At 35.7% G+C, this 72,089-nt stretch overlaps 1 protein-coding gene across 4 annotated transcripts; it reads right to left on the bottom strand.

Annotated features, from left to right (window-relative positions):
* Positions 1–21,559: 21,559 nt before the first annotated feature.
* On the bottom strand, positions 21,560–48,049 carry VSTM2A (V-set and transmembrane domain containing 2A). Of its 4 annotated transcripts, none has more exons than XM_079302245.1 (5): positions 47,430–48,049; positions 44,953–45,119; positions 43,933–43,983; positions 40,246–40,582; positions 21,560–24,930 (listed from the first exon to the last, which is right to left on the bottom strand). In XM_079302245.1, the coding sequence occupies exons 1-5, from the start codon at positions 47,506–47,508 to the stop codon at positions 24,854–24,856; spliced, it is 711 nt and encodes a 236-aa protein (XP_079158371.1). In that variant the 5' UTR covers positions 47,509–48,049; the 3' UTR covers positions 21,560–24,853. The 4 variants fall into 4 exon arrangements, with proteins under 4 accessions (XP_079158371.1, XP_079158372.1, XP_079158370.1 ...); XM_079302246.1 differs by having other exon boundaries at positions 23,287–25,068; XM_079302244.1 differs by having other exon boundaries at positions 23,287–24,808.
* Positions 48,050–72,089: the final 24,040 nt, after the last annotated feature.

The following is a 72,089-nucleotide window of genomic DNA, read 5'->3' as shown; positions in this document are numbered from 1 at the left end:
AGCCCCTAAGCAATAGTACAGTAATAAAACTTATTTTCACCAAAACTTAAAAGAGCTTTAAAAGAGGCTTCAAACTGCTGCCTCTGAGAGTAAATTACCTCATAACTAAAGCTGTGCAACTACAGCAATTTTGGCTGTTTTCTTGGGGGAAAAGGTTAATCAGCCTCATAGCATTCTGCAGATCTATTCTTGTTTGAAGAACAGAAAAACATAAAATTCAGATGAGCTAAGAGCAGTCCTGAGAAACAGTTTTGTATTAAGGCAAAGGGTGAGTGAGAAAGGGAGATGGTGCAAGGTTTTTTCTGGATCTTGGTAAGAAAGATCTGACAGCAAATGGCTCAATGTAATAGCCTTTTAAATAAGATAGAGTAAAAAGAGGAATGCAGATAGCAACTAAATATTGTAACCCTTAAGAGGCTGGGACCCCTGCTTTCATGCAGCATTGGGTTGATCCTAAATATGTGTTTGCATTATACACTGTGCAGATCTTTTCTGTGGATGCAAATCCTGTTTTTTTCATTCAAACAGTTATTTAAATCACTATCTATTTGACATACAATGGTTTTCCAGTCTGAATCACTAAAGAGATACTTTGTTAAGATCTAGAAGCACCAGAAGGAAGCATATAGCTCAATACAAACTGGTAGAAATCGTTTTTCTGAAACACAGGTGTTCACGGCAAAAAGCTACAGTATACAGGAGAGAAGTGTTTTATAGATTATTGAAAATTTTATGCATGAGGGGAAAAGCAGTTTTGAATTCCCTGTGGCCTAATAACTAAGAGGTTGTGAAAGTAGGGTGTGATTTTACTTCTTGCAGAGATAGTGACAAAACTCCCATGATTTATATGTGAAGTAAAATTTTTATAGAAAAGGCTGGCTAGCACTTCCAAAACCCCATATTTCTTAAGCTTTAAGCCCTAATTTAATTCTGAAGCTTAAATGCTTCTAGAACTTCTCAATAAAATCTGCTGCAGAGAGATTCTTTTTAATGCCTGTTCTATTAGCAAATATGCAGATATGTCCTAGAAAGCAAGTGGACACAATTTCATACTGTGTTGGTGTTTTTCTAAAATATTTATTGTAAATGATGCAGAAAATTATTGATGACTTGTTCATAGCAGGTCATGAGACTGAAGCTCTCATGACCACAGCATATGCTGCTCATTGGGGAACTGGTTCCATTCCTTGGCACTGTAGTAGTTGTGATTGCTGATATAGACAGTATCCTACTTATCTTCTGATTTACTTTAAGTGAAGTTTACTTTGAATGATGACACTGAAAACAGATATGGAAAACCTTTTAAAAAAATCTTTTTCAGGATACTTGCTTAGACATGACAGTATATTTAAAGAAAAATTGCGTAATACTCCAAATCTTCATTTCTGAGCAAAAATCCTTTTTTTTTTTTTTAATTTTTTTTTTAATAACTTATTAGCTCCCCATCATTGCATTGCATTGCATTCTGTTTTGATCCACAACTTGTTCTGTTTTTGAAAAAACTGCTGTGAGGGTTGAGCTCCTTCTCAGTATCACTTGGTGTATATTGGCACTACAGGCTATACTTGTTTGTTGACTGATGGCTGGGAGCTCACTTTCATGATTTACATGTAGACTTATCTGTGTTGTTTCCTTCCTATACATTCAGAGATACATATTGTCATCTGCACACAAATCCCTCCTTGCTAATTGACATGATCAGGGTCTGCCAGCTACAGAGAAATGACAGGTTTTTCCTCTGCTGTGCAGTATATGAAGCTGATTTTTTTTGTAGGTGAAACGCAAGACATCACATCAACCCTTCACAACCCTTAAAGCTGAAGTTATTTTGCCATATATATGAATTATATAATGTATACCTTATATACACAATTATCTTGAAAACCTGAAAACTGGTTCAGGATTTTATCATATCATCAGATCATACATGTTCATTAGAACATGGAACCATTAGATGATTTTGGGACAATAATTGGGCAGTCAGAGTAGCTTAAAGAACATTTTAAATCTTTCTACTTTGTGTGTGTTGAACTCTCAAGACAAATGCAGTATATTAATTAAAATTTCGTTTGACATAGTACATGAAGCAGTTGTTACTTTTACAGTTTGAACATCAGCTTCTGGAATCACATAACTATTATAAATTTGTGGGCTCTTTCCACCTTTCATATATGTAATGACTATTGATTTTTATGGAATTTCTGAATGGGAAAATACACCATCATGAAGGGTCCTGAGACACTGCAGTTGCTTTATGATTGATCCCATATCTGTGCAGAAACTGTTCATTAATCTTCATCCAAGAGCTGATTCTGCTAAACATTACACAGCTTTTCCATTTGGTTAGTATTTGTGGTTCATATTCAGGTAGCTGTTACCACCAAATTATGTTGGTATTCTAAAAAAAAAAGTCTGAAAGAGCATTAATAAAAACCTGAAAAAGTTAATGTGTTTTAGTAAATATTTCCATCTCATAGCACAGTTGTTAATGGAACATCAACATGGAGTTTTCTCTCTAGAAAAACAGGCAAAATTGTTCACCACAAAATAAACTTTTCTTTCTGTTCTACAGAATTGAGTGGATAAGTTGAATACACTGATGACCACAAGGGAAATAGGGGACCTTAGAAGTAAATATTAATTCAACTACTTACCCATGCTGACGATGACCATGAATGTATTTAGTGGACTCTGGGTACGATGGTGCTTCCTGCACACCAAGTATATCCATTCAGATTGGGGGTGTCTTCTATAAAAGAGTAGAAATTCTTCCAAAAGAAGAGAATTACAAGAATAAGAATCAGAGTTTGGGGAACTTAACTCTTCTTGGGAGTTCATATTCCAATTCAAAGAGTTAATTTTTCTTCACAGTAAAAATGTAAAAGTATGCAAAAGAACCTCATATGAATAGATCATCAGAAGACTGCCAGAGCTTCTTGTCTCTGGAATTAAGAATGTTGTCACATTGAATGTGTCAGAGCTGTAATTCATAGTCAAATCATTTACAACAAAGAAAGAGGAAATGTTTTCTATGGATGCAACTGATTAGCAGAAGAGCAGTTTTACGCAAATATAAAAATTACATGCAAAGCTTTTAGAAAAAAAGTTATGAAAACACTTAGCGCTTCTGCGCCTAAACTTTTTCTTTGTTTGAAGTGTTTAAATGTCTTTAAATGCTTGAGATCATGAAGAACTTGAGGAAGGGAAAAAGCAATCTAATGAATTGTTCTGCAGCCTATGTTTTGCATAAAGCTGGTTATACATTTGATATTCACTGTGACTGTACTGGACATAAACACTACTCCTGAGTGATAGTGGTGTGACATATTGAGTACTGGCCTACTGCTCAATAGTGAGATAAATTGTTTTATATCTACTCATGTAATCTTTTTTTACTTTTTTTTTAAGGCTATATGCTCAGCCTTGAGGTTCCTATAACAAATATTCAAGAGTGACTACAATGGATTTGCATATGACGTCAACAAAAAATTCACCATACATCAGTTGACCAAGAATATTTCAATTTAATTTTCTGTCTTTCATATTTTTCATTGTTCTGCTACAATGAGAATAAATATATTAAAATTATAAAATAGTTCTGAATTTTTACAGATTGGATGAAAATTGATGTCTTTTTCCATCTGTAAATTTGGATAATTTCATACGCAAATTCCACGCCTATATCAAATAACCAAATTATCTCTTTCAAGGAATTTATCCTTTTTCACAATCTGCTATCAATAAGTGAAAATTTTTTACACAGACTCATGTGAGATAATTGCAACTAGATTGAATTTCCTTAGCTAAGTTTACTTCCAGGTTTCTGTGGTTGTAAGTCCAATGGCTTGGTTTCCTCTCACAAGCCCTCCTCCAAAATGGCACTGGCAGGTGCCACAGCTTATGGGAAGTATCTGTTTTTTGATGAATTATCTGGTCAAGCATTTCTGTGGAGGGTGATCACCATATCACAGTATAGAAATCAGTTGAATATTTTGCTTCCTCTGTTGCAATAGAATGCAAACTCTTTTAAGTTTAATGTATTTATGGATCCCAAATTCTTTATTACTAGTGAAAATAATAAATTTAGAGTTCATCTAACAGCTAAGAAAATCTCTTGCTTTTTCCATGTATGCTTCTGTTCAGGAAATACCACACTCACTTTTATAACCCATTGCATTCAATTTCCATAGAAATTACAAGGCAATAAAAGAAGAAGAAAAAGTGGTGATATCCTTCTACTATAGTATCTGCAGGCAGTTGCTTAAAAAAAAAAAATTATTCTATTTTACCTGTGGTTCCTGATGCTTCCTTTTTCATAAAGCAGCACAGAAGAAGTCACAGTTTCAGAAGAAAGGCCAAAAAATGTTGTGAAAATGCAGTGGACTTTTTTTCATAAGAGTCTGTTTGTTGAGTAAAACTCCTGGAATACTAGCACATTATTAAAAAGGCAGCAAGAGAAGCATAACAGCTAATTGTTGCAGTAGGACTTGTTGAAGTTCAAGAACACCAGAAAAAAAAAAGAATATTGTTCCTTCTGTGCTTGATTGTAATAGTTCAGATGTAGCAGCAATATACCAGTTCAATTAATCAAGTTAAAATATGTAAATCCAAGATAGTAAAAAACACTAAAATCTTGAGCACGATATAAATGGGAGATAAAAATCAGATATAGAAAGAAATTATTAGAGAATTTATATTATAGATCTTGTGTCAGAATATACAAGATATAGACTGTTCTATGATTTTGAATGAGTAGCCTAAGATGAAAAATATAACTTCATTAACATAGAAATTCAAATAGCTGTATTTGTACTATGACAAAAGAGATATTTATTTCATTGTTAAAAAAAATTATCTGGTAGGTTATGTGGAAAGTTGTAAATGCCTGCAACTCAGCAGACCTTGCCCATGGTAACTGCTTCATAATGCACAGTCATAGGTAGGCTCAAAAACTGGCTCATCAAATGCCAGTATATGCAGTCAATGTTATCAAAATCTGAGCAAAATTCAAACAATAAAATCAAATTAGAAGAGGCTTTGCTTACAATAATGTTGCCAACTGAGCATCTAGGTGTTGTAATCTTGCAAGTCCACAAAAAAGCAGAAATGATAGAAGCAAATCAGAGCTGGAAGTCAACCTGGGCCTTTCAGGGGGCAGTCTCACTGTAAACTCTAAATGATTAAGAAAGAATGAGACTTCAAGGTTGTAATTTGATACTGTTCAAATGGGTTCAGGGTTGTTCCTGCTTATAGCTGAGGACTAGGCTTGGAACTCACAGACCACAATATCAATTTAACAACTTGCTTTTGTGTAAATCACAGGAAAAAAATAACACAAGTAATATAACCATATTATAGAATAAGATGTAGGATATTTATAATTCCACCTATTGCTGTCACATATAGAAGCTAGAAATCAATTACAAGAAAAGCTCTTTTCTTTGCATGGGCACTGTTTAAGTCCCTTTAATTCAAATGTAGACTTGGAAGAGCAAATTTTGCATATTGGTGGAAGTTCTTTAAATGGAATTATATTTTTAATACAAAACTTCATAAACATCAGAAGAACCATACTGGTCTAAGAATGTTACCCAATGTGAAAGAGATTGCTCTTCTCATTAATTAATCCTGTTATTTAATGAATAGCACTGATGGTGGAGTTAGAGTGTTCATCCCAAAGAAATCATAACATGGAAACAGCAAGGGAATGATGATCCTTCTATTCTTCTCTCTTTCTTGTCAGTATACTGCCTATGAAAGGCTAATAAAATTTCACTACAGAATTTATCAGTATTATTCAGTACAGAATCACAAGTGTTGGGAGTATACATAAGACAGAAAAGAAAGATTTGAAGAGAACAGTGATTCTCCCCTAAATTCAAAGCTATTTCTCCTGAGTAGTCACCTGAATATGACATGACTTCTTAAAAATAATTATCTGCATATTTTTTCACCTGTTTCATTTTCTGTATGATGATATACAGTAGAAAAATGGAAAAAAAGTAGTGCTGGCTAATAAAATAAATATTCTACTAGTATTTTAAATGTTACTAGGATTTCTCATAGTCGGTAAAAGCCAGTAAATAATTAATTTACAGGGTAGAAAATAATGACACGCCTCTAATGTTTTTATTAAAGGGAATGTAAAAAACCTGGAAAATTTTGCTGACATACGCTTTCAGGAATTTATTTTATTTAACTTGGCAGATGGAAGAAAATTTTTAAGTCTGTTGAGCCAAATGACCTATATGCCTACTTCATGCTCCTCTCTTACCAGCCTCTCTGAAGCTGTTCTACTTTTCTCTAAAAGCATGTCCTAATTGTTATAAATTGCTCTATTAAGTGTTAGAATTTATGGCCAACAGTATTCAAAAATGAGATGCAGCACACAGATACACTGTGTGGACAGACAGGTTTTTCTGGGGCTCCTTGGCAGGATGTTACCAGGGATAAGGAGCAAGGGATACCAGTCACAAACAGAAAAATGTTCCTGGGCAAATAATGTAAGTTCATTGTACCAGGGGAAGGAGGAGGGGAAAACCACACCTTTACTACACAAGGTTGTAGGAAGCAGACATCTGCAGAAGCTCTCCTCATTTGTGTGTCGAGTTGCAGACCTCTCACAGACTTTACAAGTTCAGTTGCTGGATTTGCATGGTATTCCCAAAATCAGCCTTGCTACTTTACTTTCATTTCTTAAAGCAAATGATGTGGCACTTCAAATGACATCAAGTTTTTAAACTAATGAAAATCAACTTTTTTAAACATGATAAAAAAAACCTTCACAAAATTAGAAAGAATGAAAAAAAATTTCCCTTTATTTGCATATGCAAAAGTAGTGCTGTTTAATTGAGCAACCCAGTAGAAGAAAATATGGTTGGTTCAACAGGTCTTTGTACTTCAGCTTTTGATAATATACAGTAAATTGGAAGGGATTTTGAAAGTTACTAATGGGCAAGTCACTGATTAGGTGGAAATTTATCAATACAACAGGGTAGATAAGAAAATATATGCCTCTGGTGATTAAGAGTTTGTTGAGATTTTTTTGTCTTTGGTTGGTTGGTTGGTTGGTTGGTTGGTTGGTTGGTTGGTTGGTTTGGTTTTTGGGGTTTTTCTTGTGTGTTTGTTTGCTTGTTTGGGGGCTTTTTGTTGTTGATTTTTTAATAAAAGTCCAGGAGGCAAGAATACACTGAAATGAGGAGATAATTTTCTGAAGTCTATGTAAGAATCAGAAAGGTCCTAGTTTTCTTTAATTTTTGCTCTAATATTAATGAAAGATTCACAGAAACTTGAGCATATTTTCAAGGGCTTTGTGACCTTCCATGAAACAATGCCAAATAAGTAGTAATAAAATATTTCTGTAGAACTACCTCCCTTACTATTTTAAGATTCTGTTTTTCTCCAAGCGCCTTTTTGTTGCCACTGGGGGTGACAGAAAGAGATCCATAGCATTGGAATAAATATTGCGTAAGATCCTTGCAAAACAGATGCCTCTATAGAAATTATTTTCCATCCTCTCATTATCATGGAAAGTAGTCTTTCAACCATCTTCAAAACCCCTCCCAAAAATGTGCTCTGAGCTCATCTACTCGTGTCTGTGAGCCACCTGCATGTACATCTGGATAGGAAATGCTGGTCATATTGGCTATCATTACCAACTGTTCTTCTGTTTTCCATTTCCAAGGACCTAGTGTTGCAGTAACTTGTCTTTCTGTTTACATTGCATGCAAATATTTTGCTTGGTAATGCTAAAGTGAACAGTGAATATAGTTCCATATGATTAGTGCTGTTCCACATGGTAGCTGGAATCTGTTCAATTTAATGACCTTCAAGTGGGATTTTTTTTAGCCAGGCTGCCTAATTAGATTTCTGTATTAACATTAGAAATGCCCTTCTGGGTGATGGCTGAGGGATTTTTAGTACTGCATTTTGTCTCTGACCTTGGCCAGTATCAATGTATTTTCATTTTAAACTGCCATGCCTGAATACAGGTGGGTTAACAGAGGATCCCAGGCAGTTTTAAGCAGTATTGCACTCTGTTGAGTTACCATATATAACATGTACCCTATGCCTTGTTTTGCCTCATATTGTTCTCTACCATGGCTAGATTTGACATTGCCTGTAAATGTTTAGGCAGTTTGATAGCTGTTAAGGTTCTCAGGATATACAGAGATGAAATGGGCTTTACTGCCTCTAAATTAAACAGAAGGAAGTGATGAAATGCCTGTGAAAACCCGGATAGAAATCTGTTAACAGCAAGAATTTTGATTCCTCTGCAGCCTTTCTAGTTTTGAAACGACAGGTTTTGCATGTCTTTTGTGGTGTCCTAGCACTTTTTTTCTGTTATGTTTAAGGAATACGTACTTGAGAGGGAAAAATTCCTATTGTTACCTCAAGTATTCTACCTTTTGTGGTGGATTCAGATCTTTCTTCATTTTGTGTCACAGTGCTTTGTGTGTGGAGCAATGGGGAGGGGAACCAAAATCAAACAATGTGCTAAAGGTTGCAATATCCTTAATAGGATTATAGAATGTGTTGCACACTGTGTCTGAACAGAACAGGATCACAGAAAAGAAGGCAGGTCAACTTGTTGCCTGCTGCAGAAAATTTAGCGGCAATGGAAAAATGTCTATGCATATAAGAGAAGCAAGGGACTCAGATTAAGAAGCTGGCAGAATCAGCAGTGAAAAAAGCCAAGAAAAACAGATGCCAGATCTAAATACCAATTCTGTAAGGACTGAATCACTTATTCAGCAGCCATACACTGACTGCCTACAATAATTGGCATGGGTACAATGCTGTTGTCTGCTTGGGGAAGAGTTTTTGCATAGTCAGATTGAAATTATTCAGAGAGGTCAAAAATGGCTGTGAAATCATCTCTCTATTTTTTGTTCATACAGATACCATAATGATCCAGATGTCTACCCTTCTACAAATCACTGAGTTGCTCTCTGGGCTATAAACATAATGTTCAAAACATATTTCACAGCTTAGAATACATATTCCTGTCTGATACTTTCAATATATTTGCAATATCTGTTAAATCATATCTTTGTCAGCTTATCCTCTAATAAAAAAGATATTATCAACTGTAAAAACATGGATTAGAATGATCGATATTGTGCTGCTTAATCCTATATGGTTTGGAACTTATTGAAAAAGCTGTTGTTGATATGACAAGGCATTTGTTCATGTTTTAAAATGGCAGTGTCTTTTCTCACTTTGGAGTTTGTATCTAAATCTTGTAAAAGCCTAGCAAGTAGGATGTTGGGACCTTGAGAGCCACCAAGTTCATATCGCTGCTCCCACAAAGGACAAATTGTACAACAAAATTTCTCATAACTGTTTGTGTAATCTGTGTCTTAAAACCTTTGATGAAAGAGACTCTCTGGTCACATTCAGTAAATCAGTGATAAACAAAAGGACACTGTGGAAAATGGGCTTTGAACTATCCAAGTTCTGCAGGTAAATAATTGTTTAGAGAAGCCTTCATTGCATAGTGCATGCTCTTTGCCTGGAACCATTTCTAGTCTTGCTATACATGTACATAGATACAGTAAGAAAAAAAAAAAATAGAGCAGTCAATGGCTACATGCTATAGTATTGCACAAATTAAGAAGTAGAAATAAATTGTGCTGATTGCAATATTTTAGGATGATGATTCTTGAAGGAGGTTTTTTTACTAACATACTTAATAGTTTTAATAGATACTCCAATATTTTAGGTTTATTTTATATAAAAGTTTGTCTGTTTTTTAAGATGGAAGAGCAAATTGTTATACCTGGTTTTCCATGTGGCAAATTTAATTGATTTTTATTAACAGTATACTGGTATAACAACTTGATTTGGATTCTTCAGGCAACTCTCAAGTTTCCATAATATATACAGTTGGTTGCGGTCAGTGAAAAAGATGTCGTTCCATACTGCATAAAGCAAGATTATAGGTTATTTGCTAATTTAATATTAGAGAAATATACTCTCATTTTTATCTTAGAATTTGAGAGACATTGGTGGAAACAAGTCTTGCCTGCCACTCCAATGCTTAATGTTGAAAGTTGGGTTTGTTTTGGAACTGGTGGAATAGCACTGCTACCAGATTGAGTGTGTTTTCAGAGTTACCATAAGGCAGTATCTTAATACCATAGTAATTCTCTAACATGGAAGAAGGAAAAAAGTATGATATCTTATAAATGAGTGGTAAATATTTGATCTTAAAAATTACTTTACTAAATATTAAGTGATAAAAGTAAAATATCAAATAATATTAAGACTTCTGGCTATCATAGATTAATAATTCTTTTCTTGGTGCTGTTCTTAAGTATAAAGATAGTATACTGATCATTACACTAATTTAGCTACTTAGTTTGTGTATATTTGAAAACTAATCCTTGCATTTTCACCTTAATGTGTTGATCTCTTCTGTTGTGAAGGTGTTGCAGAATGTTTCTAGACAGTTATGTTTCAGTTGAGATGTGAATAAAATTCAGTGTAGGGTAAAGTGATTCTGATGCAGAATTTATGAAGTACATTAGGACTGTATAAGAGAAAGAACTGGCAAGACAGATAGCTCGACGTGTATGCCCAGCAAGAGATAAATTCTTGACCAAGGATATATTGTCTAAACAAGCTGGTATAGCAGACTGCTTCTTGTTGGGAGATAAAACTATGGAAAGAAAATTTTTGTTTTAAAATTGAGATAAAACTCTATTTTTAAAATTTTACTGGCAAAATTTTCCAGGGGCCATCAAATCTTTAAAATATTTCTCTACATTCTACTTTTCAGAGACTGACAAAATTCTCTGCTTAGTTACCTATCTAAAATTTATTCTAAATAAGGCAGGGGACAGGATTAAAAAGAATTTTAATCCAAGAAAAACTTCACAAATTAAACCTGACACCTGATGGGAAAAGTGCTGACAATTTTCAGCTTACAGGTAGAAGAAAAAAAAAAAAAAAAAAAACAGAGTTATTTCAGCTCAGTTGTAAAACCCAATATATATAGATAATTAACTCTTAAAAACTGGGAGTGGTAGAAAAAATAGAAGTGGAAAACTTTGTCAGAAGAAATAAGGGGAGAAAATATGGTCACAATAGAGGTTGTGGATAATACCCACAAAATGTGATATATAAAGAAATAAATACCCCTTAAGAAATCAGTAGGAATATAAATAAAGCCTGCAGGTTATTTAAAAGGTTTTAAGAATTCATAGATTAGTTTTTAGATTTTATTAGTTTAGATTACATTACGTTCATGGAGTCAAGTAGATTTGAAGAGGGATTTACAGTTTCAGTCGGAGGCATGAATGAGTGACAGCAGTCATAGAGCCTAATGCACTTTAAACAGCTGTAGAGGCTCCAGCCAAAGGCTGAGTTGTATTCTGTATCCCTCAACATCCACAAGTGAATGTCTGAGAAAAGGAAGAGCAGGACAAGGTTATAAAATGACACTTCTGTGTAATGCTAATTTCACGCTCCAGCTATTTTCACATTGAAAGTCTCCTGAGTCTATGTGGTCCTATTAATTTGCATGCCACCATGAATTTCTCTTCCATAAACCTTTTCAGTCTCCCAATCAACCAACCTACATGAACTTCTTGAATCCACATTAGCTTTTACAAGGTCTTTTGCACCTACTTTTTTCTGTCTTGAAATGTATCACTACCAGCTCAATTTGACACCTCTTTCCTGCCCTGGAAAAGAAAATGAACAATTTCTGTCCATCTTACTTTATGCCACTTGCAGTTTATTATCCTCTATCTTTTCTCCTTTTATTTTTTCTTTTCCACCAGGAAAAGTGACAAGTCAGTATACAGAAATGCCTGAGATGTTTTCTAATGAAATAAAAACATATATATAAAGTGCTAAAGTTTACTGATATGTGGGAAAACTTAAAGCATAATTAATTGATTATACTGTGATTAGCAATTTAGCACTCACCAAATGGAATAATTGGAGAGAGATGTGACATATCCACAGAGATTTAGCTGGATCAATATACTTCTGTTGATTTTATTGGTTGTATGTAGAGTTTTATGTGATAATTTTGTTTCTTTACCATGCAGAATTGAGCAAGTCATGAAGAGTGCTTTCTCTTTGTCTTTTCCTTTGATATTGCATAGTTTAACAAGTGCCACAGAACAGGGTTCATTACAGAGGCAGTTAATTATTGAACTAATCAACTTTCTTGTCAGATAAACTGGAATATTTTGTGTTTTATATTCCTGCTCTTCTAAACCATTTGTAATAGGTTTTTTGTTATCAGAACTTTCCCTATTTTCTGTTTTTTGTCTCTTCACTGCAGACCATTCAGTTTCTTTTCCATTTATACAGTCTCAATTCCTTCTTTTCATACATTTTCCCCCTTGTTGGTCTGAGGCTCTTTTAGTGATTCCCTTATATGCTATTTAAGACCATCATTATCAGTGGTCAGAATGACTTTGAAGAAAAGTTGAATCTCCTGTTTCAGCAGTATGGGAGGCAATTTACAATACCTGCCATTTGTCACTACAAAATCAGAATTAGAACAAATTCTAAGAGAAGAATCTAACACTGAAACTCCTCCTACCTAAAAACTTTTATGTTGGCTAAAGTCCCTTAGTCAGCTCAGGGAAAACTGCACCAGAAGTAGTCAATCCAAGACATGAGAACTTGTGTTTCAAGATCAAATTCTAAATATATTCAGTTTCCTATTTCTTCTGAATGCCCTTTCTTGACTATTGATATTTTGGGGATTTAGTAACTATTATTTTAAAGACTAGAAATATAATTCTTCTTTCTCATATATTTCCTCTTCTCATTAAATCTAATTAAGGTATTGCTTTATATTGATAAGCTGGCCTCACTGATAAAAACCTCCAGCCTCTATTTGGCTTTGGAGCTCCCTGCTCACCAAACCTTAGTCCTTGAGAAGTTTCTTTAATACTGCTACTCTCTCATTTTTAAAAGACAGTGTTCTAAAGAAAAATAGCCTTTATTTGTCTTTCTGATCTGGCACTGACTGCTTTCTATCTCCAGCTACCCATGCAAAGAGCCTTACTCATTTCCATCTGGGGACAAATACTTCTAGTCAAGACACACATCAAATCTTCTTCCCTTTTCCTTGTCTTCCTTCCTACAAGAGACATAAAGAACTGCAATGAAAAACAAATGCATGTATAAACAAGCATTCAGAGGATCCAGCAACAAATCACACAGAAGGAAAGCAATGCAGAGAAGGAAGCTGAAAAGAGCCATCAAGTTTATCAGGAGGCAGTGATCAGGGCTAAAAAAAAACTGAGGTAGTCACCCATGGCAAGCACATGGCAAGGACATCTGGATAGACATTGTTAGTTTGCTTCTGTGGTGATTCTTTATGAAGGCTTAGTTTCACAGATGAACAGTTTGCTAACTAACCTTCATTCTACACCTTCTTATATTCAACCTTGTATATTTTAACACCAGCAACTCTCTTGAGAAATTATAGAGATGTTGCAGCAGGACGAAAAGAACTATCTTTTCCCCCTCAAGCTGTAGTATCTGAATGTAAGGAAACAAGAACCCAGAACCTGGGACATCATCTCTTTGCATAGTCTAGAGCTGAGTGCTCCAAACCTCTGACACTGACGAAGAAGGAGGTTGTTGTTTTTTCTGCTAACAGAATGAGAATTAACTCAATCTGAGATTGCATTTGAATCTTAAACAATTCTGGTATTTTCCTAGAATGAACCAGGCAGGGAGACACATTTTATGAAGTGTCTTATATATGTCTTTGAGTCACTTGCCTCTGAGATCCAACAATCCACTCCAGAACATTAGAAATAACCAGAAAGAATTTGTTGAAACTAAAGAGAAGTCAGACATATCATCCTATGAATTCTGCAACTAAGAATATATGGGATTTTAATTCTTTTCTTTTTTCACTCTTCCAGAAAAAAGAAAGGTATGATATGCTGGTCCCAGCTTATAGGCAATCTTGCACTCAGCTGCTCTCTCACTCCTGCTCCTCAGTAGGACAGGGGAAGACAAGAAAAAACTGGAATGGGAAGCCTTTTGGATCATTATGGAGTCAGGAAGACAATTTACTAATTATCATTGTCAGCAAAACAGCCTTTATTTGAGATTAATAAATTTATTTTCAATTAAACTAAATATGGAATTACTTATTTGGGTATTGGAAGGAGAAGGACAGTAAACCAAACATTTACACACTTAGAGAAAACACCCTTCCTCCCCTTTTTCCCACACTAAACTTCACTCCTAATTCCTGTTTCCTCCTTGTTATTGCCATAGGTTACAGTCAGTCCCTACAGCGAGGTAATGCACCATGCAAGGTTGGGGAAGTGTGTGTGTATGTGTGTGTGTATGAGAGTTACAGTCAGTACCTAATGGTTTCCTCTGGCCACTCCTTGCTTTTCATTTTCTCTCCTTCTGTGTGGGTTCTTTGCACCACTGCAGCAGAGAAAAGCACCTGAGTTTGGATTGAGTTAGCTTGACTTATTCAATTTTTTTTTGTTGTTTCCTTTTAAGAGAATATGTCTTACAGTTTGTGAATATTAGAATTCCAGCCTGGTACTTCTTTGATAAAAATCAACAGGATGTGGCTCATATAGGAACCAGCTATTTTTAGGTGAAATTCTTGAAGTGGGATATAATTTTAAGTCTTCTCTGCATTTTTATTTCTGAAGCTGCTTGCCAGGCTTGAATGATACATGATTAATAATTGAGCACATTATATTTATACATTCCTTTACAATAGATAAATGAGAAGAAATCAGAAAATTCAGGGGACAAGACAGAGAAAGGCAAAACCATGCTCCTATGGTAGATCATGCTAGAAAGACATGAGCTGGTAGTGATAGTAAATTTTATGCCAAGCTACTTGTCTTTAATTTTATGTATTACTTTTTACACTCCTTCATACATGTCCCATTCACTCTTGCTCAAATGAACTGTTGTTGTAACTGCATTAGGATAAGGCTAGACTCTCCCAAAATACATGCTGTTTAATGGGGATAGAAGTCAGTTTAAAAACTTGTCAGTTTAAAAACATACAAGGTCTGTTTCTCCCAAATAAGATTCTATGTAGTCAGCAGAATGGCCCAAAATCTTAGGCTAAGTTGACACATTTTCTTGGCATGTGACAATTATCTGATTGTACTTCCAAGCAGAGCAAAATAATATTGTCAATCAACTTCATGATAGCATCTTATGAATTTTAAAATAAGAGTATCAGTTACTCTGTCTTAAAGAGATAGTACTAATGCTCTACTTGTGATATATTGAAGTAACTACCCCATCTACCTTTCTTTCCACTAAGAATTGCTGGCAGCAAATTGATTATAAACCACCAGTGTCTTCCTTTTGATGCTTAAAAACTTACAGGGAAGGCTATGAAAAAGCCTATTGTTTTTTGCTGTTTTATTCCAAACAAAATAGGAACTATAGTGTAAAAAATTAGAAAATTTTGAAACAAGACTTTGTTGGAAGAGTAGTTTAAAAAGTAGTTTAAAAGTAGTTTAAAAAGGCATAGACAGCATTTCAGTCTTAGCAATTGCCATGGTCCTTCCTGTGTTCCCAGTCAGAAAAATGTCTGAAATCTCTGCACTGTCCATTTTTGCAGAATGTAATGAAGTCCACCTTATTCACTATCTAGTGCCATATCTATATGCTTCTCAGAGATAAGCAAAACTATTCTCCTAGAATAATTTGTACATGGAATTATATGTCTAAGGGTTATTTCATTCCTCACCAGCAGTAGGTGTTTGTTATCTTTACTTTTTAAACATGAAGATTCATATTCCTAGAGTCATAGAATAATTTAATTTGGAAAGGATCTAAGACCATCAAGTCTAACCATTAACCTAACAAGTCAAATTCCCTACTAAATCATATCCTATCTAAATGTCTTTTAAATACCTCCAGGTATACCACTTCTCTGTGTAACTTGTTCCAGTGTTTGACAATCTTTTTGGTGAGATAATTTTTCCTAATATCTAAACTAAATCTCCTCCAGCACAAATTGAGGCAATATCCTCTCATCTTGCTTGTAACTGAGTAGAAGATACTGACCCCCACCTTGTTGCAGCCTCCTTTCAGGTACTTGTAGAGAGCAATCAGGTCCTTCCTAAGCCTCCTTTTCTCCAGGCTAAACAACCCCCACTCCTTCAGCTGCTCCTCATCAGATTTGTGCTCCAGACTCTTCACCAGTTTCACTGCCCTTCCCTGGACATGTTCCAGCACCTCAATATCTTTCTTGTAGTGAGGGGCCCAAAACTGAACACAGAGATTTGAGATGCAGCATCACCAGCGCCAAGAACAAGTGGATGAACTGTTCCTCAGTCCTGCTTGCTACACAACCACATGAGCCTTTTAAAAAACTTCTTTAGGTTTTATTATTATCTTCAGTGTCCAGTTTAACTTCGAATTTTGCTATTTATCTCTAGTACTCATACAGTTGCTTCTTAGGATACAGTGGTTTCAGCCATCACAGCTCATTTTGAGTTAGATCTTTATCCCACTGCCACATTCACTGGTATCAGTGTTGTCAGGAATAATGAATTTAAACCTGCAGGTAGTTTTCTTCAGCAGCATACAACACAAACATATGTCATATCATTTTATTACTTTCAGAGTTTATTATGTAGCTTGTTTCATATATGCCATAATATATTTTCTACTTGTTTGCCCATTAACCACTACAATGGTGTTTTCATTGATTCTGACAGATTGAGCACATTTGTCTTTCTCTGCAATATCTACAGTTAGCACAGAAACAAATTATTCCAGTGTTAGGAGCTTTGTATGCTGGTTCATTAGCAGATCTTGTGTCACTTTCCTGAATGGTGTTCTTTTGAAATCCCCACCCTGACAGCTATGATTGTTTTACAACATTTCTGCTGCTCCACTTGTTTGTTGCCATTTTACAGCTGGGCAGTCACAGCCTTCAAAGATGACCAGGTGAAACAGATTGCACAAGTACTTCTCATACTCTTCAGCAAGGCTGTACAGCTTAATATCTTAAATTGTTGAAACAGAATACTGACTACAATAGAGCTATCCACAAGAAAATGAGGACAAATAGAATATTTTAGAAATTTGCAACAGGAATGTTTTAAGTAGATCCTTTTTTTTTTTTTTTTTTTTTCCATATATAAAGGCAAATCTTTCTGAACAGTGTCTCAAATATGACTTGCATATAAAAAAAATTAATCTTACAGTACAATATTACGTCTTTCTTTTCCTAAGGAAAACCTGATTGTATTTGCCCAATGAATATACTTGAAGGCCCACATACTTCCATACAACTTCTGTGGCTTTTTTCTGTGTTCCATATTTCCAAGGACTACCAAAAGCCTAGTCTGATGAAAAAATGTGAGGCTAATAAGAAAAAAAAAATCACTGCATACATATTTCCAGAATAGAATTGCCATTATTGCTGACAGCTACTGATCAGTAGGAAAAGTGTGAAGAAAACACAGGTCCTCCATCTGCTTCATCCATCTGCTGAGAAAAGGAACTGTGTTACCATTAGCAGATCTGTCTCTATAATTCTGTGTCTTCTATGGACATTTTCATGACAGATGTCTTAAACATCTATACTGTTTCCCTCTCTTCATAGCTGTACTAAATAGCATTTAATTTTGCAAACAACTCTAAGTTTGCTATTTTTTGAAATAAAATGCATAACAATGCATAATACCCAGATTTCTCCTTATATTTCCTGATTATAAATCAGTGATTCTTTAAAGTATCTAATAAATGAGTTTGGCTTAATATTAGATATACTTGATAATTCACATTTAATAGTTTTTGACTGAGGATTTTGGCACAATGTGTAATTTGGCTTCTTTCTGTTTGCCTATATTGTATTTCAATGTTGACATACCGTTCAAAAATGAAAGAAATAAAGATGGGATGTAAACTTCAGGTCAAATAGTGTTCTCCAGGTCCATCTGTGGAGGTTATTGTTGGTCATTATTTCTGCTGCTGCACGAGCATCATAAGTTCTTCCAAAATTTACTCCCTTGTTAAGTCCAGGAAGTATACTGGAAAGGTTAAATGTAAGGTTCAGATCACTATCACTGGAATCACTCCAAGAGCTTTCATCTGGTCACCTCCTTTCCTCAGCATTTACATTCCTGATTAGAAGAAACTGTGTTTTTGTTTTGATTTTTGAGGTTTTTTTGGTCAGGTTTTTTTTTTTCCCCCCATTAATGCAAGTAGTTCTGGCCCATAAGCAGCTTTAGAATACTACTGGGAGACTTTTTAAGCCTGTTCTGTTATCTTGAATGTGGGAACTATTTAGAAATAAAACTCCAACAAACTATATACAGTGCTTATGAATTATGCAAACATTGCCTTACTTTTTAAAATAAAATTAACTGAGACAAAAAACACTCTGTCAAAAATAGTAAAAAAAGTAATCATAGAAAATTATTATTCTGTAAAAAATATTCATCTTCCAGTGTCCTCATTAATAACCATACATAGGGCAGAGATGGAGAGAAGGAGACAGCTGAGTCTCTTTGGTGTTGCCATTGTGCAGTTGCAAAAGGTGGACAAATACTTTCCCTGTTCAAGGCCCTAATTACAAGACTTTATTTCATATCTGTGGGTAGAGTAATAGTTTTGGAAAAAAAACTTTGTATTTTACTAAAGAAATTGCATTCAATTTAATTGTTTTTCATCTTATTGCAAAGTTGAATGACCACCCTGTAAAGGATCTTCATTGCTGGCTGTTGTAGCAAAACAGAGTCACAACTCTTCTCTCTTACACAGGATTTCAATTAGTAGGTGGAACAACCAGGAACCACTTTCCCCTGTCTTTTTTTCAGTGCTTAGCCCCATTGAGTAGATTAAACATATGAACAAAAAAGAAAATGTATCTTGTGCCCAAACCACCAAAGAAAAAGACATTAAGGTGGTTTAGTAAACATGTTGACATATATTTTTTAAAAAGTGTGGATTACTTATTTTCTATTATGATGAAAAAACAGTATTTTTTAAACCAGACCTATTGCTGGTTAATATCTAGAAACTAAAGTGTATTGTAGATGATCAGAAATTTTTGAATCTTTTTTTTTTAATCTATAGTTGACAGTGATTTAAGATTCTTTTAAATAATTTGGTTATGAAGACAATCAGCAGCAATGAACATAATCTTCTATCAGAAGCAGCAAAAGAAGTTATCATTATCATCTACATCCTTCCCAATTTTATATACAAGGACATTATATATAATATATATAACTTTCCTTAAAAATATAAACCTCATATAGTTTAAAAGGGTATAGTTATACAAGTAATTTTAATAAGGAATTTGTTTCTTCAAAGATTTGAATGAAATAGTTTATTTTAAGCAGCGAGTTGTCTGATGCAATCTTATCTCTTGTTTTTCAAGCTCAAGGCATATAAAAACAAGAAAGGAATTAATAATCTATTATGTATGTTTTGGCTTCCTTTTGGAGCTGTCACTCAGTAAATAGTCTCATATACACATAAGACCTCTTTTTGTGCTGTAATATCAGTGTAAAGGAGCATTTCAATAATTGAAAAATTAATTTGATCCCATCTGAGGGCGCTCTCTATTATCAGAATGATAGAGTTGGAAATCAAATTATATTATCCATCTATCTATCTATCTATCTATCTATCTATCTATCTATCTATCTATCATCTATCTATCTATCTATCTATCTATCTATGTATATCTATATCAAGATATATCTCAAGATATTTATAGGACACTGTAAAGAGTGAGAGTTAGGTTGTTGTTAAATGAAAAGATTGGGTTTTTTCCCCACAGACTTTTCATAGCAAAGGTTACATTATTTTGTCCTGTCACCTTGTAAGGAGTAATAAGATATATAGTATTATTTTAGAAGTTGATTGAAATGTTGGCAAAAAAAGAATAGCACAAAAAGGAGAATTTAAATAATGAATTGCAATTAAACTTGACTTTTAAGAAAGCCCACTTTTGTTTCTTTTCAAGCATCCTCAGTAATTCATTGTAATTCATTGTTACTGACTGAAATTGCTAAGACTGAAATTTAACTTTCTTTTTAAATTTTTTTTTGGATGAATAATACTAGAAAAACTATGCATAACCTTTCAATTATGTCAATGTATGTACAAACTTTTTGACTGTGAAATCAAATTAATCAGTATTTAGGAAGCTCAGAACAAAATGAAGGCATGTATAGTGAGCTGCATTAATCAGTCTACTCTGTGCTTAGCATTGTTTAGCTGAGCTAATCATAGAAGATTAACCTTTAAAAATTTATATTACAAAGTATGATGATCCCATTCTTGGATCCTAATGCTTTTTTAGTTCTATAAACAACATTTGACATTTACCAACAGTAATGTCATGGACAAATGCTCCTATACCCTGAAAATGACAAAGGTTTGAAGTATTTTTTTTATTTAAGGAATTTAAGATTGACAGCAGTGCTGGTTCCATTTTTTAGGGGGAGGATGAGGAAGGGTTGGTTTTTTTTGGTTTTTTTTTTAATAACTCAAATGATGACATCACTTAAGACCATTAGAAGTTAAGATCATCAGAAATTTGAGATCATTAGAAGTTAAGCATTTAACACTGAAAAATATCAGGCAAGCTTTCAGGTTTTTGCACTGGTAACTGTTTCCTCATTTCATTTGAACAAAGTAAAAGTACTTTAAAGAATGAATGAAAAAAACCCTGATTTTAGGGTATGTTCTGGTCTTGAATCATAGTAGCACTGAATTATATGAAAAAGTATAAACTTCCAAATGGTCCTATCATTTTTGCCATTGTGTCTCAGTTTTATACCTACTTTGGATCTTTACCTTTGCTGAAATGCAAACATTAAATACTGAGAATGGAAAAGAAATAACAATCACTTCTGATAGATTCAATGTTTACCATTCAAATTTTCTAGTACCTTTCTTAGTCAGAGCTCTGAGGAACGTCAATCTTAAATTAGTCTGGCAAGCTTTTTTAAATCCGAGTCCTCCTCATGCTTTACAAATTTATTTACAAAGTCTACCAAATACAATTAAGAAACAGACATTCAAATATGTTATGCAGCAACTTCTATGCATGAAGAGCTTAAAATAATCTTGGTAACCCATTGACAAGGAGAATTTTTGAGACAGGCTCTGTTGCAGTACTAATCCCTGATAGTAGTACCAAAATGCCATGGATCTTTTTTTCATATAATACAAACATTGTCATTGACACCTCATGGGACCAGAACATGTTTCTTTTAGCCTGATGAAACATCAGGTCTCAAAGTGTGTGAGTGTAGATGGCATATACCTTGAAATACAAAAGTGTTTCATACTCACCCATGCTTATTCTTCTATTAAAATAAAACTTGTTGGAAAAATCTGAAGAAAGTCACCATATGCAATGAGGCTTTGGGAACACAAATTGAGAAGCATGAGTCATGTAAAAGACCACCTCAAAACTGGACTCTTTTTGTAAAATATTAAGGGCATTGAGTTGAGAAATGCTATGATTGCTAGATGCATATTGTCCTTCTAGACTCCGTACTCAACAGTGAACTTTTCAGGACTTGATTAAGCCACTTTTTAAAATAATCTACTTGTGTTAAATCCAAAGTAGAAGTGCACCTGCCAGAAAATGGTAGTAGTTTCATTCCTATGCCATATATTACTCATAACAGAATTCTTAGAAACAAGGGTGTCTACTGTATCTTAACTTCCATTTTGAGAAATTCTAGGAGCACCAGGTAGGTTCTTGATTTGAAGAACAGTTGTTAAGTCACAGTTTAAAATTTAGAAATGTGATATCTGTTCCTGTTAGGAGATGCTGCTGCAGCATCCTCACAGACTGGGAGAAACTAAAGCCATGCTCTAGATCTGCAGCCAGAAGGGCTGGATCAGCCTCATTTTAATAATTTGGTTCTTTTGTTTTGAGAGAGGAAGGAGGACTATTTCTGTGTCCTCTTTGCATCTCATGGGAAATTTAAAGGCTTTTCAAAAGTCCTACAGATTTCTTTTGTAGTTTTGTGTTTTTGTGGGTTTTTTGGTGACACAGTTTAAACAATAGCAGACCACAATATGGGAGTGTCTTCCTGGCTTGTATCACACTAATCCAAGTCTAGAATTCTGCTTTTAATTTCAGCTCGTTATTTAATCTGCATTCCTGGTACATGGTGATTTATATCCAAGCAGCTAAGAGTATAAAGCAAAACACAGTATCAGTTTAACATAGTAACAGCTTCAGCAATGTGAGGTTAGACTGTGCTGTCAAATGCCATATGTCATGATGGGTAGTCCCTATGTGCAAATATGCAATATTCATACATGATATATGGATACAGTAAACAAATGAAACACATGTGACATTAAGCATTTGGTTCCAGTTAAGACGAATGGAAACAGAAGTTTCCAAGCTCCAAGGAGTATATTCTCACATCATACAGTCATAGATATCTGTTTCAGAGAAAATGGAGATTTTTTCCCAGAACTCTCAAAGTTTGGTTCCACAGGTATGTTCAGAAAGCGAGACTTCAAAAAAGTTCTGACCCCTGACCTTTTTTTTCCTCTTTGCATCATCTCTGATCCACAATATTGGCTTTGATTCCGAACAGTTTAATGGAGACAGTTTTTAATTTCTTTGTCAGCAGATTGATAAATTGTTATAACTATGGAGAAAAACTTTCTCAATATACAACATTCCAAGTGGGTCATAAATTTTATGTTGAAATTAAAGAAATTTAGATCTTTTTCTCCCGAAGGTTTCTCCTGATTTGTTTATATTATGTCAAAGTTCCACTCTCTTTATTACTGCTAAGACTTGTCCAAAACCAAAGAAAGACTGACTATTCCAAGTCAAGTTTATACTACAGAATTTATGGGAAATTAGATCTGTGCAAATATGATATCCTCTTCCAAAGCATTAGGTTAACAAAATGTTTATTCTATGCCTTTATTTGATCTTTATCTTTTAAAAGTAATGGGGGAAGACATCAGATTTATGAGCAGACTGGCAAAATAAAAAACATACTTTTAAATTTCTTCTGCAGTACTTACAAAGTGAGGAGAAATCACACAGCTGACCACACTGCAGCTACTTAATGCAGCTATAAATAGATCATAATAAGCATGTGGTGTATGTGATTGTCTGTGAGGATAAATGAAAGGGTGTGAATTTTCAGCATCAGTGGAAAGAGAGGAAAAAGAAAAAAAACCTTCCTGATTGCAGCTGCAAATGATAGCAATTTTTGCTTCCTGCATTAATGAATGTAATTCATGTAACACATATTACATCATTCAACAGCAAAATTCTCACATTCCGTTCACAGACAAAAAGTATTTTAATTAAGAATATCAATGAATAATGACAATCCACTTTCAGAAAAAGCAAAGAAAGACACTTCTTTGGCCATGTAGAAGGAGCTGTGATGCAAATATATTTTATCAGAATAATAAATTCACTTCCCTAAAACTCTTTACCAAAAGAACATCCTTAAAGTCATGTTCTGGTTTATTTGTTTGTTTTCTGTTTCTAACCTTTTTTACGTGCAGTATTTGACTGCAAACCTGCATTTTACAGTCTCTAGTGATTCAATCACTTCATCTTCTATAAACATCACAAGTTCAAAGAGCTTTCAGCATCTGAACTCCAACACAACATACAAACTAAAATAATTCATTGTCTAGAGATCATAACAAATTTTAATGTGCATTTACAGAGTAAACAGAGGGCTGTAGGGGGTCAAACCAGTCAAAGTGAAGATATGCATTACAAAATCCACACATTACTGAATTACAAACTAAAAAGTGTTGTTTTGTCAAAAAAGGAAATCAAGATGTTTCTTGGTGGCACGACACATAGATAATATTAAAAACTGACTTGCATGAGGACCAAAGTATGTCTACTCTGAAGTTATATCACACAGACTGTAAGCAATTTACAGAATTTAAGTTAGTTTTGCATATACAGGAGTTGCAAAATTAGAGAAAACACACTGAAATATAGAACGCACACACACAAATAAAAAGGATGTATATATATAAACCTCCACATAGTCATCAGGGGTTGGCCTAAGTTGTACTTGCCACCATTGAACAAGAAACAAACAGAAGGACAGGGGAAAAAACCCCAAAGGGGAAGAAGAAAAAATGTATTGAAAAGCAGAAAGAAAAAAAAAATTACAAAATAAAAATATCCTCATATGTTTTTCAGAAACAACATTCCCTGGTCTGCAGCTCCTCTGTAGAATATATTTTCTCCTTCCTATTCCTCACACGCACACACACACCAAAAAAAAAAAAAAAAAAAAAAAAAAAAAAAAAAAAAAAGAAGAAAATAAAAAAAGGCTTTTTGATAAAAATTTGTGTGTATTCTATTTATGTTAAATCACTATGGTTTGTTTCCTTATTTGGCCTCTTTTTGCTTCCAGGCTGGAACGGTTCTTTCAGCGTAGAAAAACAAATGTCATCCATGGTTAATTCTGTAATACTGAGGACTTGCAGGCCAACCCCTGAGAAGTCAAGGATGAGGCTTCTCCTTGCCGAAAGAAAAGGAAACTAGGTCTTGCTGTTGCAAAACGTTTGATTACATCACACCAGTTCTCTTCAAATAAAATATCAGTGATACGCCAAAGAAAATAAGATATATCAAGAAAACATGTGGGATCCTCTTCTTTTTTTATATTTATTTTATTTTATTTTATTTATTTAGTAATTTTGTTTGTACTTCCTGAAGAAGGTGCTCCTTGTGTAGAGATTTAGAGTACATTGGGTGCAGAGTGGTGGTTGGAGGTTAGGGTCAACTTTGCTGTCCGCTCCGTGGATTTTACAGGCGATTTGCTCTTTGCTTTAAGAAGAGAAAGTGATATTGGAAAAAGTCAGCACTTTTAGATTAAAGCAAAGCACCCTTCACAAAGCCACAAACAAGAAGCAGGACAGAAAGTCCATGGCTTGTAGCTATCCTCGCACCTGCGGAAGAAGTTATAAGATATTCGCTCATCTTGCAGATTTCCAATGCTCCTTATAAGGCTGTTTTAAACATATACATTTATTTATTTAATTAGCTCGCCAGGTTGGCTCTGGTGCCCATGAATGTCTTGGCATGCACTGCAAATAACAACACATACAAAGTATTTCAGTCCCAGGGAGGTTTTTTTGTGTTTTGATTTGATTTTTTTTCTTGTCTGTCTTTTTAAACAATATTACCCAATGATACCATAAACCAAGAGCAACAAAGCCAAACACCTTCCACCTTAGAGTATTCTTTACAAAATCATTTCTAGCACACATCATTGACTGCTAACAAAAAAGTCATCTAGTAGCTAAAGAGTGTTTTCTTGTAAACCATAGGAGATACAGGCTGTGCTATTTACAAGGGGGAAACAGACTACTGCCAAAAGGTGTGGACTACTTATTTTTGAGAAATCATATTACCCAGACTTTGCTTTCTTTTTTAAAAAGCTATGGAATCACTGGTTCATATAATTATTTCCAAACCCATGACCTTATATTTAGTATGCTAGCAGAGTAAAAGTATTCAGGTCTAGACTGATTAAGCTGAAATGTTCATACACTAAGGACATGAGTATTTAGTTGTCTTACATGCTGAGTCTGAATGTTTGATAACTCCCCATATCATATAGAATTGCATTCAGAATTTGAAACTATTTAGTTGAGGTCAACACTGTAAATGTAATTTGGTAGCACTGTAAGTAAAAGTTCAGATGATAACAGGTTGATGCATGATTAATAGATTTTATATCTGTGTTGTATATTTGAAAAGGATAAATATTATTGATGGTTAAAAGCATCAGTCCTCTAACAGAGTAACAATGGTGTTATAAGCAATCCATTATAATGATAGACTTGTAATAAATTGTTGTTTCTTTGTTTTTTAATCTATTAATCATGTTTAGGATACTTTTGTAAAGAACTTAATATTAAACTGAATTATGGATTTCACTGCAACCCCCAAAAGCACATTTATCTTATCATAAGGAATATACACAGCAAAAGAAAAAGAAATCCAGGCAAGTGCTTGTGTTTTTTTTAAAGTTTTCAGATGTAACACTGTTCTCTGTATCTGCTAACTATAAGTGAAGAAAGAAGTATTTCTGTGCCTGTCTTTAGTAATTTTTTCCATCTTGAAACAGGGATAAACTAAGTCACAGATTTTATATAAACACTGCTTTGCTTTGGTAAATACATGGTGCAAGATGTTACATACGTAGTGGCTGCCATAAAACATCCATCCCTCTGTCACATACACAAGGCCTCCTATGTAATAGTGATATTTCAATTAGGCATGTGTGAACTGAATTGCTAAATAAACGTTAACTTTTAAATGTAAACTTGTCCCAAAGACATTACTAATATTTTTCCAAGAGAAGTCCAAGGGAACTTGGAGCTTAGTTTCTACTGAAAGAAGCCATGAGTTGGAAGCCTACTGTTCTCTTGCCCATCTGGGAACATTACTTGTACTACACTGCCATAGTTTGCTGTGCCTCTCAAGACACTTGTTCTGTACTGAAAATAAACAAATGCACCAGAAAATTTGCTGCAACTTTCTCCTGTGTGTTGCTCTCCAGTATTAATGATCTAGAACCAAAGAGTTCCATTTTTGGTTTTGGTTTTACTGCACATGACTTTGTTCTTTCTCTCTGCAAAACCTCTCATTTGACAGATTTTTATGAAAACTTTTCTTTCCCTAATGAGGTTAGCAAAACTTACTTAGAATCTTTGTTAGTGTTAGTCATTTCCAGATGTATTGAATTATTTTTACTTGTTTTATTCCATTTAATATTTTTTCTTCTTGATTAAATCAAGGAAATATGTCGCATTACAACACTAAACAGGTCACTGGAGATACACTTCATCTGCACAGAATACATATAATGGAACTAGGAAGAATCTCACTAATGTATTTTAAAAGAGTTTTTATAACAATGGTACGATTGAGAATTTTAAAGCTGGAATGTGCAGCAGAGAAAAGCTATGGTATAAAATAAATTTAACTCAAAATATGTCACAGTGGGAAAAGCAGCACATATCTGCAGACCAAATATTCTCTGATTTTTGTTTTAATTTTGTTGGGTTTTTTAAATAATGCAATCTGGAGATCCCCAAATTAGGGGAGTAATATATAATGTACATACATAACCTTTTTATTAGTAATGTTCAGTTTCTGCATAAATCATGACTTTCCTCCAATTCATTCCACATATTCTACATCCATGTTCTTCTCTAAACAGCAAATTTGTATATCTTGAAGGGAATTTAGATTAGAGTACATGCAGCAAGTTCATGCTAAAGCGATTCTGAACATATGGTAAAAAATTAGGAGAAATAATAACTAAAACAATTTCAGTTTCTATGTGAAGAAAGCTGCTATTAGGATTGTTGGGAAAAACCTGTAATAGACAATGTCCTCAGCAAGGTTTTGGGAATTTTAGATCTTTATCTGATTTAATAGTTTTCAAAATGATGTTTAATCCAAACAGAAATTTTGAAATTTTCAGTCATGTATCAGCCCACATAAAATTGACTTGCAATATACAGTGACATATATGGATATTAGGTGAGCTTATCTTTTCAGTTATAATTTATGAAATAAAATTAAAGCTTTAGTATACTCAGGTTTCATTTTTATTTTCCAGAGAATAAAGAATTGTATTTTTTCTTTCATGAACCTAAGTATTTGTTTAGATTTTGCAAGAGTGAAAGCTGAAAAGGCAGAACAAGAATATAGCAAAACAGAAAGTAACTTTTTCATATTTTTTCTTTTTTTATTCTGTTATTTTTGCTCATATTTTATTATTTTGTATTTCCTCTTGGAAAAAAATTGACAAAAAGTATCCATAAATTTTCATTTTGACTTAGACTCTGGAAGTCTTAGGGTGCTTAAATCAGAGACTCAATTCCACTGTATCCAAATTCAGACTTCCATGCAGGTGTATTTTCAGTCTACTATTCTGACTAGTACTTCAATAGTAACACCTGAACTGTGAGCATGTTAATGTAAGTTGTCAATCTGGCTGTGGATGTGCCAAACTGATTTCTCATTATCCCACCATTTCAAGCATTATTTTCTAATTAGCATAATGAGAGCTAAAAAAAATTTATTGCAGGTCAACAACACTGTGTAAAGCTGGACTGCAATTATGTAATCCTCAAGGACAGTCACTCAGAAGAAGAACTGTCATGTAATGTATGTGTATATTATTTCCACATTATTAATTAAACTCCACTTGATGCGTGGGTCTGACATTCTCACCACTCTCACAGTTTTGCCTGTCAGCCACGGGGATCCAGTTAAATTCTTCTTGTGAATATGTAAATCCTCATTAGTTGTCTTTTATTTCCTGCTCCTAACATATATCCAAAAGGGCAAATGTCCCTGAAATACTTAGGCTTTTCCTGTAAACAAATGCTATATTGCCAAAGGCATGTGATGATAAATTTTCGTGCAACAGCATGAACAGTTAGTTCATGCCATTAAAGTGCTTGACTCTGGGTTTTATTCAAATTTATGATTTATTTAAATGTTAGGAGCACAAAGAAAAAAAATAGTGATAAATAATTGTGATCCTAGTGTTTAAAATAAAAGAGAAGTCTCTGCCACAAATGCTTCAAGAATCATAGTGCTTGAACCCCACAGCTTAACATCAATTTTGCTCTGTTAATGAAATTAATTTTAGAGCATCTAAGTATAAAATAAAGCCACAAGAAGTTACAAATTCTTAGTAAAATGCAACTGGTCAAAAAGGTAGTTACTCATTCCATGTCTGAATGCAGTCAGACATGATCCCTCGCCTTCACTAAGATATTGATCAGACAAAATTTGTGTCTGATACATGGGATTTGGGGAGACAAGCAGAGATGGTTGATTAATTTTGCCCATTTATTTTTCACAACTGGATGAAACACTGAATTGTGAACAAAGAACCTGCCTCAGGAACTAAAATGTTAGCATCTTCTATTTTTAAGAGTATGTCACATGGTAAACCACCCTGGGTCTCAAACAGTTTGCATCTGCCAGAACTGAAGTTTAGCAAGTTTGGCATTCCTTGTGCTAAGGTTTAGGATTTCTCTGGGATTTAATAGCACTCAGCATTCTAAGCCTCAATACCTGTCAGATCCTCTGAAAATTGTCTCCTTACAGCTGTGTGTACAATGCACAGTGTATTCTCATACAAATAACAGAAGGAATTTGAAAATTCAACAACATTTCTTTAGTACTTTACTAAACATCTAAGTTTAGTTGAGGTATCCTTGAGTTTTCTTTAAGCAGTAGCACACTGATCACAGGAAAGAGCAATGCCTCAGTAGAGTCCTGATTTGTGTTGAAAGGTGAAATACAGCCAGTCACACAAAAGTTCATCCCAGATTTTCTGTGCTTATTACAATAGGCCAAAATATCAATACATATATTTCAGAGACAAATATTTGGGCTGTACTGGGTATGGTGCTTCCATCTCTACAGCCCTGGTTTTGCAACATTTAGCTTTGCTGTTAGATTTTAAATAACTCTTCTTGTCAGCCCCAGTTGAAACCACACAAAATCGTAATTTTGCATTATTTCCATGTAAAGTAATTAAAAGTTCACATGATACCTTCCTTAATTTTACTGGGGACATAAATTAACCATAAGATTACTTGGAGGATATTTGCAGTTCTATTTTCATAAATTTAGGCAAAACCAAGTACAGCTGGTTGTATTTGAAGTTTTATTTGAATATGTCTCACACAGGTTTTCAATAGATAGATTCTTTCCCTCTGGTCTACCAATTGCTATCATTCTTATTTCTCTGAATTGCATAAATCACAATTGTGTATCTTCTGTAGTGATGGGATAAATATATCCACACTTAGGAAGAAATTTTCTTATCCATAAGTGCAAAGTCCCCCTTTCCCTCTTTGGGGGAATGACTTCTCAACTGTGTTTTAGGGCTCAGTCATCTGTGTTTGATTTTGGGGAACTGAATGGCTGAACGAAGATGAGCAGTGCGTCATTCATATTCAATAAAAACCCTTTTGCTTAGGCTTTTCCTCTACCTTTCTCCATTGGCTGTACATCAATCAGCTTAAAATAGAGTGATTTGTTCATCACATACTGCAGAGGGCAAATGAATTTGTCCCATACACCAGAAGAAATTTAGAACAGGTTATTCAATTTCCCTGAAGTCTACTTAGACTGCATTCAGCATGTAGCTCTGTTCATCTGATGTCTATTCCTTTTCTGTTAGTGATGCCCAGAAGAAGACATGAGAGAAATGGATACTCTCTTCTAGATGGATATCCATTCTAGATGGATACTTAATCCTTAGCTTTGACAGACAAAGCACCCAGAGGTGTTCAGTCTTGCGATGGGGCAAAAAAAGTTACAACTTTCCAACACCAAACAGGGGAGAGATCTCTTCCAAAAATCCACAGTAACTTCTGGAGCCCTTGTGGGCTAAGGCAGGTCACAGCCTTTACTTTGCTGCCAGCTACACCTCAGGTCATGTTCTAATGCAAACATGAGATGGAAATACTTGGAAGAGAAAAAAACTAAAGGAGACTTCAAATATTGGTGGCATGTAGGAAAAATGATACTTAGCTTCAGGCAGTGATCCAGAATAAGCCATAGTAAAACTATAAAAGGACAACAGCAGCAGGAATGCAGAAAGAAAGAGGAGTGGGACTTGAATAGCTTCTGCATTTTCACAATGCCAAGATGGACAGAAGTAGAATTAAGGGTATACTAGTGTGGAATAACCTGGAATTTTACATTCAGATCACTTTCTACATCATTCCAGACATTAACTCCTTCCTAGGAACACTAAATTCTTGCAATTTTTGTCTTTCTACTAAAACATATATGAGAGTCACCACTCCCTGTTTAATTCTTTAAAAAGTGTCTTGTTCATATCTCATTCTTAAACCTCGTGGGTAGAGCCAGGCTTGCTAATTGGGCCATCCTGCAATATGAAGAAGCTAAGAGAATCTCTAATGTCTTTCTCAAAGATGAAAACAAGATCACCAAAATGATTCAACCCTGACATCCTTTTGCCTTGAGCAGACAGGAGGAAGGTATGAGATCTTTAAACACATAATTAAAATGGGTAATTCATCAACATTTATAGATGTCTGTACTTTTCTGATAAAAACAGCCAAAAGTGACTGTTGAGTTTGAACACAGCTTTTCAGAAAGATTAAATGGATAGTGTAGTAGCCTTAGTCAATTTCTGCACCTTCCCTGACCTTCTCAGGAGAATGACATTCTGCCTACAGTCACAAATGTCCAAACATCAGCCATTTGTAGCAGACATCCTATTTCTCCTCCTTCCTTTAGCTGGTGTTTGGACTTGCAAAGTTTTAAAATCTTTTCACATGTGTAAGTAAGGCATTGACTTCAGCTGTTTCTATTTCAGTGAGAGAGTACTTTTTGGGAAAATGGTTGCTGAAAGAGGTGCTTGCATACAGTCTGTGAAATATTAATGTTAGCTATTTAAATAAAACTTGTGTGAGAAGCAGTCCAGGAAACAATGCCTACTCCAGTAATTTAAAGCTGAGGTGGAGGGTGCAAGCTTAACCAAACACAATTGATAATTGGTATTGTTTCAGAACAACTGGCAGTAGGTTTTTTGACTGCTCTTATCAGCACTGGCCACGTTTCCCTCTCATTCTTCTCTTACATCCTATCTCTCAAAACCATGGATAAAAAATATCTTAGACCTTTTTAAAGTGTGACAGAAAAAATATAAACTGGTGCATTTGTATTTATCTGTATGAAGTGGCTGGTCCTAAAGCAAATGTAGGTTTTTTCTGACCATTCTGTGGTAACTCATCTTCTTCCTTACTTTTATATGCCCTATACTGAATGAATGTGAAATTTAGGCTGTTAACAAATATTCTTGAATTTACTTTTTTTTTGGTAGCCAGCTTGTGCTGTTGCAACTAAACATTACTCCAACCTGCTCAATATGTGACATGCAGTCCCCTTTTTCTCAACTTTCACACCTGACACTTAGGCATATGTCTGCCATACAGTCAAACCAAATGTCCTGCTTATATCATTTATATAAGAGCTATTTTCATGGAATTCAGCTAGTTTTCCACTGGATGTGTGTTTTCTTCTGTCTGATTCCTAGATGGTAAGTATTTTGAGGCAGGGACTATTCCTCTTATCCTTTGTTTTCCTGGTGACTAATGCAGTTGTTACAGAGATCAGAACAATGTCTCTGACTAACAGAAGGTGCCTCTAAGAGCTATGACTCACAAGTTTTTAATGAGTTTAGCTGTAGCAGTTTAAGATGATAGTGCCTCCATCTCTCTGCCTCCTCCTCTAATGGAAATTAAAGCCCCAATCATAGAAACAAACCCCATGCTATCTCTTCACCTACCTCAATTTAAGAGCTCTGTTTTTGTTTATCAGCTGTCATAGATGCCTTTATGTCAATATAGAGACTTGACACTGTGAACTAGGAAAGTTGAGCAGCTGACACCTATTTCCTCCATGCAGATTTGGGGCAATAATTTCTGATTCGAGCAAGACAAATACTTTGTGTTGCATTTTAATCTCCTAGAGCTAAATCAGTGTTGACAATCCAAAGCCTTCACCGTTGTTATTTCTGTTTCTCAAATGATAAAAAATAAAATTTAAAAAAAAGGATGCAAATAAAAATTTTAAAAATCACCCCTACAACCACAGTACACTAGTTTGAAAATGGTGGATTGTGAGAACAAAGCTCAAAGTAATTGTGCCAAATACATTTGAGATGTGGAATCAATCATAACCATGAAATCTCATTAATCAATATTCAAAGACTCCTTAGGAAAAAGGTCACTGAACAGTTTATATTGAATGTGTGGTAATAATTCAGAAAAGTACAAAATAGATAATTGACCTGTTATTTTGTCAGTGTTTCAGACAGGCACAAACCTATGTAGTCATACTATCTAACATTATAGTTCTACTAAAGGGCCTTGCACCCTCTGAATGTATTGCTCCCTGTGAGACTTAGTGCTAGTTCTTGGCTTCATGATTGATTTATTGTTGCTCCTTGACAAAGTATCTTGCCTTTTCAACATTCTTTCACAGAATGAACTGGAGATGGATACACCATCTTCTGTAGTCTTGTTGAAGTCATTTTTATAATCCTTATACCTCTGTGGCTGTGATTTGGTGGTCAAAATCCTCAGTCAGTGTCACAGGAAACAATAGCAGCTGAGGTAGTAACAGCAGTAGAAATACGAATGACAGCAGAAGTAGCATCCAGATTTTTTCTTTGTATTTTTGTTGGTTGATGAACACACAGATTGAATGTTTGAAGCACTGTAAATGGGGCTGTGTAACTAACTTTCACACTTTTATTCACAGAAAATAAGGCAGCTTTTTTCCAAGATAGTAGCATTCGTGAGTAGGTGGGGGAACAAATTTCAGTGAGATAGATCTGACTAGAACACCCACACACAGACAAGATAACAATTTGCACTGCCAAAAAGTGCAGTGGTAGCTTCCTTATGATAGGGTAAAATGGAGTTTGGAGTAGAGTCTTTTCTTCTCAAGGTAGGCAGCAGGATCATTAGTTGCTCTTCAAATACCATCCAGCTTTATCATCAACAAAAAAGAATTAATTGATCATTTCTGTAGTGTAAATATAGTAACAGTCTCTGGAATATCTTTGAAGTTTTGAAATTATTTAATCAATTATTTAAATTATTTAGTCAAATAATCAAATATAAAATCCCTCTCTAGGGAATAAGAAGATTCTGAAATTGTTGAGCTTTCTAGCTAGTCTAGGCTAAGGTTTCAAAGAGAAACATTAGAAAAAAGTTAATCAAAGGTGAAGAAAAAACATTCAGAAAAAAATGAAGCAACAAAACCCATTGTTAAGGATGCCCTCTTCCCCTGAATCTGTGAGCTGAAAAGTTTTCAGGTTTTTTCCTTCTGTTCATTCAGTTCCCAGAAAACTTCACTGTCCTATACTTTTTCAGGTACTACAAGCAGGGCAAAGCTTCTATTCTTCTTATAATTCATTCTCAAATTATGAGTAGAAGTGAATTAATCTTCATCCTCATCCTGTAGACAATTTTTTTGCTATTTTAGATGAATGACATCCTTTAGACTTCAGCAGAGTTGTATCTATTCCAGCCAGCAGATAATTGCACCCATTCTTTTTCATTTTATGTGATGCAAAGGATTTTCATAATGAAGTAGGACACCATAGATGGGAAACTTCCTGCTTCTCATCCGAAAAAAAGCGAAAATATCCTCAGCTTTGCTGCATATCTGTCAAGTAACAAATGGGTTGTGTTCTGAAGCAAGAAATCCCATCAGTTATTTCAAGAGCAGGCCCTGTCACATATGCTGCAATCTCTGATGACCCAGTGCAATCTGTCTGATTGTGAAGCAATGAAAAGCAATTTGAGTGAGCTGACAAACAAATCATACAGAGCTTCCCCCCACCCTTTTTTTTCTCTTCTTCCTTTTTTTTCTTCTCTTTTTTTACTGATTGTGTGCCCACCCTGCAATCTTTCTAGTGGTATTTACCAAAGAAAGTTGTATCCGGTATGCAGAATAGAACTACTGTGATTCTGCTACTCTGGGAGTTCTTGAGTGCTCTCCTACCAGACCTTTGTATGTGAATTTTGTTCTAAATGTGAGGTTAGTCTGAAAGGTTTATTTTTAAGCAGCTAAAAGAAAGGAAGATACATGATTAAGTGTATATGTAGCAGTGATAGACAGTGCAACACACTGGTAATGTTACTAGAAGAATAGGAAAGATCTCAGTGCATTATACAAACTGCAGTGCAGAATGGTAAAGGCTAAAATTATTTTCTTTGTACATTTAGTTTCAACTGTGTCTGTTCTCACTGATTCATGACTGGCTTCATAAGAGAAAAGTAACTAATGCAGCATCAAAATACCATAATTTTTACAGAAATATGAGTTACAGTGATGCTGTCATATATTTAACAGCAAATTCCATTATTGTCTCAAGAAATTTCAGAATATAATTATTTTCTCTTGTGATTTATTATTAATGTTTAACCATGAACATAACTAAGGTTGCAAATAATATCTCTGATTTCAGAAAGAATATGTTTGTAACAAAGCATACCTAAGTGATCAGTCTGGTATGGGCATGTGGGATTGCACAACTGCCCAAACTTGTAGAACAAGAAAAGGAAAAAGTAATGGCTGGTGATTGCTTTCTCTTCTTAATTCTTCAACCTGTGTTTTTATAAGAGGAATAGAAATGAATAGAAATTGGCAGTGGTATAGTATCAGTGATTGCTAAAAAGTCAGGGATGGTTACAAAAAGTAGATAATATTGTGCTTGTGACAGGAGTTAGAACTGCAGATACAACAAGAAGAGTTTATTTCTGAGTCTAGGTAAACTAGACTAGGATTTAAACTAGGATTTTAAGTATTTGTATGCATTTTGTTCTATTGATAAGTACACACATGTAAGAAATTGAGATGTGTTTTTTTTTAAAGAAACACAAGGCATTATTGAGTTGATTTTGTGTTGGAAATCATGGCCTTAAAAAACAAAGAGTAGAGGGTTAGCTGCTGTAAAGACGTTGCTTTGTAAATTACTTTATTCAGGACATATCAGCACTTCTCAGAAGATGTTTTCTGTTTCAAGGTCAAGAGCTTACTAGTTATTAGGGCTACATCAACTGACATGGTTTGAATTGATTCCATTATTTTGAGAACATAAAGAAGTAGAGCAGCATATTCTCATGAAGAGGGAATCAAAATGTGTATTTCAAGTAAAAACAGAGAATGAAGTATATATAGGTGCAAATTGGAATAGTATTTTTGCAAAGTATTTCTGAGAACAGTTGAATAAGGTTCAGAACAAGAAAAACAAAACTGTCATTGGGGTTTTGCCTTCATGAAGTTCAAAGGAAACAGACATGACTTTGCTATGCCACAATCACAGTAATGGTTGGTGCCTCCCAACCTAATGTGTACTCATTTTCTACAACAGTAACTATGAAAGCCAGAGATTCTTCTAGAGCAGAAAGCAGTAATGGTGGCTGTCACCTTGGTGGAGGCTAGAGCTGACTTTTTGTTCCTTTGCTTTGAGAGAGATGGAACATAAATTAAAAGAATAAAAAAAAAAAAATCACTACATGGAAACTAGTTTATGTCCTAAAAGATTTCAAATTGGACATAAAATTAGTGCTTAAAATAGGTTGATGACAAGTTTCCTAGGTTCTCTAGATAAAAATGGAGACAGGAAGCAATGTCCTCAGTTTATCAGTATGAACAGACTGAAGAAAAAAAAAAAATTATCCTTTTTTTTTTTTTTTTTTTTTTTTTTTTTTTTTTTTTTTTTTTTTGCATTCATGCCTGATGATAAGATTCTCAGTGTGATTTATGATGCCAAGAATCCAGGTCATTCTGCTTAGGTAAGTACCACCTTCTTCTTTGAGTTACTTTTCAAGTCACTCATTGGAACTCTGCCATCATCACAGGAAGTTTTGGCATGTAGATAGCTTAATAGATGAATTTGTTACTTCATGAAAGAACAAAAAGTTTCTAGAAATAGGCAGAGTCTGTATATAAACAGGCAGAAAATTGACCTAATTGTCACTTCTTCATTTGTAATTCTCTGAGACTGATCTTGAGTCTGAAAAGCAACTAATGGCTTTGAGTGCTTTAACAGAGCATTGGCAGAACAGGAAGAGCTTGGGGGATATTCTCAGCACAACAAATTCTTCAGCTGGTTTTGTTGCTATAAATGTTGAGTAATTTGAATGCAGGCAGCAGAGTTAGCTTAGATTTGTATCCATGAAACAATGACATTTGCTGCAGCTTGGAGATTATTTAGTTCCTTTCACCTGCATTCATTTTAGCTCTTGGACCCCTTTAATTCCTTAGAATTGCAAAGCTTTGTCATAACTCTGTACTTTTACCTTGGACTAAGATAGGTTGCTCTGAATTATTCAGGAAAAAAATGTCTGTCACTCCACCTGCATAGGACATTTTTGGATGCATGCAAATTATTCTGGCAAATTACTCAGATTCCTATTAAGCTGTGATGGGTTACTTCATTTGCTGCAGCCCATAATTACGAAATGAAAGGGTCAGGCTGTGTTGGCTTTGACTTCTGTTTTCCTGACTTTTTGACTTTGAGATAGTTATTTAGTGCTTCTTAGTATATTATGTGAAGACTCTCTGTGGGAGATGTTCTCATTAGCTATTTCTTCCTGTATTGAATCTCCATTATTCATCTTACAGTAATAAATATATATTTTTTACGCAGAGATAGTATTTTTCAGAGCAGTGCAAAATGCTGAATGGGCCGCATAGCACTTTAATTTGTCAGCTGTGGCTATATAGCTCCCTGACAGTTATCACAGATATTCTTACTTCTGAGCAAAGCAAGAGAATAGAAGAAATATCTGTTCAGTCGGGAAGTGCTGATGTTTTAAAATGGTAGTGACTGTAAAATGCTTTTATAGAGCTACATAGTAAATATCTATTGTTAAAAAATAAAATTCTGCAATGTACTTCAGGATAGAAGAAGTAGAGTGTTATCTACCTTTCTAAAATAAGTTTTGGGGAAAAAATATTCACATAATCAGAGTCAATTTGTGATATATTAGTAGCTGAATTCTTCAGCAGTAGCTGAATACAGAATTCCCAATAATTCCACAGTGTCATGTTTCCCATTGTTGTAAATGTATTTCACAATAATTTGTGAGCATGGTAGTAAAATTTATTGTTTGCCAATAACTACATACCAGCTCTCTATACTGGATATTTGTTACAATTACCCATGATTAATAGTACTTTTCTCTTCAAGCATTAGTGCTGAAGTCAATGTTTTACTCAACATGAACAAACATCAAAACTTGTACATCTTTCAAGTACAAATATGTACTTAATTATGATACATTTGTATTCAAGCATGTTTCTAGATTCTAGGCTGGATGGATACATTGCTTACATTTAATGCAATCACACAGCAGTGTATGCATAAATATGGTTAGCATGATGCAAAAGAGGGGAAGACTTTCTCATTCAAGTAAGGAGTTTGTGTTGATTCTGCATCATAAAAAGACAGACTGACATCTATGACACCTCATTCCTGCTTTCTTTGACATCTCACAACTGACATATTCCCTCCCTCAGCTGAAGCTGCTCCTCTAAGCTAGATAAAGCTAAAACTCCCCACTTCTATGTGTTCCTGTGGGTATTTTAATTACTGTAGAACAACTGCAAAATGGAATGAAAATCCATATCTCACCACATCTGGAAGGCCAAGATATACTCAAGTAAAGGAAAGCAAATCTTGGTTCTCAGTTGTTGAACTGACATTTAAAATCTGACGTCAAAAATCTCACCAATCATTTGGTGTAGGAAGTGACCATTAAATTAAAATTAAGCATATGAGTGATTTCTGGTACACTTTTATTCCTTCAGTAGATAAACTACACCTCTGATGAATGCAACATTTGCCTGTGCTTTGTTATAAAATATGAACTAATAAACTAAATTATATTTTATCTGTTCAATTTTTAAATTATTTATTATTAGGATTATTTGTACTTTGATCCGTATTAATCCTTACTCAAGTAAAAAATTAAAGATTTTTTTTTTTTTTTTTTTTTTTAAACGGGGATCTTTCCATGTAATAACCTACGCGATCACAAAAAAAGAAATGTCCAGTAATCGGCCAAGACATTGCTTGGACTGGACATAAACGATAGTATAGAACACATGACATATCCAAAATAATTTACTGGATTAGCTGTTTTGTGCACACTTTGGTCGCAATGCAGTATAGTCTGTTGCTACATATTTCATAAACCTCTGACTATTTTAAATTATTTCATGTAGGATGGAATAGAAACCAAAGTTTTCCCTCTGTGGAAAAGTCTGCTTCTTTGAAATGTATGAGCCAAATCAAAAATAAGAAGTATATAGGTTTATCTGAAAGGAAAACCATGGCAGAACGGTGGTTTTAAATCAAGTGAAGCATTTTTTTTCCTTCTCACAGCTTAGATATTTTTGGAAGTGCTTAAAAATGAAAGTGGCTCCATTTTAGGGAAAAAAGCTGAATGTAACTTACATAAATTTTAAAATGTGTATGCAGAGGTAAAATAGTGATAGTATATGCATCACCTTTTTTAACAGCAAAAAAAAAAAAAATTTATATTAACAATTGTATTGTTCCAATCTGTAAGGAAATGCATTTTCCTTAAAAAAAAATCTAACTTTTCTTGCCTGTAACTTTGAAGCGATTTCACAAGAGTTGTTCTATGAAATTTGTTGCATTCAATTTTTGATTCAAGAAAATGATGCATCAGAGTTAATTAGCTTCCATTATATATTTTAAGGTAGATTGTGATTTTGTGCCTTACATTGGCCCTTGGTGTAAACATAAGTAACTTGGAAATCCTTAAACTTGCACAGTTTGTTTTCCAGAGGATATTTAATCATTTACAACATCTCAGTTTTCTATCTTGTCCATTTCTCTATTGCCATCATACAGAGCTGCACCTCCTATATATTCATATACCTTTGCATAACTGCGAACTTTACGGCATTAATGTAGAAAATGAAGACTGATATTGATTATAGGTCATGTATGCAGTGCTGAACAAAATCTCCCCAACAAAATTTATAGAATATTAATTTCTACATGACAGACAATGGAGGCATTGCCATTTAACCCTTGATTCAAAGACAGTGATCAAGCATCTGAAGATTACAAACACACATTCTCTGGCACACCCAGTCTTTCTGAAGCCTACAGAACTGAGAAACTATCTGGTGTATCTAAGGTCTGCTTAGATTTAGAAGTCAAGTTCCTTATGTAAATAGGATTGATAGAGAAAACAGATTAATTTTAACAAATGCTGAAGATGTAAGTTAGGTGACTGGTGTAAAATAACTTAGGAAGAAGCACATCTGGATGAGTGTTTTATTTAATTTATCATGCACAGACATCTTAAAATGAGATGAGTCATTCTCTGACATGCCCCTCTATACACACTACAGGAAAAACTAGATTTTGATTTGAGAGGTAGCCTTAGGTGGGTAAAACTGGTAGAGATAAAATCCATGTATAGAAGTTTAAATTTTTCTGCTTCTTCAGAAATTTATTCTTCAGATTTTAGGAAGTTAAGAGATAGCAGGAAGAATAGAACCAGAGAGAAAGAGGAACAAATGAGCACCACACTCTTCCTAGTCACAATTCCTGGTTACCTTATGGTTTAGCCTCCTTTTACATGCTGGTAAGTAATCAAATGAAAGCTCAAAATGCTTTACCATACCTGATTGTGGACTTTGTTTGGGGATTTTGGCTGCTGCTTCGGGGCTGGAGGTGGCACGTACACGCTGGTTGGCAGAATTGTGGATGCTACTTGGGACTGCTGCTGAGATGTTTTTACGAGGTTTCATGTCTTGCAACCACATGGGAGACGCCTCAAAGGCTTGCATTCGCCGAGAGTGGCTGTTGGCATTGACTTTGAGAAATGCCTGGGCCTTGTATTCCTGAAGGTCTCCATAGTTGGCATCGGTCACCCTGCACTCATACAAGCCTTCATCCTTTTTCCTCACTTTTGAAATCTGCAGCTTGTGGGAGATGTCATTCCCTTGTACTTTCACTGTCTGCAAATTTTCCAGGGGAAAAAAAAAAAAAAAAGAAAAAAACATTGTCATTAATTCTTTTTTCTTAGAAGAAACTCTATGGGCATAGCACCAATTTACTCAATGGTGTGATTGTGCTTACTGCAGGGAAGTTACATCAGGGATGAGTATGGCTAATTGCATCTATGAGGATGCCTGACATCATCTCTCCAAAACTGCTTAGATGGTTTGCACTGAAATCTAATTATCTTCAGAAAAAAAACCCCAAACTACCATGTTCATTCCAATTAATTGCTTAAGAACATGAACATTCTTAATGAGCTTTCTTATGTAAACCTAGTATCCTTGCAGCTCATTGGTTAAACCTTTCCAGTTAGTTGGCTTTATTGAATAATTCAGTTTCTGAACTAGTGCATTAAAAATTTTGTTGGAGATGTTTGCCAAGATTTAAACTATAATAATAACTATTAATGAGATTAGCTCATACTCTTTCTTTACTACATAAAACTATATTTTACATTCAGTTTGTCTCCCTCAAGTGTGACTAAACTTTTGGTATTTTTTTCTTTTAATGATAACATGATATATTGTGCCAGGTTGTTTCTTTTGTCTTATTTATCTGTGTACTTATTAGAAGCACATATTCATAATTGTTTGAAGAGGTATCAGCTAAAATAAGACTCCTGATTCATTTTTAATTATTTCTAATACCTGAGGACAACATAACATATTTTTATTTCAGATAATTAAAACACACATGAGTAAATTTATACATTCAGAAATGTGTGAAAGCTATTAAGAAGCACTGGGAAAAGTTAAGACAGATTCCTTTCTGTATGTTCATCACCTGAGAAAATTTATATTTAATTAATTTTTTATTACTCTCTATCTGAATTAATATCTGTTGCCCCATGGGAAGCCAGTTAAAAGGTACTCAGTGTGACATAAATCAGCTTTGAAGAACTTCTGAACCTGGTTTACTTCCACCATGACATAAATATGGATGCAAAGGTTGTGTCGTATCAATGACAGACAACAAGGAGACATCAAAATGACCAGTACATGGCAGATCACGGAAAAATAGAGAACTAACCAACTGAAGCTAGACACATCTTATTGGGGATTATACCATATACTGCTTCAGACAGCTTGGCCTGCTGTAGTAACCAGTGTTGGCAAAGCACCAATTCTTCCTTCTTGATAAATGGCAGAGCAATACTCATGAATATGTCATTGCTTTAAGGTACTGGATGGACTTTATATCCTGCTGTGTTGTACCCAGCTCTGAATTTATACTTGGCAAACTGAGTTGAAAGTATGGATTACATACTTACAGGCATAATGTATGCAATATTAATTGCACAGAAAATGTTGGACAGTTACTTAAATCTTATTCAGTAATAATACATCTCTACTGAACAATTAATGTTCAGTAAAAGGATTAAAGAAGATTTATATGAATGGAAAGAGGATTGGTAGGTCATATTGCTCCTTCATTTGTTCCTATGCAAGAGCCATGAAGTTAACAGTGCTGCATAGCCCTGGTAAAAAAGAAAATTGTTTTTGACTTTTGCATTTGAAATTTGTTTGAAATCGCTGCAGGCAACACATATGCATGATTTCAGTTTGTGCTGCTTTATCATTTAGAGCAGATAGAAATGGTGTATTTCAGCACACATGTAACATTTAAAAAAATATTTATTAAATTTACTTTAGTTTTTTTCTTCATGATGATAATTTACATTAGTACTAATGGGGCTGTGTATGCCTTCAAAAAAAAAGAGAAAAAAAACCCCACCAGGCTACATTTGTAAGAAGTGGGTAAAAAGTACATTTAGACATCTACATAATGCTGACTATTTTTATTACAAATATAAATGTTTTATGCAAGCTTATAGGAGCACAGTAAATACCTTCTCATGAATTATTATTACACATAATGAAAGACATTTGTAACTTCAAAGATGAGACAAGCTTTACAGTCTATATTGTGTCTCAGTTCTTATGGCTTACTTCAGGGATTTCAAATGAGCCAGTATTGATAAGGAAGGAATTATCTGCTAGCCCTATATCAAGTGGAATAGTGTCCAAGGACCACATGTAAGCATCATTTGTAAGAGAGTCTACAAATGCAACTGAAGATGTGGTCCATGACACAAATAGTTTCTAGTCGATGGTGAGAAGTATTACAGAAAATGCAAGTATGGCTAGGATATGTATTGTATTGAACACAGCATACCTGAGTTCTCATTTACAAATGCCTCTCGGCTATATTTAGGTGCACTTTGACCTGATGTAATTATTTGGTTTATTATTTGTAGGCATCAAAAACCAGCAGAGTAAAGGATTTGTCAGTAATTATTCCCCTTTATGTGTTGCTGTGTTAAGCTTTGCTGGTACTTAAAGCCTTGTCTGCAGCTAAAAAGCACTTCCAAAGTGACTGTACCAGTGAAAGAGAAAACCCCTCTGGGCTCAAAGGGAATATTCAAACTTCAGTATCTGCTAAGTATCTGTGTCTTTCCACTGCAGTGAGCACCACACCATCATTCCACCACCATACACTTCTTGGGATGCTGAGGGAGGAGAATCTGACCTATTCTGAGGTCAGAAGCAGCCTTCTGGCTGTGCCTGACTCAGGGCATGAGTCGGCTGTGGAAGGCATCCTCTCCCTGCAGGGAGCAGCTGGGAGGGGAATGGAGCAACGCTGCTTTATAAATCTGTTGAGATAAGATTCTGGTTTAATCTCCAAGCAGCAGATTGGTAACTGTGGTGTCAGAGTCTCACTTTCGTAAAACAGAGACTCAGTGGCCAAGAGTTGAGATTACTCCCAATGGGGAGGTTTTTGTCCAAAGCCTTTCCGAGCTTGTTTTCTGCAAGCGGGTATGGGCCTGAGAAAATACCCATTTAAGCAGTTGCACACCCCACTAAAGGAAAGTGCAGCTTCATGGACAAATTTCAGCCTTAAAACCAACTTTTGAGTGCCAAGGCAGACTCAGCAGTTACCCAGGGTAAATGAAAACAAGAAATGCAAGGATGGGTGCAGGCTGAATTCTTCACAAGGTACAAACAGGGTCTGCCAATGAGTCTATGCCTCCATGTCCAAGGCTATGGGGGTCTGCATGGGGAATGGCTGTCCTGACACCCTCTGCCAGGGCTGTCAAGGAAGTAGTCACAGAATTATAGAATCAACTATTTAGGTTGGAAAAGACCTCTACGATCATCGAGTCCAACCGCAGAGCTGCGGGGTCCGCGGTGCGGATGGGGAGGCGATGCGGGGCAGGAGCAGACTCGGCGCTCGGAGGCGGGGTGAGCCCTGACTGGGGAGGGGACCCCGGCGGCGGGGACTGCCCGCGCCCTGCGGCGACACTTACGCTGATCTTCGTGCCGTCGCTGTCCAGGTCCCGCTCGGGCAGGAGCTCCACCTGCAGGGAGAGCAGAGCCGCCGTGGGTCTCCGGCCCCGCTCCCGCTCCCGCTCCCGCCCCGCCGCGGAGCCCGAGGAGCGGCGAGCCGCGCCTGCCACCTGCGGGCCGCGCCGGGAACAGCCGGGGAACAGCCGGAGAGAGCCGGGAACAGCCGGAGAGAGCCGGGGGACAGTCGAGGGACAGCCGGGGAACACCGGCACAGGCGACCGAGGGACCTCCGCCCTCCCGCCTCGCGTGGGCGTCTTGTGCCGAACCCGGTGCGAAGATAGGGAGGAGCGTCCCCGGGTGGCAGTGTTAGAGGACATGGCCCTTCCCGTCCCGCTCAGAAGGGTGAAATCACACTGTTGACTGATTTGGGGTTTTTACTTCTTTAGGGGCATGGATTTCCTCCCTGCCTCCTCCGCCCCCTCCTGCGTGTGCCCTCCTGTGGCAGCTGCATACGGAGTTAGGGCTGCCAACTCCACTGCGCTAGCTGGGAATTGGAAGGCACGTGTGGGATCTTGCCACATGGGAAATATAAAATTCTCATAAAGAGTAATCTTTGAACAGCTGCTTTCCAAGGGAAAATGAAATAGGAAAAAGCAACAATAAAATAAAATAATTATTAAAACAAAAACAAAAACAAAAACAAAAACAAAAACAAAAAACCAAAAAAAAACCAAAAAACAAAAAAAAAGGGGGTGGAGACGGGGGAAATAGACTTTGGAAAACCTGTGTGGTTTTGTGAACATCCCTAGCTACATTGTGGAAATGACAGGCACTAAAGGCACCAACCCCTGAGGTTGGCATTTTTCTCTGCGGGTTCCTGCTCTCTTATTTCATACTCAAAATTAAGTCCCTAGGGAGATACAGAACCTCTCTCTGCTCCTTCCCTCTCCTCTTCCCTTCTTTCCTTCTCCCATTTCCTCCCCATCCTCTCAGTAGCATTCTCCAGATTGTTTTAGGAGCCCATGGCAGAGGATCAGTACCTGAGTGCCTGTCACTTCAGCTCCAGCCTCTTGGTCCTCAGCTGCCCGCAGAAACCACCACTGGATTTCAAGGTACACCGAAGTAGAGCCACTTTGGAAAGCACAAGACATCTCCACGTTCTGCCCTTCAGTGGCCGTGACATTTCGGGGAAACTCTGTGAATTTTGCTGTAAAACAAATGCATAACATGTTGCTACCTTCTAATCGTTTATGCTCTGCTTCTTGTGGTCTTTTTTATTGTTTCCTCCCCCCGCCTCCCTTTTTAAATTCTCTGTTTTCTTTTCTTATTCCCACTCCTTTAATTTCCCCCCTACTCCTCCCCGCTGATTTCCCCACACATTATATCCCCTGGTTTTTCACACACCCAGGTATGTTTTTCCTTCCTTATGCACAAATTCACCCTCTTTACACTCTCAATTCTGCTCATGGGAAATGCTATAGATCCCTCTGCTTGCTCCCATGAGCTGGTAAAGTTTCACATAATTAGGTCTGAATACCCTTGGGCAGAATGCAGTATTTCACCAGACTCACTGAGGGATTTTGCACAAGACCACTTTAGGAGAGAGAAAAAAATCAGACTGATTTATTGTATTTTGTAGGGCTGAGCTGTAGACCTGTAAATTGTTAAGCGTTCCACAGCCAGCTGAAGCAGCTGTTGGCACAGGCACCTCTGGGTACTCTTCTGAGTGAGTGTTACAATCACTCGTCAAATGTCCTAGTCAAAGGCTTTACCTGACTTAGTTATGCAGATTCTGAGAACCTCTGCTTGCATAATCAGACCAAAAATCATTTCACCTTCTGTTTCTCAGTCCCAGCAGACACTTTCTAGAACTAACCTTCATATTTCTATCTCAGTCCTTCAACAACAGGATCTGTCTTTTTCAGTTTACTCTGCTATGATGTCCACGACATCAGTAATTCTTTAAATCTCAGTCTTTACTTCTTTCTCATCCTTCCTATCACTGTTTAAAATTGTGCAACATAATGAATCATGAAAGTCAAGTGAGGGGGACTGCAGACAAACAATCTAATAAATAAATGCTGTGTTTCAAGAAGAGGAAAATTTGGAAAGACTCTGCAGTGTCCCTTTCTGTTATGAGTTGCTACAGATTGACTAGAGCATATTACAATATGAAGGAAATGTGATGCGAAAGAAATATTGCTCATTGTCTCCTCCCCTCTTCCCCTCTCTTTATACAGTCTTCCTAGCCAACCTGGAATTGGTGGGATAATTTTGTAACCAGTGTTACTTCTCTTTCCTCCTACATTTGTGCCTGGCAACAAATACTTTCAAAGCTTGTAGCTTTATATTCCACGGTGCCCCTTTCTCTGACCCCCACCCCCACCAGCCAGACATTGCTAGTCGCCGAGTTAAACTGCCAGAAGGACGATGCATTTTGTGTGTTGGGGCTAGTAAGTTTGTTTTGGGTTTTTGGTTTTTTGGGGTTTTTTTCCAGTTTGCTCCTTCTCTCCCCTCCTGGTCAGTACGCGTGAGCGGCTTGGGAACACGGAAGGGAATACACCGGCATCCTCCCGGTGGCACCGCCAGGCGCAAAGCCGCGGGGAGCTGCGGGCAGGGGAGGGCGAGCAGGGGCAGCGGACGGCGGGAGGGGGCGGTGGGAAGGGGCGGCAGGAGCAGGAGCAGGAGAGCAGGAGAGCAGGAGCAGGCGGGGGCAGCGATCTGGATCTGTCCATGGTGCTGACGGCGGCGCCGCAGCCTCGGGGTCCCGAGCAACCCGCTCCTGCAGCGCCGGGGCTGCTTGGAATGCAAGGCGCGCCTTTCGGCGGAGAGGGAGGGGGGAAGGCGACGGGGGTGGGGGAGTTATTCAAAAAAGTCGATTTTGTCTTTTATTTTCTCTTCTCTTTTTTTTTTTTTTTTTTTTTTTTTTTTTTTTTTTTTTTTTTTTTTGTCGGTGTGGGGAGAGTGGTCGAAATGCCCATAGTCACGGAATAGGAATGAAGGTCTGAGTCGGAGGATTGCAGGATAAGAGAGGAAAGGGAGCACAGCACGGAAGGAGACTGCAATATTTTAAGAGAAGCAGTAGCCTTAGCCAGCCGGTACTTGGTCTGAACGCAATAATTATGCATGCATGGATAGGTGTTTATTGTATGCAAACATGCCTGTACAACAACATGCACAACCCAAACACATGCATGTCCATTCCCCAGCACCCCTCACTCTTCTGCAAGGTGCCTGTTATTTCCCCCTTTGAATTTAAGTAAAGGAAGCCTTTTTTATTTCTACTTTGGGAAAACTTCTCACTTCCTTTCCTATTTACAGACAATTTTGTCTGTACAAACTAAATGTAAACCTGATGCTTGGTGTCCTCATCTCTTACACATTTTCGTTGTTTTCCTTCTTTTCCCATTTCTTCCTTTCCTCCCCCCCCCTTCCCCCCCCCCCCCCCAATCCTGTTCTCAGTCTGTTTTAGCATAGCAAGCCAGACACACAAATATTTGGCAATAAGTGATCTTACCTTGGGTAGAAAGTCCTTGTTGAATATACATAACTGAAAAGAAAATGAATCCAATATAAGCTAGAAAGATCCCCATCATTCCAAGATGAAGAAGTCACATCAGGGAAAAAAAAAAAAAAAAAAAAAAAAAAAAAAAAAAACCTGAAAAAACAAAGTTGTCCTCAAAAAACAAAGAACTGATATATAAGTGTGTGTATGTACTTCAAATATCTGACCAGAAAGAAATTTGCAGTGTTACAAAAAGGCTCTGTATTGTAGCCCTAGCTGCGACACTGGCAGCATTCTGCTGCTCAGTGGAGTCTTTTTCTTTGAGAAGAGTGAGTATTGCAATACAGTGTGGTTCAGATGAGCCGTCTCAGGCGCTGTGTTGCTTGAAGTCCAGATACAGACTAAAAAAACCCACAAACCGTTGAAAAGTGAGTATCAGCTGCCTTCTGTGCCTTTTTTCAGCTACCTGGCAGCTTCGTCCAACGTCAGCTTTTGCTGCTCAGGATGGCGTGATGACTGCCCTCCCTACACACTGATCCAGCTTGGGAAGAGAGGAGTAGGGGAAAAAATAGGAGGGGGGGTAGGGGGGGAAGAGAAGTCTACAGTGCTTGTATTGCTACAACTTTTTCTTCTAATGGCTGCAATAATGTCTTTAACCCTTCCCTCTCCCTCCCCATGTGCTACACCTCTACCTGTTCTAACTTCTACTGCCTCTGATGCCGGGGTAAATCTGTGCAATTTTTGGTGAGGCTTTTTTTTTTTTTTTTTTTTTTTTTTTTTTTTGTGTGTGTGTTTCTTTCTTGGTTTTTGGGTTTTTTTTGGTTTTTTTTTTTTTGGTGGGGGGGGGGGGGTTTCTGTGTAGTGCACTGCTTATGACAGAGGGAGCTTTTATTGTACTGATGTAATCTTTGGTCTTTCATCCCAAAACACTCAGTGGCTAAGAGGGCAATGCAGTGGTTTGATTTTTGGTGAGTTAAGCTGTTTCTGTCTTATCCTTTTTCTTTGCCTCTTACAGGATCTGAGGGGAAAATAGTTACTCAGTAATCCTGTCGCTCTTGCTATTGCCTGCTCCAAATAACTATGCTTCTAGCATCTTGCATTAAAATTACTTCATTTTGTCTTCAAAGGCAGATAAAGAGGATGATACTTAGAGTGTGCTTAGGTTGCATTATACACATTTCTACAGAAAAAAAAATTAACTGGATAAAAATGGGCTTTCATATCTTACCGATTACTCACATTAATGTATATATTTATGTAGACCAGAGAAGGTGTTCACAATGTATGCTTCCTCCTGCAGTGAATCTTTTCTTCCTTGTTGCATGTTTTCTGCCTATGTATATTAATAATGTTCAGATAAGAGACTAACCTTGACTATGTTAGGTATTCAAAACACCCTGAAACACATCTGCACTGAGAGAAGTTCCCTGGCTGAAATTGCCCTGCTGCTTGCAGTAAGAAGCCATCTAGAAAGTGCTTGTTGCACTAAGCAATCACCAAATACCTTCTGAAGGCTGAGATGAAGATTAAATAGAAACTGAAAAGAGCACCTGATAATCACTCAGACTGCTAAACAGCGGAACTTAACTGCTAATCACAAACTAAATAAAGCTACAAGATGGTACCAAATTAAGAGAATTTTATCTGCACAGGCAGTATGTTTTTCTGGAACAGGACAGGTTCTGTCATTCCTGGCAATGGGAGCGCAGCAGTTGCACAGTAGCACAAAATGCAACTTTCACCTTACTGCACTAGCCAAATTATTGTATGCATACAAGACATCTGACACAGCTGCAGAGATCTCTTTCACAGAACTAATGATATCAGACTGGAGAACAATCTTTTGATCTAAATTTTAGCTTTTTCTTTTCTTTTCTTTTCTTTCATAATTGAGTGAGTTTCCACTTTTATTTATGAAAATAAGGGAGCCATTTCTCCATGGCAATAGCCTATTCCACTCATGTCATAACTTAAGCTGAGCAACAACTTTGAGTAAAAAATTAATACAATAAATCAAATATAATTTAAATTATTAAAATAATCCCCCAAATGAGAAAATAATTGTGTTAATTTAAAGATTTCCTATTAGCACAGAGATTTAAAGGAGGTCATTATATATATATATCCAAAACCAAAGAAAGCCTGTTAAACAAAAGAAAAGCACCAGTAAAGCACCATTCTTTAAAAGTGGCAGACCTAAATTACCTGAAATAGTCAAGGTTTGTCAGATATTCAGTGATTAAATACACACTGTAGAGATCTTTACAGGTTCAGATGGTGAATGTTTCAATAATTTCTATAAAAGAAATCAGTTCCTTTCCAGATGGGTAGCCAAAATCCTAAGTCACTCCTGAAAATGAAGGCTGATTATAGGATTCACTTCAAACCCATGTACGTCATCAGTAATCAGTTGAAATTACAAATTAGAGACATATTATTAGCAGCCAAGTTAAATGTAAATTAGACAGGAGGAAAAAGAATCTAAGCAGTATCACCTGGTTTAGAAGGAAAGCAGAAAACAAAAACATTACTTTTTTCTCTTTTATTTGCCTATTTCAATTCAAGACACTTGATAGGTAAATTTAATTTTATAAATTTGTAATTTAGAAACAAGAATAATTCTCCAAATATCTTGTAGTCAATGAAACTAATGAAATTTTTAATTACTGTCCCAGAGACATACAAAATAATATGTATGGTTATTAAAATATCAGAACAGAGGATGTATGAGGAAATGGATTTAAGGAAAAAAGCCCTGTAATTTGGTTACATGTTGATTATTTTTATTTTATTCATGAGCTTCAAAAAACCATGTGATTCTATTAAATACTTCAAACAGAAAGCAGAAATAATCCACCTCACATTATCATTGTTAAATTTCACCCTGATGGTTGTGACTTCTCCACAGTCAACCATGCTGCATGAATCTGGGCAATGAATTTGAGTAGTTACCTTGTGTGAAATCTCTGACTTTTGCGCTGTAGAAAGACTTAATGTAGTCTAACTTTAGTTAGAAGTATCAGCTGTGCTTTATATCATGAATGATATTTTTCATGTAAGTTTCCTGATGCATTTTTTCCTCCCTCTCAATCATTCAAACAGCTGAGACATCACTGGACATCAATCCAGGTTAGAAAAAAAAATGTCCATGCACAGTGGAATTGCTTTTCAAACATATCAATGAAATGCAATAATGGAAGACCCATTTATGATGCCTTGGAGCTGAATTATGTAGATCTCTTCTTTATCTTATTATGATTTCAATACATGTTCCAGATCAAATGCTCCTTCAAAATCATGAATGGCTCTGCATGTTCATCACTCTGCCCAGTTTACAGATCCCAGGTCTATGCATCTGTTCTAACTCTTAAGGAAAAAAGTGATTATGGAGGTAGTGATTCCAAGCTCAGTGAAGCTAATCGTTCAGCTAACAAGGTTGGAGTGCTTTGGTCCCATAAAGACATGGACTGATATGGGCTGCCTTGCCCTGCAGGAAACTGAACAGCTGATGTTTGAAATCATGACTGTCAAACAAGCTAAATTAAAAATGAAAGCAAAACAAAATTTTATATTTTTTCATATTGACTGTTTAATATTTTCAGCTTTTCTTTTTCCATCATAATTTCAAAGATTTCTTTGCAGTTTCAAGATAAGTCTTGTGTTGTCTGATGAAATTAGTGGTTTATAAAAGTTGAAATGGAGGCTGTTTCTATGCACTGAGGATAGTTCTTTGACTTTGTTAACCCAAGTGCTCATATGAGCCTCTCCCAGCATGTCACTGTTGTCTCTTTTCAACAGTATGTAATTATATATCAGAAACAGCACCATAACTCAGTAGTAATTATTTTGGTAATAAATTGGAAAGAAACTCGTGCAGGGTTAGCTATCAAACCTGAGAGTATCAGGGACTTCTTACACAATTGCATATTTATTCAGTTAAAGGAGATAACACATACATAGGATTATTATTACCCAAAACAATGAGAGCTGTGTCTACACTCAGAGAATTTCTCTCTTTAAAGAGAGAAAATATAAACAATTTTTTATGTCTTAAGATCATTGGGGAGAAGGATTTCTCACATTTGTACATGATGTCACTGTGGGCTCCCCAAAATTTTAATACAATTGACTGCTATTTCATGGTGAAAGCAACATCATAACCTTATTCATGACAGAGAATAAAAGCAGAATCCTTTACAACTAATAGCATTTAAGACAATTGCCAGTTTGAAGAACTGCCCAGTGATCAGACTGCTTGTTCTGATTACTGTTCTACATAAACACAAGCAATACTCCTATTTTGTAGATCCATACTTTGTAAAATTATACATTTGGGTTGTAATGTTTCTATGCATGTTTCTCTGCCTTTCAGGGTTTCAGGTGGTGGTTTTTACATTTGGGTTGTCACCCAAAATCCTTTGGGTTTTTCTGTCTACTTATTCAAATGTGTATCAACTATCTGTGAAATCAGAAGTTTCCAGAAGAGGAGAGGATTATAAAATGTTAGAAATCAGTTCCATTTTACTTTTAATATCCCTTATTTTAAATACTCTTATACTCTTCAGATCAGAAACATGGTACTTTACAGAGGTATCATTTGTGTTTGAGCATTTCACTCTTGTGAATATTTCTGCACATTTGGCCATTATCAAAAATGTGGATAATAATTATGGGTTGCATATGCTCACACCCCTTAGAACTTTGTGTTTATTTATTGTCCCCAAATTCCTCAGAACCCTGAATGCTGTCTTAGCACATATATGATATTTTCACACAGTGGACAGGGATTCAAAGGGACCAGCTGAAATTAGTATCTGGAAAAACAGAAGAAAGGTAAGAGAAATGAAAGATTCTACAGCAAAATGAGGCATCAATGAAAAGGTTGAAAGTTAAAAAATATCATAATGAAGTTTGGCCATTATCTTAATCCATTCCTTTAATTCCAGGCAATTATGATCTACTTTAAGTGAACTCTCCTATTTTTTACCTGTATTCATACTTCACTCATTAGACAGTTCAGCTAGTCTAAGAATGGATTCTTGCTTAGGCCTGGAAAGTAAAGGATGCTGTCACATGTGACACTTATGCTTTACATGCATCGGAAGAGAATGAATGCCTTCCTCTCAGGGCAGTTAAGTTCTGCCTAGAAGCAGGGTCTGTCTCTGACCATCAGAGTTCCTGAGGGACTCTACAGAGTCCCTTACATCAGATGTTTCACATTGGGTCAATAACAGTGTGCTGCTCATCTCTGATTGCCCACCTCAGGACTCTGATGGCTCAGATGAGGAAGCCCTAAGCACCTGAAATTAAAGTGAATAGATGCTGTGATTGAAGATGTAGATTATTATAAAATGTGACAAAATCTCACAGCCTGGACTCTGGGTAGCTCAGCACTGACTGTTGTCTGTGTGTCTCTGCTGCCTGTCTGTAAAGTGGAATATATCACCTTGTCACTTCGGAGAGGTTTTGTTACCACAAATTAACCTTCAGGAAGCTCTCAGAGCTTTGCATGATGAGCACCATAGGGAAGCCCAGAAGGGAATGAATAATTCTGTCTTCAGCTCAGTGTTTGAGTGGTGTGCATGGGTGAGGCCTGGGGACACACACTGAAAAATAAAAATAAGAAAAATGTCAAAGACCTGATGATTAATTTAATTCCATTTTTCATATACTTATAATGAGGTGGGGGGAAGATCTAGAAAAAAACCCTGTGTCCTGGTATATTTAAAGATTACATGATTTTGGATATGAAGGGAGGGAGCTAATTCTTGCTTTGCTGTCTCTTGAGTACTTGATTTGAAATGTTAAAAATGGTCTTTCAGTACAGCTTTTTATCTATAGCAGAACATTTTATAGCTCTCTCTCTACCATTGTCTCTCTCTACCATTAGGTAGCTGGGAGAAAAGCTCACAGAACCTTAAAATGAGACTTTAGGCATCAATCCAAATGCTTTTTCCTGATTTTTTCTTAGCTTTTATAAGAGAAAAGCAAAACAAACAGAAAAAAACCCCTGGTTTAAGCATAGTCTGTATTTTGAGTTTATGGAAATCATGTGAAACTAAGCTTTTTGTATAGAAAACCTTGATACTTTATTGCTCCACTTATGAACCTTCTCCTTTTTTTAAACTTTTTTTTTTTTTTTTCCCCTGGTTGGTTCATACCCAGAATAATGTCAAAGTGTGTTTGCATTATGATACATCCATTTTGACTTAAGAAAGGTTTTAAAACTGGAGTTTCTAAGTTGCTTATGATAAGAACTTTTTAACAAACCAAACAAAAGAAATTACATGCAGAAATGATATGGTCGGGTTTTATACTGCCTGAATTATGCATATTGACTGCAGTTCAATCTTCACTGAAATTTCAATTTGATTTCCTCTTTTTTTAGCTCTTGGTATCCCTGAGGGTGTTGGTTGCAAACAAAACAGAAGTTGGGGGTGTTTCTTGGCAGGAAGGCACATTGGAGAGCAGGACAGTAACTAGGCTATTTTTTCCATGCTATTTAGAGTTGGTCAGGGGTGTTCTTACCATGTCCAAAAATGGGGACAGCTGGAGACAACTATCAGGCTGGCCAGGTAGAAAACTTCATTTCCTTCTTTGAATAGTGCTGAAGCAAGCAACATTCTTTCCATGAAAGAATTATATATTCTTTTGAACACACAGTTGGCTTCAAAATTTGCTTGATTCCTTAAGACCTGTGTCCTGGTTTAGGTAAAATTTTGGAGGAAATTTACAAATTTACAAATCTTTAAAGTTGTTAAAAAATACAGATTTACAACCATCATAAAGTCAACCTAGTACAACCTGTCAGTTTGATGAAGCAAAAAGTGTTTTCACAGGACTCAAATAGCATATTTAATTTTCTTAAAGGAGCAACAAATGAAAAAATCCTGGTGAATTTATATTTTCGCATTATTAATTTCTCCTTTTTCCCCTGTCTTCACTGGCACAGGCATGTTGGCTGTAAGTGTACACTGAAAAAAGAAGCAAAGAAAGCAGAATACATGTTGCATTGGGGTTTTTTTTCATGGTTTTGGGTTTTTTTTTTGTTGTTTAGTTGGTTTTTTGGTTTCTTTTTGGTGTTTGTTTGATTGTTTGGCGTTTTTTTGGTTATTTTTTGTTGTTACGCTCTGTGTAGTTTTTTTCCTTCCTATTTTGAAGGTTTACAATGAATCATGAAGGTAGTGAGTAGCCTTAGGGAAAAGCTGTTTTCTTGCAAAACAAGTTCCTTATTTAGCACTTAAAAATACTTTTTCTGGTCCTTCTTCGTATCTGTTATCTGATTGTTTGGTTTGGAAACAAAATTTTAGTCAAAAAAGTCTTTATGAACAATGCTGCTATGTGGTTATTTTTGCTGTGCTGTAATTTTCAGTTGTCATGTAAACTTTATGAACATCCTCAAGTTGTACAAATTTAACCATATTATAGTCTTGTGAACTTCTATCTACAATAACTGTTTCATTTCTGAAAAATCCCAGTCAGTCCATATCAAGAATAAATTATGACATTGCTGTTTTCATTAAATATTTAAGGAATTTTGTTTTGTGTTTTTAATCTATGCTGTGCCTAGCCCTCTTGTGGACAGTTCTTTAAGGAAGGAGAAAGCTGAGAATAGGAACAGGTTACTGCAACTTTTCCCAGCAAGCTGGGAAACTGGAAACTGAGAAAGTCAGTGCTACTCCTAAACCAGACAGTTTGTGAGAAGAACCATTTGATCATCTGTCTGTGATCAACTAGGACAAAACCAGTATTCCTGATTATTTATCCAGGAGATTATTACATGAGACATGTACAAACCTCTTCAGCTAAAGAATTCAATGCCTTTTAGCTACTCTCCAAATACCTTTATGCATTTTTTTTTTATGTTTTTAAAGAACAACAAAGAAACAAAAGCATGATTCATAAACCAATGTAGTGAAGTACCTTTAACTTGAAAAGGAAGAGAGCTCTGATTTAATAAAACTGTAATCTTTCATGATGCTGCTGATGAGAGCAAATATAAGAATTTCAAAATAAAATAGTCTGTTTGTGTCGACAGTGGATATTGCATATCCCTTTGAGGTAAGACAATGACAATGCAAAATGCCTACTATAATGCCTTTTCAACACATTGGAAAACTTCAGAGAGGAGATGATAAAACACACTGGCAAAGCTTCAGATATTTGCATAAAAAATTATTCAGATTTTTTTCAGTAAATAAATTCACTTTCATCATTTTAACTACAGGTATTTCCTTTTCTTTAAGTTTTATAAAGATCAACAAAACAGCTACCATAGCAGTTTCAGCCTGTCAAAGGAGTTTTCTTGAGAGGCAAAAAGGCAAGAGTGTCAGCATTTGTCTTCGGGCATTATTTTACTGTATTAACCGGCCTACGAGACAAGAGTTTTCAAGTAAATTTCATAACTGGGGGTTCCTTCATGATGCAGGACCAAGAAGCCAAGAGGGAACTGGAAGCTCCAGAGATCATTGCAAAATGGGAAAGTTTTTCTTCCAAAGGTAACTGGTCAGCAGAAACCTATCAAAGACTAATTTTCATCTGACCCTTAGCAGAAAGAAACTGTGCAGTATGTGACTAACTCATATTAGAACAATCTGGTTTTTACCTTTTTCTCTCTCTCTCTGTAGTCTTCATTATACAGTGGATCAGTAAGAATTTGTTCAATTGTTTCTTCATGCATCTATATTCTGTAAAGCAAATTAGATCCTTGATATCAAGCATCAGTATGGGTGACATAATTTGCACCTTAGTATCCACCCTGCTACAATAAGTCCATTGTACTAAGATCCACAGAACAGTAGTCCACAGCCTAGAGAGAAGTGCCTTTTTCAATAATCATTAATTAGATATTCACTTTCTTTAACATTAAAAAGTATATTTAAAATGTCAAAAAGCCTGTGATTTTGAAGGTTTGAACCTGCTTGGGGACATGGTTTAGTAGATTTACCAGGACTGGATTAATGGTTGGATTTGACAATCTTAAAGGCTTTTTCCAATGGTAATAATTTTATAATTAAATGATTCTACTTTAAAGACAAATATTCTTTAAAAACTAAATGAACTTTTGATTGGCTTAGTACAAGTATTCATCATCTTCTGTACAGGAAGAGCCTTAAGGACTATTCATGATTCTGCATTTTGACAACACAATTATTAATTAGAAGCTTAAAGACAGAAGTGGATCCATGTTGAAGTGTGAATATACTTGTGATTAAATGTTAGGATTTGTTGATTGGAAATGATTGACAGGTTACTTTGTTTTTCAGGATGATTTATCAGTAATATTTAATTTGAGCTTTTGTTTTTTTAGTTGGTTGGTTGGTTGGTTTCCTTTTTTGTTTTTTTTTAGAGAGGTTATGTTTTAGAATTATGACTTGCAATATTGTGAAAGAAAATAAGCCACAAAATAAAGCAAAATGAACTTCATTTGGGCTAATCTATTAAAATAGCTTTCTATCTTTATGACATTCCTAATATCTCCTCATTTTCAGTTTGACGAAAAAGCTGATTTAACTGATGGGAAATGTTATTTTATTACTTCAGTGGCCTAGGGTTCACAATTTCTCTGGACAATATAGAAGAGTTGACTATATAAAAATTCCATTTGTCTCACTTACTTGGACATTGACAATATGCTTCTTAAAATCAAACTCTTTAAAATTATTCTCAGAAGAAAATAATGCTCCTTTTAAAAATAACATTTCTGGGTTGGTTAATCAAACTGTTAATATTTAACACTTGTGTGGTCAGAAACTTGTGTGGTTTTGTATTATAATGAAAAAGTTTTGGGGATGTGAAAGGCTTGATTAGAACTCTCATCCAACATTTCCTGGACTGGACGTACTTAAGGACAGACTGGACATGTCACTTATTACTGTGGTTTGGTTGACTTGAAGGTGTTAGGTCTTAGATTAGATTCAAAGATTGTAGAGTTCTTTTCAAACCTTATTGATTCTGTGATTTTATGATTCAGTTGAACTGGATCAAAAACTTTCATGTTTTTTTAATCACTGTCTGTTTTATTTTTTACATTTATTCTTAAGTATTTCCATTGTTTAAGGTAAACACAATGTTAGGTACCTAAGAAATACCATTTGCAGATAAGTAGTTTTTCCAGTGCTTTACTTTTCACCTTGATTACTATCTTGTCATTTTGACAGGATAAGAAAAAAATGACCTGAAATAAAACTTCTAAATCTCTGTAATTTCTTTTCTTTCAAAGTTTCTCTGTCTCTCTCTTTTCTTTTTCTACATTTTTTTCTTTCCTAAATTTCTTTTTGAATAAAGGGAATGTCTGGGATATGGGAAATACAAAAAACCACGCACAAACCTTAACATTTTAGAGCAAGTACAACTGTAAGTGCCCTTCTTTGAAACCTTGTAAGGATATAATTCAGAAAATGGGAGGAGGGTTTTATGAGAACAGACCGAATTCAAACACTGAATGCTATGTAACCAAACAAAAGAGTGTTGCCTTTCCTTGTTTAATATTCCTAGCAGTAAGGTGGTACCACTTAGGATGTTGAAAAGTAACACATGGTAGGGCATATAATTAAGTGAAGCCTGAAGAATAATTATGCTAGTAAAGCTCAGCATAATGAGAAACCAGGGTTGGGGTTTTAATATCATATTATGACATTAAGGACAAAATAGAAATGTGAAGCTAATGCATCTGTTGAAAATTGCAGAAAACTGCAGATGCAGGCATTTTAATAAAAAAGATCATTCTTACCTCCTGTAGAATTTCGTATTCCATTTAAGTAAAATAAAATTTTATTTATTAAAGACTTGATATAATTTCAGGAAAAAAAAAACCCTGAGAATATTAATTGCTCTAAATAGAAACTGGCTTTGTCCCTCTGTTGAAATAATCATGTTTTTCTCTGTAGTCATACAAATAAAATGTCCCTAATACTCTGAAAACTGCAATACCAGTTAAAGCCAAGTATCTGAACTATTTAGAAGAAGCTATTGTAAACTGAATTTTCAGCATGAGCCTGTTCATGAGGGACAGCTCTAGGGTTGCCACAACAGCAGCTTTTTGCTGCCACTCCAGAAGATTACAAGATAATTTAATTAATACAGCATTTGGAAGAGTGAAAAGATGTCTGTCCAAGATAATTCTCTAATTCTGGGACCTAGCTTGTGTTGCAGTGGGCTTTCCTCTGACTATGTGAGATGCATTTTAAAAGGAGAACCAGAAGGTATTTCGAACTTCATTCTTGTGTCTGCCATTGCACTCCAGGTACAGGGGTTGTAAAAGTAACAACTCTTAAGTCATGTTTTACTTGGGTCTTTAACACTCCTCTGGAAAAGGAGAGCAACCCAGCCCCTATCCTAAAGGTGTGGACTGGTATTACTGGGTTTCCAGGTGTGGGCATAAGGTTGGCAGTTTCACGACAGAGCAGGTGATCCTAAATCTGCTTGAGAGTGCAGCTAGACATGAGTCAGGATATCCTAAGGTGCCATTTCAGCACAAAGCACATATGCTTAGGCAACCAATGCACTCATAAGATTTCCATGGTTCTGTCCATTCCTCCATAAAGTAAATATCCAAGAGAAAGACATTAACATTTACCTATAGTAATATAATCACTTAAAGGAATGTAAAAAACCATGGAATATAGATGCAGAAATATGTGGAAAATAAAACAAAATCCTGATGGAAATAATATTTTCTGAGAACGAGTTTGGTTCTCTTCACAAATGTATGACATTAAGCTTTGGTAAAAAAGGAAAGTTTGGGAAAATGATTCTTCTGTTACTAAGATCAAGTGATTATCTCTCATACCTCTCTTAGATAAAAAAAAAAAAAAAAAAAAAAATTCCTCAGGAAGATTTTGGTTTTGGAAGAAAAAGTTATCTCTTTAAAATTTAAAAAGATTTGCCTCCTGGTGTCAGGAGAGATGTCATATCATTGGTGTTTCACCGTGAATTCAAGGGGTGCTTGCACCCCTAATAGTCTGATTCTAGAATTTCAGAAGAAAGTGAAGAAAAAATTTCAAGTTGAAGAAAAAAGCATGAATGTTGATTTCACACTTCTTTACAGACTCCTTCAGAAACTACCATCTACTGAATGTTTTTGTTTGTTTTAATTGTTTTAATTATATACACAAGCAGTAAATATGTTTGGTGGTGGCTGGTTTGTATTATTACAAAGTAATGCTAAGAAAATCTGAATTATTGGCACAGTACCTGAAGCAGAAAAAAATGCCTTTTGCATCTAGACACTCATCTGATTGAAGATAATTTAAAACGTGATTTAAAAATTCATTTAAATTTTTGCTTGGTAAACAAAACCAGGGATAAGATGGCCAGAGCACAAAATCACTTAGATCTCTACAAGTAAAAATGTGTGTCACTTATTGTAGGAAAGAAGTTGGCTGACCCTGCTGTTCATGTCTGACAACCTGACCCATAAACATTAGGAAGAAGCTACCTGCCAAGAATGCTCAATTTACATTGCCTGCCACATCTTTACAGCTGGAACAGGAGATGCCTAAAAGCTTTTTTTTTTTTCTTTCTTTTTTTTTTTTTTTCCTTTCCTTAATAGCAAGGCAGAAGTCAGCTTTCTCTTGAATCTGAAGTAGGACAGTGAGTCATTCTAGTTCTTTGTGCTGTAAAGTTGGAGGCACTGCAGAGGGCAGAGCTCTGTACTCTAAAACCAAAGGGAGCGTTTCAGGTGCAATTCTCCCGGTACTGGTGGAAGTACTGCCATGGCAGTTACACATAAAGCACAGCACTGCTACACAAGTTGACCCCTGGGGAGCATTTAGTAAATTGTAAAGGACTGTGAAAGCACAAAATAAAGAAAGATGGACTTTTCTTCTGAACACACTGGTCTCATTTCTGCAGGTACTGCAAAGAGCAATAAGGAAGTTAAAAGTTGCCCAGCAGCAACTACCCTTGCTTTACGAGAAAGGATGGCTCTATCCTTGTCCTGGAAAACCACAAAGTGATGCTTGCAGAGAAATACCTTCCACCAGCAGCTCACAGGAAAGATGCAGGGCAGAGAGCAAGGTGGCTTTAACACAGTGACTGGTGAAAGCTTTTGTGAAATATTCAAATTTTTTGGTCTATCACTGACCAACAAATAAAATAATGGGCTAGTCTCCACCTCAGTATTATGCTTTCCTAAATTGATCTGAAATGCCCAGCAAGTATCAGGAAACACCAACCAAGAGTGTGAATTTCCTCCCCCGAGTGAGCCATCTAAATGTCAAAATGAAGTTTTATAACGTTTTGACAAAACGCCACAGTCTAGCCAGCTGGTTAAATCCTATCAGGCATAAATTCAGAGGAGCTCAGCTCTGATCCTTGTTTTGGCATTGACTTTCCCTGCATTGGGAATGCTGCACAGAATTAGAAGTCCTTTATCCAGATTTGAGTTAAAGATGATAAATCTGTTCAAAGAACTCTGGAATTCACAGATGAAAGCTAATGTATTGGTTCCAAGTCTAACTTGTCAGTGGTCACTCACTAAAATGGCCTAATTGCTATAGCACTATCATTATTTTTAGCCCAGTTCCTCTGAGGGTGATGTTGTAATGTTGGGATCTAACTGAGGTTTCCTGGCATGGTTCTGCCCTTCCTGGGAATTCCATGTGTTAGAGGAACAATGTGAAAAAACTTTAAGTGATATCCTCAGGCCTGCCAGCTTTAGTGAGTTGCTTCTGTTTGTATCTTGTAGAGTCTTAGTATTAAAATGTACTTGGCAATGGGACAGACAATTATCTGCAGGATTTCAAAAAATATTTTTATCAGGGACTTTTTTCTTCCAAACTTTGGAAGGATCACGAGCAGAAAAATGGATGCACCCCCACCCAAAAAAAAAAAAAAAAAAAAAAAAACTGACCTTTTCAGCTATGAACTATAACTTGGTTTGGATTCACTTTGAATCTGGGGTGCAGGTGTGATTTTTGTTCCTGCTGCTTTTCCATAGCTAGTTCTAAAAATTTGGCAAAGCCTTTCACAAAATAAATTCTTTGAAAATGTGGCTTTTTAAACTTATTTTTTATTTATGTATTCTTAGAGCAACAACTATATAAGACCACTTTAAAGGCAAACAGCAGGAGCAAGTCCAGACAGCAAATGTAGCAAACCAAGCCTTTTCTTATAATTCTTTCCACCCATCTCCCTCTGCTCCCCTCCCCACTGCAAATAAAGGACTGAAGAAAGGAAGAAAAAGCTTACACAGCATCATTTCCATCCCTGCCTTTAGCTAGTCACATTTTCCTAGCTTGAGGTGATATGCATTATTGAAGAATGTCCAGCACTCTCAAGTAAATATGTGCCACTCAAATAAATAACTACACACTATGCTCCTCTGTACTTTTGGGCAGTGTTTATAAAAACCTACATACAGCCCAGTTTTCATTTTCCATCCTAACTTTCATTTTTCAGGGAACAAATTTTTAGCAAGTATGTCAGATATACAGGGGCCAATCAGAATGAAGTAACAGATTGTATTAATTGTTGAATCAGTACAGCAATGCTGTGACAAAGCAATATTCAAATGTGTCTGTCTGCTTTCAGCCATTTAAGTCCATGCATAAGTTAAAGATCTGTACAGCAGCTGGTACTATGAGACTTTGAATGTCTAACCTCAGGTGTCTGGCTTAAAATATTGGATTTGCATTGCATAAAAATATAGTTGGTTATTATCTAAAAGTTAATTAACTAGTATAAATTAATTTAGTAACATCTTCCTTTTATTGCAGCTGACACAAGAAATCTACAATAATATTTAGGAAATTACAACTTGAGCAATTCTCAATTAACTGCATAATTTCTCTCATGGATTCTTCTTCCCAAGTTGGCCAACTAAACATTTTACTGCTTATAAGTTAGGACAATTATAGGGGACTGAACAATGTCTGAAATTTTAAAACCAAGATTTTGGGGGTGATGTGTAACTTCTCTTCCTTTTTATGACTACCTGACAATGGTCAGTCATTTATAACTTCCTTGAATTGTGCTTCATTTAACTAATAATACCTGTATGGTTTTGGTGTACGACCATTACTTCGATCTACTGGGGAGACACAGTTGTTTCAAGGTTACATAGCTTAACCTTTCTAACCATATGAGTTAAATATTCCTAAGCTATTTGGAGCTTGGCATTTTAGCAAGTTCTATGGATTCCATAAAATAAATTTAAGGTGAAGCTCTCAACATTCCATCATATGGTGAAATGATCTCTATTGTATCTGCAGAGGAGACTTTATTTTAAAAGAATTTTTCACATCTTCCATTGTTATTTCAGAGACAAATTCGCTCTTTCTTTAGTATTGAAATGCCAATGCAATTTCTGTGTGCAAATGTGTATATTTACACAAAGGGAGAAAGTAGGCAGGCATTCAGGTGCATTAAGAAATATCAGCAAAGCTTTCTTGATGTCATCTGCTTTCAAACCTATAATGCCCCTTGGATATTTGTGAATACCTTGTGTTTGTATCAGCTGGAAACTGTAGAAGACATTAATCAAGAGTTATTCCTGTTGACAGTGTACATTAGAGAAACTCCCCCTGTAACTGGAGTTGGGGTGCCAGAACAGTCTACAAATTCAACCAGCTTGCCTAACACATTCACTGTCTTAGGTTACACATGGCAATCACTATCTTGATTTGTACATTTGGGTTAAAGCAGTCATCCTTTAGTGTGCAGGATTCAGGATGTTTTCTGACCCCAAGGGTTTCAAATGTTCTACTCCAGAAAGACAATATAATAAACAGATCTGTAGGATATTTGGGATAAATATATTTGTTATAGTTCTCAATTAGGAAGTTTCTTGCTGTAAAATGTTGTGCAGGAAACTAATATATTTAGAAATTAATTAAGTAGCTTTATTTCATGAATGTCCATTGGTGGTTGTTAAATGTGCTAGCCTGGATGCAACTTCTGCCTCAAAAAAAATATAAAGGAGAAAGTATGGATGAGAGAAACCTTAAGCTTCTTATTTTTGCAAGGTAGAAAGTTATGCCAGTCCATATTTCAAATGTTTCTTGCAGTTTTCCTCTAAGTAATCTCTATTAAGCATTGTTAGATATGACAGTGAGTGACCTTTGGTCTGTTCCAGCATAGGTCCCATTATGTATTTAATGACACATCTCTGTGCTCTTTGATACTGCAGGACTCAACTTCAGTATCACAGAGGGCAGACTGGAAATTTGGGATGAAATGCCTCAGAGCATGGGGGAGGCTACTTCCTGAGGGCCCCCTGCCTCTCTCTTACAGAAGCTGGAACTTGTACCATGCACAAGGCAAGGCTACAAAAGGTTACCTCCTGATGAGGTCATTGAAAAGCTGATTTCTATTTCTGTCCCTGATACTGCTGCAGAATCTTTGCCTCATGCTAGGCAAGCGGTTTAAAATACATTTTTTGTAGTGCTGACTAATGACCTTTTCCATTTCTCTGTGACCTGCTTTTGATACTTGGTGGTAAGAGTTCCCCAAATGGCAAAGCACCTGGTGTTGATGGACTGATGTGGAGGCTGCAGTCTTTGGGAGGTGAGATTCAAGCAGGGTGAGCAGGGAGAGCACTCAAGCCTGAGTCAGCCCAGACAGTGAGTTCCCCAAATCAGTGGTTCTTAATCTTGGTGCTTTAGCTACCCAGTGTAAAATGAGGATAATATTGCAGTCATACTTTATAGACAGTTGTAAAACTAAAGGCATTGCTGTTCATGAAATATAGTCATGGGCACCACAGAGAAGTCTAAACAAATGGCTTTAACAGAGAGTTTGAATAATGCAGTGAAAACAAGACCTAAGGCCATACTTTACAGAAAAAGATAAAAAAAATTGAGCACATCATTACTTTCCTGAATGTAATCCATCCTTTTACAGAGGAAGACTGGGGTCATGTGTAAGAATTGACCAAGTAATAAAAAACTCAACACTGAATTAACACTGCAGAAGTGACTTTTTCTGCATGCCTGTCATTTGCTTTTATTTTCTGGCATTGGGGGTGTTTTTAAGATGTGGGGAATATCCCTACAAGCTAATATGAAAATGAAGTTAACTATGCTCTCAATTATTATTATCTTCAATAACTTAAGAAAAATTGTGACATCATACTTTTTTTTCCTGTTTATTCCATTCAAAGACAAGATAATTTTAATTGAGAGTCGAGTTCCTAACAGCCAATTAGGTGGCTGCTGGAGTTGGTAGAATCAGAGTCACCTGATGTCACTTGCTATCCGTCAAAAATTTTTGGTGGGTGTACTCCATTAGTTTCAGTCACTAACAAAGTCAGGAGAATCTTCTCCTGATATTTTCTATAGATTGCCTGATATTTTCTAGATAAGCCCTTCTGTAACCTCAGAATGTACTTCAAAACAGAAATTAGGACACCCATAGCAAAACAATCATGTCTTTTTTTCCAAAGGATGGGGATGGTGCCATACAAAAACAGGTGCTTTGGGCAAGTGAATCAGAAACAGGGAAAAAAAAACTCGTAGAGAAAGGTGTGATGTAGCTTGTACATGGAATTTAGGATAAATTTCTCAGGTATGTCAGCTTGCTGGAAAAATTTATAATCTTTTTTTCCAAATTGAATTTGTATGAACTCTGTTTCTGATTTTTTTCATGTGTCTAACACATACTTGGATCCACAAGATTCTATATTGCCCTGAAATAGTCTATTAGGAGAGTAAGAAGTAGCCTTCACATTTTGGAATTTGATTTTTTTTTTAATTTTTCTGGATTTTTGGTCAAGTGTGAGCTAAAAAGTTTCCAGAGGTAAACGACTGAATTTCCCTCATGTATCACATTGTGCATTGCTTATCTATAAAACAGTAGTAGAAAAGTCAGACTCCTACACAAAAAAAAAAAAAGAAAAAAAAAAAGAAAAAAAAAAGAAAAGGAAGAAATAAAAACCATTGGATAGTCATCAGCCATGTATTTTTCGTGCATATTCATTATGAAAACATATCGTTCCATCTAAATTTTGTGGATTATTCTAGTCTTTGCTTCAGTGTCTTTTTCTTTTAATCTTCATGCTTTTTAAGTCCTGATCCCCATAAAACCTTCCTAATATTTTAAAACAGAAACAAACAATCCTTTTTTATTTTTTATCCTTTGGGAGAGACAGATTGATTCTTTTTGGAGGTGAGTGGTAGCAGTTATTGGATTTACATGTGTGAAGAATTGATGGAAGAAAGCTCAGTTGAAATAGATGAATTTTGTATTTAGTGTCAGCTGAAAGAAATGAATTTTGTATTTAGCTCTGAAAGCAATAAAAGGTCATTTCTCAGCCAAGCACCTGTGCAAATTCTGTGATCCATATTCACAAACCTCCTCCTGCAGCACAGCAAACTTACTGGTTCTAGTGAGAAAACATTTTTGCTAGGATCTTGTGATCATTGTGAGATCTGATGTCTGAGAGATAGATCTGATCTCACAAAACCCTCCAAAACCAGCAGATTTGCCTTAAACTGGGAACAGCCTGAAATCCAAATGCTGGAATTACATCTTCATGGAAGCAACTGATGGTGATTAAGAATACACCTTGGCTTCTTCCTAAGGTTTGTTGTCTACAGACATTTTTTGTGTGCTTTACTTCTTCTGAGCTTGAAATTTGATGTGTAAATTCTTAAAAGAGAATCACTCAGTTTATACTGAGCAATTGTATCTCTTTTCTGACTATAAAGAGAAAAGGAAGAGCCATTGCTTTATGTAGTTTTTTCATCTAATCTCATTGATATCGCAATTAGTGGTACTGCCTAGAAATAAAGTAGTTAGAACAAAGTCCTTGGGTCTCAGTTGTGGATTGAATCAGTCCAAGAAAAACTTGCCAACATTTTTCATATTAAGGAGGGTTGAAAACTGAATTTTATACATATAACTCAAGGTTTTTTTGGCTACAGTGAGCTACTGATTCATCATAGTTCCTGATAATGAAATATATTAAGATTCTTTTAAGGCACAGAGGTACAAAGTTCATAGATTTAGCTCAAAATTAGCAAAAGCCAGTATGCAATGTATAGATTTTAGGAACCTACACAAAGATGCATTGAGACTTGCATTGCACATTGTTGCCCAGAGTTTTAGAAACAGCTATGTATGGACATGCACAGCATCCATATCCTTTATCTCTCTTTAGCTGACCATGGTGTTAACCATGCAGGAACAAACAGGCAAGAGTATTAAACAATCTTAACTCCAGTAAAACTATTATGGCAGAGTGATTTGGCCTCTAGGAAAGAAGGTTCTAAGAAGAAATTGCAAATTATGGTAGGTATGCAGGTAAGTAGATGATTAGTTATTGAAATAATATTTGCCACTGCCTAAAAAAAAAGATTCAGAAACTAATGTTGTTAAGTACACAGAAAAGGTGTCAGTCCTCTTGGTAAGAAAGGTTATGCTTAAGAAATCTGTCCTGTGTATATTCATAGCAGTGTTGGTACTTCATAAAAAGGTGGTTGAAGTGATGGAGAGTAATGTTGATTTAAATTCACATCCCACATTTTAGGTTCTTATAAATATCTATCTTGAAATCTCACATTTACAAAATCCACACATTCCCTGTTTCTCAGAGACAGACAACTACCTTTTGTTATTGACTGACAGAGGACTTGAGCTCCCCAATTTTATCTTCCGAATAACTCTGACATTCAAGGCCAAAATTAGTGGGATAAATATTTTCCACTGTCTTGTAATTATTGTCTGATTGCTTTTTTGTTTCTTGGAGGTTTTGTTTACTTTGATTTGCTTGAGGTTTGTGTGTGTGTGAGAAGGAGTCAAAAGATTAATTTTTATAACTGCCTACTGTTCAAATAAAACTGGGATTCTGCTCTTCCTCTGTTTTACATCATCATCAGTAATAAATATTCTTCAGCTGGAATTCATCTGCCAAGTTTAATGGTAATATGTGAGCCAGAGTGAAATCCCGTGCAGTCTTTCAGAACTGTCTTGTATTTTGCAGTGCTAATATTACAAAACCTTTGTTTTATTCAGTAAAATAGGCAGATATACATTATGTACTTATGGGGAATATATCTACTGCGTAGGAATATGGGGGTTTTATAACCATTTTTTGAGTTGTAACTGTGCTTTAAAGCTTTGAATGTGGTGACACAGCTAGTTTGACAGCATCACCACTTTAAACCTTTTAACATCACTGCAGGGTATATTAACACACCCAGCTTTGCAATAAAGAAGAGGATCACACTCAAACCCTGAGGTAATATAGTAAGTGCTTCAACAAACATTGCCAGCAGCTAACCACTGACCCACCCTCTGCCTGGGATAAGCATTTCTAGCCAGTGAACTTCACTTACCTTCTTCTTAAGAAAGCAATTGATTATGAAAGAAGGAGAGTTTTATATACTAATGGTGCCCTTGAAATTATATTGAAAGTACTATGAAAGTTCAGAAGCATATTTTGATTCAGCATATTTTGTCATAACACTAATATATACCATGATGTGCTTTGTCTTAATATTTTTAGCCTTAAATTTTCTAGATTGATTTTTCAGGCTGAAGAGCAGACATTTTCTCCTGCCTGGCATAGGCAAATGTTCATGTGTGTGCTTTTGTATGGTAGTTCTGTTACTATCAATTTGCTTGGAAAAAAATGAGCGTTGTATGCATTTGTGACTTAATTATGTTTTGAATATAATAATTCTATGGAAAATGTCATTCCACTCAACATGTTTTCGAGAATTCATCTAAGGACACAAGCCATTTAAATTTCTGTCCAATGAATATCTGTTTCATACTTTTTTTATGGATGAGACTCTAGGATTCACCTTCATAAGCTTTGCCAAAATGTGCTTTAATGCTACTACTACTACTACTAATAACAATAATAATAATAATAATAATAATTTTTAAAAATTGCTGGCAAAATAGTGTGAATTTTATTTGAGAGAGGACTGAATCTCCATGTATGCTTAAAATCACAGGATCTGCTTACGAGGTGCCAAGAATATATACTTTGGAATCAGTCCTATTACTAGAACTAAAGCACTGCTGGTGAAATAAGAACTGGGCATATGGTGATTATGCAGAGCTGTAGTGAAAAAGCATAATGAATACAAAATTTTTGTGCTGTTACTACTTAAACTCTTCATGACTCTAGAAACAGCAAGAACCATCACCACTTTAGGTCAATATATCAGAGGAAATTAGCAATAAGAACTGAAGTCTTAGTAGTCTCTTACAGTGGAATGCTTAATGTTGGTAGGCACCAATGATTTAATTATTTTCTTTCCTGAATCTGAGAGAAAAACTAGAAGGATTCCTAAAGATTGCTAACTCCAGCAACTATTTCCAAGGAGTATAGGGATGTGTTATATGTAATGATCTTTTTCCAGCTTATTCTGTACTGTTTCTCTATTCAGAAATAGTATTGTACAATCTACTTAGGTGATTTATTTTGCTTTCCATCCTTTACTGTGAAAAAAAAGTGATTGCTTAAATAAATATAAATATAAATATAAATATAAATATAAATATAAATATAAATATAAATATAAATATAAATATAAATATAAATATAAATATAAATTCCTTCCTTTAATGAGCCCTATTCTGTTTTGTTCTGGGCCTGGTGCTATGAAGAAAGAATTTGCCCCCATTCTCTTCATCAACAGAAAGTACCAGTGTACAGTGTCTACAACTTCATGGTTTTACACCCTGTCTCATACAAGCCTGACATTTTTACCAGTGAGAGTTTGCTTAGAATATTGATCTTTACTTATTCATACATGTGTCTCCTTTTTGTTACTGGAAAGCTATGCTTTATAACTCTATATAAATGGTCTTTCTTTCTAACATGGCCTCGATACTGCCCAAGAAAATTATTTGAAATTATATCCCATAACTAATCCCTAGTTTTATTCTAGAAGAATTTATAAATTTGTTAGTAAAATAAGTTAGTAAATATGATGTTGCCATTGAAAATAACAGACCACAGTAACCTCACAGCACATGCTTCAGTGTTTGTTGGACAATAATTGGACTTCTCTGGAGCCATGTTTTAGTTTGTGTCTAAAAGCAATTCTCTAATGACTGATGGACTCTTACATCCTGTACTTAAACTCTTGTACAACTCTGTGGTGTATATGTTTTACTAAGACACAGAAATATATATACTTTTAATAGAAATTTATAGACATAAAACATAGAGATTATAATAATAAGCTCTTATTCTGGACAAAGGAGTTACCCATGATTTTGTGTAAAAATGCTGTGCAGAGAAGTATAGGCATGACTTGGTGAGACGGGCAGAGGAGGGTAAGACAGTACTAATAATTCTGTGGTTATTGTGCTAAGATTCAATCAGACTAACAATGTAATTCTTGGGTATGTTCCTTTTGCCCGTAGCAGATTTTGAGTCTAATTAACCTGTAAAAATAAACCACCCTCTGTAACTTGGTGCAACAAATTGATAATAAAATATGTATAAAACTGGGTATTACCAACTTGTAAGCAGTTTCAAAATATACTTCTCACCAATATTTTTATATTAGTCTTTCATTAGTTATGAAAAGCAAGGAACACTTATTGGTTACTTAAAGCAAGCTAGTGAAATTAAGAAAAAAAAGTCTTTTGCATGTGAAAAGTTTTTCAGTCAAAGATCTGAGCCACTTTTTCAGAAGCACAAAATTGAAATTTAAAGATCAAATCACTGCAAGATTGCAAAGTGTTTTATGTTCGTGTATATAAAGCATTTTATTTCATGGTTCATTATAAATCAATGCTGTGCCCACACTTACTAATTGCAGCGCTCTCTTGTTGGTCCTGTCTGGAAAGCATGCTGATTGCTTTAGCACATACAGGATCCAGATTAATTTATTTCTTGAAGGGAGAGCTGAGTAGAATTACCAATTATCTTTGTGTAAATATTTGGTATATTGCACATTCACTTTTAACTTTGAAATTGCTGTTTGTTATTTATCTTCAATGTCTGGAAGCCACTCTTGCTGAAGTAAAAACATGACAGATGAGCAGTGTCACACTCAATTGAATGATAATTTTTTTTGTGTGTTTTGTGAATGGGGAAGCTATAAGACTGCTTCTTAGCTCTGCTGCTAAGGAGGCTGGAAAAGGGGAAGGATAATGTCAGACTGAGTGACTGTTTTCCTTTCCTGTGGTATTATGTTGTAGAGCAAATTTTATGTATTAGAGCAAACTTTTTCCTAGCAGATATTCCCATAGCATTACAGCAAACAATCATACTCTGATTACAACATTTGATGATTTGTCTTCTTGAGACATGCTCTTGTAAGAATTAAAAAATTGTAGAAAATTGCAGGAAATTCCCAGGTTTACTTACATGGGTACATGGTCTCCAAAGACTGTTGAGGTGTATATGGCAGATAAAGGCTCATTGTGCTGATTTTTTTGTTGCTGCTGATCAAAATACTGAAACAGTGTGATTACTTCAATCCCTGCAACATGGTATTAGCTACTTCAAAGCTATTCTCTTTTTGTTGTGCTAAATGTGCACTGAAGTAAAAGCTTCTGACACAATATGAAAACAAAAGCCATGCTAACTTTCATGTACTAAACACAATGAAATTCATCTCTAACTTCAGAAGACCTCAGTGTAAATGTTCTGTCAAAGCTACAAATTAAAATCCCTTTAAAATCACTAGAAACAGAATATAATTTAAATATTTGCTTTAAGATTAATTATGTTTTTGACTCCATTGATCATGGACTGATTTTTGTTGCTTACAAAGGAAGCATAAGGTGAGTAGTTCAGATATAGATTTCTGGTTGAATATTTCTACATTAATCAGATAGCCCATTACACTCAAAATATTGTATTGGCAAAACAGAAACCTATCTTACATGCCCAGCTACAATTTCTTTTTTTTTTTTTTAATGTCATTGAAATCTTAAAAGCCTAATGAAATGAAGGTTTGCACAGATTTAACTTGTTATGGAAAACAGAAGAGAAAGAAAATAGAGGAAAGGTCAGAGGAAAGGCTTAACAATAATAAATAAATACAATTAATTTCGAAAGTTTATAGGCACTTTTTCTAGTACCTGTTTAATTTCTTTGCTCTTACACTTATCCATCCAGTACCCTCTGAATCATAAGGTGGGCAACTTCAGTCTGACTGGAGGTAGAAAGGGGATTTATTTAAAAGGATCTGACAGTGTCCCAAACTCTTCATCAGGAAGATAGTCATGATGCTCATTTTTTTGCCCCAGAAAAAATGTTAAATCAATCACAATGGTGTCCTTCTCCTCACTTGGTCTGCAAGTCCATGTCACATTGAAATTTCCTGTACAGAGTTTGAGTTGGATATGTTCTATACTTGTTTGCTGTTCTCTTTGTTACCCTCAGATTTGTTTTACCCAGGTCCCATGGTTGCATTTCTTTACCTGCCTTTTGGTGAGCTGTTTCTAACTCTGGAGTCTTCAATGTCAGTCTCCCTCTTACCATCCCATACCTACTCTCTCCTGCATTCTATCCCTTGTTCTCCACTTCAAGGGCTCTGCTGTCAAACTAGGTCTGTGTGTCTCTGCATTGCATCATTATGCAGCAGTTTTGATAATCTAGTTTACCCAGAATAGCTGTTTGCTACTACTATATATTTAAAAAAATATGGTTATACCATAGAAAAGTCTCCAGGAGACAAAGCCGAGACTGGACAAAGCATGCCTGAGGGACCTCAGGCCTGGGGTCTTTTACCATCAGTGGCCAGCTCATAG

This window comes from Erithacus rubecula (assembly GCF_903797595.1).
Source record: "Erithacus rubecula genome assembly, chromosome: 3".
Lineage (NCBI taxonomy): Eukaryota > Metazoa > Chordata > Aves > Passeriformes > Muscicapidae > Erithacus > Erithacus rubecula.
This window is presented reverse-complemented; position numbering and strand designations above follow the sequence as displayed.

Bases quoted from the DNA above. Each gene is read 5' to 3' on its own strand.
- VSTM2A (XM_079302244.1), bottom strand. From the start codon at position 47,508: ATGATGGGGATCTTTCTAGCTTATATTGGATTCATTTTCTTTTCAGTT. The intron at 45,120-47,429 runs GTAAGATCACTT...TTTGTTTTACAG, and splicing joins ACAAGGACTTTCTACCCAAG to CAAAATTCACAGAGTTTCCC. The intron at 40,583-43,932 runs GTAAGTGTCGCC...GAAAATTTGCAG, and splicing joins GCGACGGCACGAAGATCAGC to ACAGTGAAAGTACAAGGGAA.